This window comes from Copadichromis virginalis, unplaced genomic scaffold, assembly GCF_057382275.1.
Source record: "Copadichromis virginalis isolate Kocher_CV1m ecotype Utaka unplaced genomic scaffold, C_Virginalis_male_GT1.1 unmapped_scaffold_1, whole genome shotgun sequence".
NCBI classification, from domain to species: domain Eukaryota; kingdom Metazoa; phylum Chordata; class Actinopteri; order Cichliformes; family Cichlidae; genus Copadichromis; species Copadichromis virginalis.
In genome coordinates this window covers 3,109,248-3,170,195 of record NW_028188589.1, presented here as the reverse complement: position 1 = coordinate 3,170,195, position 60,948 = coordinate 3,109,248, and the positions used below count along the sequence as shown (strand labels likewise).

The window sequence follows — 60,948 nt, the reverse complement described above, 5'->3', positions numbered from 1 at the left end:
TCTGTATGTGTGTGTAAATACAGCATGAATATGTAGAGGACATGTTTGTGGATATAAGTAAATGAAAGCTCTGCGTCATTTGAATCTTCTTGTTTCTGTTGCAGGTCTGTGACTGAACTTCTGGGAGGAGAAACGTTGGTTTCATGCTCTGTGATTCTGTGTTTTGTCATCTCTCTCAGGTGATGGACAGCTCAGATGATGACCCCGCCTACGTGGTCAAATTCAAGTCTACATTCAGAACAGACCTGGAGACACGCAAGCAAAATGCCAACATTGTATATGTGAAAACTGCTGCTGGAGCCAGATTCAAGGAGCTCAAGTGTTTACCCAGATCTTACTGAACTCACTGCAGGAACAGAGGGTTGTTGGAGGGAAACCTGTGGAAGCAACAACATCCGAGCCACCAGAGAAGAAGTTGGCCCTGTTGGTGCTTCATCAGAGTGTGAACAGGAGGAAGACTCAGCTGAGAACAGTGTGGTGGATACAGAGCAGAGCCCACCATCAGTACAGAGGCCTGTCCATTACAGTGCTGCTCCAACATGCAGCACATGTACTTGGCCACAGCTGCAACATCTGTACCTGTGAAAGCTTCTTCTCTGTTGCTGCTCATATTGTGCAGAAGAAGAGAGTTTCTTTATCATCAGAAAATGTCAATGAGCTTGTGAGTCTTAGCAGCTGGCTCGGTGCAGAGGAGGAAGAACATGTCAAGTCAGAGGAAGATAAATGCAGTTCATGTTGTCAACTCAACCTGGACTGTTGAAAGAGTTTTTCTTTGTCTGGTTTCTGACTGAGATTCTCCAAAGGAAATCCAGCACAAACACACACTTCACACACTCAAAGTCCTGCACAGTAAATGAGCTGATGAGCGTTTGTGCTGCTGCCTGATAACAGAACAATAGTTCTGCTGCTTCCTGTTCTGGAAACACACATTTATAAATGTTCACTTGCTGTTGATCAAAGGTATGTTGGTGGCTCTGGACGCTGAGGGAACTTTGTAAAAAACTAGATCAAATGTTAACGTCCTGGCAGAGGCAAAGAACTTTGATTTGATATTTGATTAGATTCATGTTTCAGCTCAGACTGACAGAAATATTTGAACTGCTGCTGTGTTAAAGGGAACACTGCTGTTAGAAAGCACCTGATCTGTTTCTGCACACTGAATGTTGCACTTCTCATACTGCAGTACTATTACAATAAGTACACAATGCACTACTGATGAGCAAACCATGTGGCCAAACACTTTAAGAGACAGACTGGGATCATACCATTATGTGAAAGAGGACGGAAATGTCCCATAGACAGCAAGGGTAGTGGTAGAGACCAGTACACAGAGAAATGGGAGCTGTACTGAAATGCAAGCGTGTCAGGAAAGAGTGAAAAGGCAAAATGAGCAGCATCTGGCTGCATTTCAGTGATATTGGAGACCACAAAGCTGAGTGCAACATTTATACAGGAGATATACAGGAGATGCTGAGAGTAGAACTGATAAAATTAGGAGCTGGCTAAAGTGAGACCCATTTTTATTTCCACCCATTTTCCACTGTGGAGGACAAAAGGTTTCAAACTGGTCCAGGTCTTAAACCTCACGTGTTCTTCCTAATAGCAGTAAATGGATAAAAATAAGGCTTTTATGAAAACACTGAATAAAACTTGCTGCCTTTAAAAAGACTAAATGTACAGTTCAGTATTGAATACTACATAAAATAAACTATATATAAAGTGTGTCTGAATGGCAGAGATGCAGAAATATGTGCATGTAGCACAGAGCCACGGCTCAGTGTCTGAATGAGTCTCACAGACCTGAATGTGCTGTTGAAGCCATTTATAATTATAACGTAATTCTTTACTCGTTTGATCTGCTCCTTACCACAAGCCACCAGACGTAGAAGGTTTTGGACTTTTAACTATATTTTCTGAAGTTTTACAACTTTTCTTACTGTTAAAAACCTCGTTATGGCCATTCATGCTGTACAAAGTAATTAGACATGTGTGGTATCTACAGAAACGTCAGAATCTCAGCTAAAAGTTCACAAAACCATCTCAACAACCACCAAACAGCTGAAACAGCAGGTGAACAGATCACACAAAAAAGATGTAAACACAAATCCCCCTGATCATCTGTTTTTTAAACATGAAGCGTCGTTTTGGACGTTCATTTACTGCTGGTTCAGTGAATTTTGGTTGGACAGTGATGAAACCTGCAGCCTCAGAATCTGTGAGAAGTCTGCTTTCAGCACGCAACAGCATTGTTGTGTTGTGTGGATCCACCTCTGCAAACTCTTCACTGTTTCACCATCATGTTTCTACTTAGACAATAACAAAGGAAGCAGTTCCCAGGAACTACTTCCTGTCTTGTTAACATAAGAGTATGTTGCCCTTCAAAACACCTCCACTTCTCCTCTTATTAGAGGACTGCCTTATTATTAATCTGCTAATTCTGTCAGTTGATGAAAGAAAAATGCTTGATCTCACCTGAGAGTTTCCAGTGTACAGTGTGGACTCTTCAGTCCTTCAGACAGAAGCTTCACGCCTGAATCCTTCAGGTTATTGTTACTCAGGTCCAGCTGTCTCAGATTAGAGGTCTGAGAGCTGAGACCTGAGGCCAGAGCTTCACAGCTTCTCTCTGACAGGTCACAGTGACTCAGTCTGAAAAATAACAGATAAACAATTACAAAAATAAAACACTTATGTTGAAGCGTAATGAGATACTATTATATTTAGCAATATTTCATCTTGTTTTGTCAGGAAACTGAGCACTGATGCAGAGCAACATGTGGAGAGAATCAGAGGAGAAGAAGTGAAGAGAGAACAGCAGTAAAACAACACTGAATTGTTCAGTGTGCTTTTGATATCAACAGAATGTGTCAAATTTCTTTATTTTGTATTTGTTTTAGTAGAATTGATGATTATCACTTAGATAACAACCACAGGCCAGGTCTAAATTGCACTTTGGTGACACTTACACCCAGAAATATTTCAGAAACGTGGACAATTTGTGCTCCATTGTATTCAGTATTGAACAAACTGAGTACCGATGACCACTTAATATTTTTGATATTTTATTTGAGTTGTTCCACCTGATCTGTGTTAACTAGAATAAACATTTAAAAGCTAAAGCTATGATCACATATGTACTTACAGAGCTTTGTTGGAGGCTTTGACCACTGGCAGCAGCCTCAGTAGAGCCTTTTTAAAGGCTCATGTTCTCACTTAGATCATTTATTTCTACTTACATTTCATTCTGGGAAAAATGGGGATTACTTTGGAAACAGGAAGTATTTTCCCCAATAAGCAGCCCTGGATTAGTAAATCACTCCAACATGTTCTCAGTCAGAAGAAGCTGTCTTGTTATGAGGGAGAGAAGAAAAGCAGCTAAAATCAGGTGTAAAAGTAAAGCAGAGGATGAGCTGAATAAAGGACACTCAAGGCTGGCTTGGAAAGGAATGAAGTCCATGTTGGGGATGCAGAACAAGGAGCAAAGATGAATGTGATGCTGAATCAGCAGAAGACTTGGACTCATTTGATTCCAGCTTTGATATCATTGATTTCAATGAAGAGCTTTGTGATTGTAGCAAAGGGCTGGTAGCTCTGAGAGTCCCACTGATGAGGTGTTTGTGAAGATTCGCAGTCATCTAAAGAGCTTAGAAAAAAAGGCATCTGGACTTCTTTAAGTTCTTTGAAGACGTTTCACCTTTCACCTCTCATCCAAGAAGCTTCTTTATTTCTAGTGTCAAATGGTGGAGAGTCCCAGATTAGCCTGTGTACAAACAGACTTCAGCCATATGAGAGTGAGTGTGAGTGAATGAGAGCACACACAGGACACTCTGATCTCTGAATGTGTGTGACGCAGTGAAAAAGAGGATTGTACTGGATATACTGTGACTGACAAACAGAGTTTAAAGAGAAAGGTGTTTGGATTAAAATGGATTATGCTAAAGTGAACGTGCTAATGAAATCTGAACTGACTGAAATGTGAAGTGAAGATAATTCAGATGTAAAAGACAGAGAAACTGATAATAAGGTGGGGCTGGAGTTCAGTGAAGGGCATGTAAACACCTGATTGGTTGAGTAGATATCAGATCGACAGTTTCACAGTTTTCCCTGTGGATTATAACTTTAAGAAGATGTGACATTCATCAAGGAATCCTGCTCTCCGGATTATTTCCATGAACACTGAGCTGGATCACATCTACAGTGCTGGAAGTGCCCGTCTCACCACCAACCTCTCTGTGCACATTCACTTTTCAACCCTTTGTGAGACACTAAACGTGTAAATCTGAGTATTTATCTATGTTAGTGCAAACACCTCTAATAGGTTGGTTTAGTCTTTCCAAGTCATATCTTCCCTTAGATCTGCGGTCCAGGCTCCTAAAATCATCCTAGTTTAACAAGCACTACAATCTAGAGGAGAACTGCACTAACAGGTGTGACTGATGAGATCTGACCTGCAAGGATACTCATGTTTATGTATATCAGGACAAGCAGGGAAGACCTGGACATCAACCCTGTCAGGCTGCCTGAGTCCTCTCACCCACATCAGCTCAGAACTCTGCATTATCTACTGAGTCAGACTCAGAGGATCAGGGATCAGAAGTTCTACAAAGAGTAGAACCAGACTTCCTGTATAGAGGTGTGTGGGCCTACTGATCCACAGTGTCAGCACAACTTTCACATCATATTCATCTCAGCACAACTAAAACATGTGACTGACCTCAGAGTTTTAAATCGACATCGTGGATTCTCCAGAAGAACACACAGCTGCTTCACTCCTGAATCCTGCAGGTTGTTGTAGGTTCCACTCAGGTCCAGCACTCTGGGATACGAGGGGTTGGACTTCAGCGCTGCTGCCAGATAATCACAGCTGATCTCTGACAAACCACAGTCCATCAATCTGTATAAAGAATGAAAGATGTAAGTTTATTAGACAAAGTGTGAGCTTGAAATCATTCAGTGTTTCATCATCTGTTCAGAGCTGAAGAAGGTTCAGAATGTAGAAGTTTAGAAAATGGAAACTCCAAACAGCCGAAGCCAACAGGAAGCAGCTTCAAACAAACACAACAAGAGAAAAAAACTCTGATGTTTCACATTAAAGTCGTACATTTATCATAAAAACAGGACAAAGACTTGAAAAAGTCGTGTTTTTCCTTCCAGGAACCACATGGCTTCACTTTTAAAGGTGAAGTGTGAAAGAAATGGACATATTTGAAGTCCAACACCTTTTTCCAGTCACATTATTAAAGCAGACAAACTACAAGCTCATTTTCATTCCAACAAGTCATCTTCTGACCTGGACTAACAACACTGGTCTCTATGTGCAGCTGGCTGTGAGACCAGTGCTCAGGGAGCGTCTACAAAGTGCAACAGTGAAAGAACATCACACACTCATTTGAGGAAATATGATGAAATGTTGTGTATTAGCAGCAAGTTATTGAATCATTTTCCTCAGAAACCAAACAAAATGATTGACAAACATGTTTTTACAAACTCAGTGTTGGACTTGGATCAGCAGGATAAGCTGATGTTTAAAGGCATTTGAGTCTCGCTGTATGAGAGTCCAGTTATTACTCAATATTTATGGATGATGTTCTTTCAGTGTTGCACTTTGTAGACGCTCCCTGAGCCTCACAGCCAGCTGCACATGGACCAGCTGACATTACCCAGCATTAGAGGCGGCTGTAAAAAAATGGATTTTCCTATTTAAATGGTTTTAATTTGAATAAAGCGATGTTGATTCATTCAATCCTGAATCGATTTTTCATATAAATGTATTTTGCCAGAATCTCAGGTTAAAGCTCCCAAAAGTATTTCAACAACAAGCAAACAGATAAAACAGTAAATGAGAGCAGCTAAACACACAAAGATGGAAACACAGAGCGTGGATCGTTCACGCGACGGCACATACACGGACACGCCGCCGGGGCTGAAAGTGGACAGCTCACAGATCCTGAAGCTGCAGGTTTCATCTGTCTCCAACCAAAACTGAGTGAACCAGCAGCAAAAGAAGATCCAAACTCTGCTTTACGTTTGATGAACATCGTCATGAATTCTCTCTGACTTTGACGTTTACTTCCTGCACAGCTCTCTCTCTCTCAGTGTACTTCAAGAACAGTTTACCTTCAAAAATCTGTTTCCTGCATTATTCACTGCTTATTACGCACCAGTCTGCTGTTGTGTTCACTGCTGTCGGCCTCCGAAAACAAAGCCTCAATTCTGCTGTTCAATACTGAAGAAATTTAAACCTTTTAAAATGATGACAGATTACAAACTCTCAGCTGTGTCTGTAATCAAACCTCTGTAACTTTGCTTCACTTCAGCAGCATCAGGTCATGTTCACATGTTGATTCATGGTTTGCTTCAGTTTTTGATCGACTGCAGAATATTTTGAAGGTTATCTGCTATAAAAAGCCAGAACAGGAAAATCTGCTTCATGTGTTTCTGTTTGATCCTCAGTGACTTTGACACAAAGGCCTCTGCTGTGATGATCACACCTCTGATCAAGTCTCACAGTGTCAGCTTTGTTTTTATACATATGGATATGTGCTGATAAATGATCAGAATTATAATATTTCCCACTGTCTGCTGTGTGCCGTGACCTTTGACCTGCTAAAGACAGTCAGCTGTGGATTATTCATTGTTGTGTCTGATACTTAGGACTGTGAGGAAGAAGCTACACAGTTAATCAGGGTCCCCTCTCTCTGAATCAGGAAAGGTGTGGGCCGCGGGCCATACGTTGAGTCTCACTGTTTGAAATGTGAACATTGTTCTGCTGCAGTCAATGGACTAAACCAGAGAAGAAGAAAACAGACTTTACCATGAAGATCCTCAGTGTGGATCAGTATAATATCAGCCTGATGTCTGCAGTTTAGTGTTAGCACAACTTTCACATCATATTCATCTCAGCACAACTAAAACATGCTGACTGACCTCAGAGTTTCAAGTCCACATCCTGGACTCTCCAGGAAACCACACAGATGCTTCACTCCTGGATCCTGCAGGTTGTTATTGTTACTCAGGTCCAGCTCTCTCAGATGGGAGGGGTTGGACTTCAGCGCTGCTGCCAGATAATCACAGCTGATCTTTGACAAACCACAGCTCTCCAATCTGTATAAAGAATGAAAGATGTAAGTTTATTAGACAAAGTGTGAGCTTGAAATCATTCAGTGTTTCATCATCTGTTCAGAGCTGAAGAAGGTTCAGAATGTAGAAGTTTAGAAAATGGAAACTCCAAACAGCTGAAGCCAACAGGAAGCAGCTTCAAACAAACAAGAGAAAAAAAATGAATTTTTCACATTGAAGTCGTACATTTATCATAAAGTTGTCAAGTTTTGCCGTGTGAAATAAAAAAAACTGAACAGGAATCCTCAGAGTTGAACCCTCTGCACAGAGGTTCAGGTTCCTCTTCAGGTCCCAAAGTGCAGAACAACAAGGTTTCAAACAGCTTCGTTCCAGCAGCATCAGCCACAGAAATGCAGAGATAATTCTTTGGATCTCTTGGTTGTGTTGTATGATGCTGTGTTTGCATATCTGGTGTCTGTGTTGCTTTGTGAGGACGGATCATTTACTGCAGCTCCAGATAAACAGAGCTGGACCTGAACCTGGTAGCTTCACTTAGAAGACACTTGTGACGGGAACGTCAGGTCAAAAAAGTGCCCCTCCGACAGACAAACCCATCTGTTCTCTGATTGGATAGTTACATTTGTGATTGACATGACATTGACCAATCAGATGAAAGGAAGAAAAATAGGGTCAAAATTCGTACTTGTAACTTGCAGGGTTTTTTTTTTGGCTAAGTCCACACACAAATCTTTTTTCAGACACACACAAATCTTTTTTTTACACACACACAAATCTTTTTTACACATACAAATTTTTTTCACGCACACACAAATTCTTTTTACACATACAAATCCTGATTTACAAGTACAAAATATTTATGACCACATTTTGAGCCCATACAAATGTTCTGCAGACGAGTCCATGCGCTCACAACAAAGCTCAGTGTGGACGACGCTGTGCACGCTCCAATGCTGATTGGTTAGAAAGTGGGCGGGAACAGGGAAGAGAGCGACAGCAGTGTTCAGCACAAACACGAAGGATCAAAGAAGAAGAACATGACAAGCTCAGATGGAGGCTGCAGTGGACACTTTTCATTGTTTTAACATTCGCTTTCACTTCAGCTTCACCAACAACAGCACAAGCAGAGCAGCCCACTGACTGAGTGGCCGTGACGGCGCCCCCTGGTGACTGTAAACCACTACAACATGTAGACGGCCGTCTGCTGCTCATTTCTTTGCCACCATCACAGGAGCTCTTTATCATGTTCTACACTCTCATTGGTTCTTTGTGTGCTTGTTTTTTACAACAGTAGTCATTGTGATTGTTCAAAGAAGACAGTCAGCTGTGACTAAATGTAGCTCCTACAGCAGTGATTGGAATAACTACTGAAGCTAATCCAGTATCAAAGCTCAGGAATCAGCAGCTCCCACCTCGTTTTCTTTGAACAACTATTTTTAGCTGCTGTGTTTTTGTGTTTCTGCGGACCTCAGACATCCTGCTGCTCTGGAGAACTGAAGCTCTAAAGGCTTCAGCCTTTATCTCCAAGAAACAAAGCTGATCATGGAGAGCCAGCAGGTCAGCTGATCTGTGGACAGCACCAGCATCTTTAAGTAAGTCTGAGAGGTGAGCAGTCTTTGGAAGCCTTTACTGTCTGATAGTCTCAGAGCAGGATTTGGATCATTATTTGGCTTTTCTTCTATTATTATGTTTAGTTTCTGCTTCACAGATATTCTCTGAGATGTTCTCTGAAATGTTTCCCACTGTTGGACAAACTTTCACAGTTTCTTCATAAAGGAGATCTCCTGTGCAGTCCATCTGTGATAATATGTTAAACACTGAATTATGATTCATATCTGAATGTACTGACTGTTAATTATTGATGAGAACATAATCAGTAAAAATAAATATGTTTGAGTTTGGCTTTGATGAATCAGAATAAAAGTAATAAAATAATGATTTTAGAGACAGGCCTAACTCAGGCCAGCTGACAGCCTGTGTACAAACAGACTTCAGCCATATGAGAGTGAGTGTGAGTGAATGAGAGCACACACAGGACACTCTGATCTCTGAATGTGTGTGACGCAGTGAAAAAGAGGATTGTACTGGATATACTGTGACTGACAAACAGAGTTTAAAGAGAAAGGTGTTTGGATTAAAATGGATTATGCTAAAGTGAACGTGCTAATGAAATCTGAACTGACTGAAATGTGAAGTGAAGATAATTCAGATGTAAAAGAGACAGAAACTGATAATAAGGTGGGGCTGGAGATCAGTGAATCAGAATCAGAATACTTTATTGATCCCTGGGGGAAATTATTTTTTGTTACAGTGCTCCATTTTAAAACAACATTAAGACAAGACAGACAATACACTAACTAAGAATAGTACAATATATACATATATATACATACATACATACATAAGTCACTCATAAATAAATATTTGGAAAAGAAACATGTGTAGTTGTAGTAGCAAACAGTGTGTTAAGTGGATGCGTTGTACAGGGAGCCACAGGCAGGAATGATTTCCTGTGTCGTTCAGTGGTGCTTTTTGGTAATCTCAGTCTCTCACTGAACGAGCTCCTGTGACTGACCAGCATGTCATGGAGTGGGTGGGAGGGGTTATCCAACATTGTCTTTATCTTGGACAGCATCCGCCTCTCCGACACCACCTTGAGGGAGTCCAGCTCCGTCCCAACAACATTGCTGGCCTTACGGATTAGTTTATTAAGTCTGTTGGCATCTGCGACCCTCAGCCTGCTCCCCCAGCATGCAACAGCATAGAGGATCGCACTGGCCACAACAGACTCATAGAAAATCCTCAGCATTTTCTGGCAGATGTTGAAGGACCTCAGTCGCCTCAAGAAATAGAGACGACTCTGGCCCTTCCTGTAAAGTGCTGTGGTGTTTTTAGCCCAGTCCAGTTTATTGTCAATGTGTACTCCAAGGTATTTATAGTCCTCCACAATGTCAACACTGACCCCCTGGATTGAAACAGGGGTCAAGTGTTTCCTGGTCTTCCTGAAGTCCACGATCAGTTCCTTGGTCTTTGCCACGTTGAGCTGCAGATGATTCTGCTCACACCACGTGACAAAGGAGTCGACCACAGCCCGGTACTCTGTCTCATCATCCCTGCTGATGCATCCAACCACCGCAGAGTCATCAGAGAACTTCTGAAGATTGCAGGTCTCTGTGCAGTGGCTGAAGTCTGTGGTGTAGAGGGTGAAGAGGAAGGGGGAGAGGACAGTCCCCTGTGGTGCCCCTGTGTTGCTGATCACCTTGTCAGACACACACTGTGGGAGACGTACATATTGTGGTCTTCCTGTCAGGTAATCAACAATCCAGGACACCAGAGAAGCATCCACCTGCATCGCTGCTAACTTATCACCCAGGAGGGTCGGCCTGATGGTGTTGAAAGCACTGGAAAAGTCAAAAAACATGACCCTCACAGTGCTCGCCGGCTGGTCCAGATGGGTGTAGACACGATTGAGCAGGTAGATGATGGCGTCCTCAGTTCCGAGACGAGGCTGATAAGCGAACTGAAGGGGATCCAGATGTGGTCTTACTATGGGTCGCAGCTGGTCCAGGATGAGCCTTTCCAGGGTCTTCATGATGTGGGAGGTCAATGCCACGGGCCTGTAATCCTGGGGGCCACTGGGACGAGGCGTCTTTGGTACAGGGACGAGGCATGATGTCTTCCACATCACCGGGACCCTCTGCAGACTCAGACTCAGCATAAACAGTTTATGAAAGACTCCACACAGCTGGGGGGCACAGGTCTTGAGGACAAGGGGACTCACTCCGTCTGGTCCAGCAGACTTGCCTGAGTGAAGTCTCCTCATTTGCATCTCAACCTGGTATTGAGTGAAGGTGATGGGTGGGGGAGGGGTGTCAGGAATCTCACAGGAGGCAACATGTGAAGAGAGAGGCTGGCACAGTGGTGTGGCTCTGGATTCCAGGCTGACTACAGGTGAGGTTGTGGGGGTGGGAGCAGACACTGTGGTGTCGAATCTATTGAAAAACAGATTCAACTCATTGGCTCTATTCTCACCTCCCTCAGCTCCCCTGCTGTTGGTTGGCCTGAATCCAGTGATGGTCTTCATGCCCCTCCACACCTCTCTCATGCTGTTCTGCTGGAGTTTCCACTCCAGCTTCCTCCTGTAATTGTCCTTAGCCTCTCTGATCTTGTCCTTTAGTAACACCTGGGTCTTCCTCACCTCCTCTTTGTTGCCCCCTCTGAAAGCCCTGAAGGGCATGTAAACACCTGATTGGTTGAGTAGATATCAGATCGACGGTTTCACAGTTTTCCCTGTGGATTATAACTTTAAGAAGATGTGACATTCATCAAGGAATCCTGCTCTCCAGATTATTTCCACGAACACTGAGCTGGATCACATCTACAGTGCTGGAAGTGCCCGTCTCACCACCAACCTCTCTGTGCACATTCACTTTTCAACCCTTTGTGAGACACTAAAGGTGTAGATCTGAGGATTAATCTGTGTTAGTGCGAACACCTCTAATAGGTTGGTTTAGTCTTTCCAAGTCATATCTTCCCTTAGATCTGCGGTCCAGGCTCCTAAAATCATCCTAGTTTAACAAGCACTACAATCTAGAGGAGAACTGCACTAACAGGTGTGACTGATGAGATCTGACCTGCAAGGATACTCATGTTTATGTATATCAGGACAAGCAGGGAAGACCTGGGCCCTGTTTCAGGAAGCCGGTTTAGTGGAAAAACTGAGTAAGTATACCCTGAGTTAACGAAAACTCTGGGTTTTCGGTTTCACAAAGCGAATTCAGATGAAGCCTATGACGACACACTCCGTGAAGCTAACCTGCCCCCTAGCAGGTTTACTACAACTAACCCTGACTGTCTCCGCCCCTTTGTCGGAAACCTGACAGTAGGAAGTGTCGGACATGGCGTGCCCCTTCCTTGAAGAGCCAGTATATGTTGAAGCCCAAATTCTCCGCAGAGCTCACCGCCGGGAGAGAGTGATCAGAGCGCGTTTGGACATTTTATCATTTCCTGATGATTTTCTGTGTGAACGTTACCGTTTCTCAGCACAATCTATAATTTATTTGGATAACATCCTCAGGCCATATATTACGCATGTGACACATCGCGGACATGCTCTCAGTTCATTACATATTATTTGTATTGCACTTCGGTTTCTTGCAAACGGGAGCTTTCTGTATAATATTGGTGACGCTGAGCACGTTTCCAAGGCTACCGTCTGTCGGGCAGTCAGGAATGTTACAGTTGCACTGAAACGTCTCCTGTACTCGTTTGTGGTGTTCCCCGGTCATAGACCCACAAGATTCATCAAAGAGGGATGCCACAAAATTGCAGGTATCAGGATGACCAAAACTTAATGTATGATGTGGTGATACTTGAACTACTACTTAAATTGTACATTTATTTTCACGGTTCCCAGGCGTGATTGGCTGTATAGATGGCACTCACATTCCAATCATTGCTCCTTCAGTAAATGAAGGAGACTATGTGAACAGGAAGTCTTTCCACAGCATTAATGTACAGGTACATAGTTCCCTGTAGCATTTCAGACTAACAAATTATTTCATTATAGTAATGGATGCTAATTTGTGTTCTCTGCACTGTGAAGATCATATGTGATGCTGCCAACATTATCACAAATGTGGAAGCCAAGCGGCCAGGCTCTGTCCATGACTCACAAATATTCCGTGAATGTACACTGAGCACAAAATTTGGACATGGTGAGTTGAGAATACTTTAAAATATATAAAGACCAATTGCTTCAGGGACATTTGAACTGAAGTGTATCCTTCTGTCTTAGGAGAGTTCACTGGCTACTTGCTTGGTGATAGGGGGTATCCATGTTTACCCTATTTGCTTACCCCTTACCCTGACCCTGAACCGGGCCCACAGCAGCGATATAATCTGGCTAATTGCAGGACAAGAGCCAGAGTTGAAATGACTATCGGAATGCTTAAGGCCCGGTTCCAGTGCCTGCAAAGACTCAGGGTCACCCCAGAAAGGGCATGTGACATTATTGTGGCATGTGTGATTCTTCACAACATTGCCACAATTAGAGGAGAACACTGTCCTTCTGAACCAAACATCAGCAGTGATCCAAACCATGAACATCCTGACCCTCCCACGGACATACAAGATGGAAGCGCAGTCAGAGACACCATATGTCACAATCATTTCTTTTGACCCATCACCTCAACATGTTGAAAGAAGAATAAACAGATTTTTTGTTCAACTGGCTTTATTGGTCGCCAGTGTTTCCTGTACACAAAGTATTAAAAGATGTAAACCTCATAAAGTGTCTCTGTTGCTTCCTCCTCTGTAACAGCTGTCAATGTTTCTTCATTATTTTCCTGTAGTAAAGAAATAAACAACATTGCTGTTCTACTGTACACTCATATAATCTGTGGAGTATTACTCACAACTGCATGTTGGTCTGGCTCAACAGGAGGCTGCACCAGATGCAGTACACCATCATCATCAGTACACTTATAACTTACAAGGGACCAAATGGCAATTAACAAACATACCAATCACCTTACACTTCATTGTCATTATGCTCTCAAAGACAACCAAGGCTGAGGGAAGGCAAAATCAGTAGGAAAATAACTTCACTACAAAATAATCCATTATGGTAAAGAGTTTATCAAATGAATGAGCAGCACTGCAAAGGTGACTGTGAAGAAAGGATGTATGCACATCATGTATTATTTTGAATTTACCCCCTATGTAGGCACTTGTGTCTTGCGGGGTTATTGACTCAGAGGATGTCCCCGCAGAGATGCCTTCGGCCACAGGGCGCCCACTGTTTTGGCTGAGGGCCAACTGCTCAGCCTCTGTGAGTGGTGGTGGTGGAGGACCCCCACCTGTTTTTCGGGCCTCCGCTTTTTTTCTGTTGGCTATAACGGGTCACATTTGAGCATACAGAGTAAGCAAATATGTACTTGTAATGTGCTCAGATAATTTCAATAAGTGCTTACAGAAAGAAAATTAATGTAGCCTCTAACTGCAATTGATTTACATGGGACAAACAGACCAAGCACTATGGCTCATAATACAATTACACCTTACCTGTTTGGACTATATTTTTATATTTCATTTTTACTTGCTGCCAGGAACGTTTGGGGCCTGTTGGGTTGCACCTGCGCTCACATCACATCACAAAATAAAATGTATAAAATAACAAATAAAATAACATGTGATAAAATAACGTGTTAAATGGGTGGAAATCCCTCGATCAATGTTTATATTAACACTCACGCATTGACTCTGTCGGCTATGTTTTGCCATGCATGCTCCCTGTCTTTTGCAGCTGTGGCTGTGTTACTTTTTTCCGCGGAATTTGCATGTTATCGGCATATGCTGCCATCAGAATTTCGGCCTCAAGCGCTGTAAGATACATTGACCGCGCCTTCTTTCCCTCCGTCTCCATGGTGACTCGCTTAATCTGTGCTCCACTGATCAGGGCTTTATGTATCCTCGTCCGCGCGCTTCACTTGGGGTTAAAGCAACTCCGCGTTGACTGAACTACTTGTTATCAGCCTTTCTGAAACCGAATATTCCGAGTTGGACAGTTCGGGGTTACTCAACCCTGCGTATCGTTTTTCACTCTGAGTTTTCTAAACCGGCTTCCTGAAACAGGGCCCAGAACAAGACGTTACAAGGCCAGGGGCAACTTGTCAGTGCTGCCTATGACAACGTGAGAGCATTCTCCACAAAACTGGCGCTCTGGAAAGCTCAGCTCTCTCAGACAAACCTTTGCCATTTCCCAGCATGCAAGGCACTCGTGGATGCAGGCACACCATTCAGTGCTGACGAGTATGTTGATGTCATTTTGAGGCTACAGGAGGAATTTGATCACAGGTTTGCTGACTTCAAGACACACAGAGCCACCTTTCACATTTTTGCGGACCCCGTCTCCTTTGATGTGCAAGATGCCCCTTCTGTGCTTCAAATGGAGCTCATTGAGCTGCAGTGCAACTCTGAACTCAAAGCAAAGTTCAGGGAGGTGAGTGGAAAAGCAGACAAGCTTGGACAATTTTTGAGAGACTTGAGCCCTAGTTTCCCTCGGCTTTCCCGAATGTTCAAGTGGACCATGTGCCTTTTTGGTAGCACATACTTGTGCCAAAAGCTCTTCTCCACTTTGAACTTCAATAAGTCCAAGTACAGGTCCAGACTTACGGATGATCATCTTCAAGACATACTGAGGGTCGCAACTGCTTCCTCCCTCAGGCCAAATCTGGCTCGGCTATGCGAGAGGAAACGCTGCCAGGTCTCTAGCAGCAAGGAGTAGGCAAGAGAAGCCATGTTCAGAAGAACAGTTCATTTTCTACAGTGTTCCATTCATGTTCAGAAGAAGGTTATAGAACTGTTAATACAGACATTTCAATCTAAATACAGCAGATATAGAAGACTGAAAGAAACACACAAGTTCACTGACTAAAAATATCTTATTATTATTTTATTTATGTTTTACAGATTGATTTATTTTCTTATTAATTGTTAATTTGTTTATTTATTTTTCATATTTTGTGTTAAAAAATAAAAATAAAGAGATTTGAGAGGATTGGAATTTTTTAACCATGCCTTTCTTGTGGAAAACCTAATGCGGCCCAGCCTCACCCAGACTCTGCCTGCAGCGGCCCCCAGCTAAATTGAGTTTGAGACCCCTGTCCTACACCATAAATCAGTAAGAGAGGGTACGACCTCTCTCATGGCCCCAAGTGGTGTGTGCATGCCAGAGCACTCTGGAAGGCACACAGAGTCTTTACAGACTACTCAGGATCAAACCTCTATCATCATCCAATCGATTATACAACTCTAAGCATATATGAGTAAATTAGCGTGAATTAGCATTATATTAGTGAGGAGTTAATGCTAAGTAGGCTGCCATTAGTGGCTAATGCTAATTTTAGATGAAAAAGCATTAGCAGCTAATGCTCATATTGTTTTCCTTTGCTTTGTAAGAATGACAGCAGCTAATGATACGAAGTCTACCATTATTAACTATTGTTAATTTGATGTAAATTAGCATTATCCGATAATGGTAACCCTTTTCCCCTGCATTATATTGATGTCAGGAGTTAATGCTAACTAGGCTGCCATTAGGGGCTAACTCTAATTAGGTGAATAATTATTAGCAGCTAATGCTAATATTGTTTTCCCTTCCCTTTTAACAATGTGAGCAGCTAATTCTAATTTGAGGTGAATTAGCATTATATTAGTGAGCAGTTAATGCTAAGTAGGCTGCCATTATTAACTAATGCTACTTTGACGTGAATTAGCATTATGTGCTAATGCTAATACTGTTTTCTCTTGCTTTATACAACTTGAGCAGCTATTGCTAAGTAGGCCACTTTGCTCTGCTAAAGATTTCTGTGACCATGATAGAAACTCTGATAAGCTAATGCTGCTAAGCTAATGCTGTTTATGGGCCCTGTTAGAATCAATATTTCATTCTCATTCTGTTGTTTGAGAACAATAACAGAAAAATGTGCACTTGAGAACAAATTTATTGTGAATTCAGCTGTGAATGTACAGTTTGTCATTATTTAAGCTTCCATTTCCAAATGTTAGCTGACACTTTATTAGGTACACTGGTATCTATATCAGGTACACCTGTGACCTAAATGTTCCTGCAAACAGACTCCTTGGAGACCCCTACACAAATATCCATGAACTATCCAGCTAGACTAGTGTGTCTGTCCCTGAAAATATTCCTGCATGTGTGATTGTTCATGTGTCATCTGCAGGAAACAAACAGGAAGTGAGTTATAGACACGGGAAATGTTTCCAGCTCTTCCTCCTCTATCAGATTTTCTCTCCATACCTGAGAGTGTCCAGTCTCCAGCCTGGATCCTTCAGTCCAGCCGACAGCAGCTTCATTCCTGAGGGACCTGGATGATTGTAGCTCAGGTCCAGCTCTCTCAGATGGGAGGGGTTGGAGCTCAGAGGTGAGGCCAGAGAAGTACAGCCTTCCTCTGTGATCAGACAGCCTGACAGACTGCAGACACACAAAACAACAATCCGTTTGTCAACAGTTGTTTTCTCTTTGTCACAATAACATCTATCCATCCATTGTAACTTTATTTATAAGTGACAATACCCAACAGACAACAACAGTCATCTGAAGCTGTTTAACAGTGTAAGGTAACCGCCTCCACTGTGAGCAGCACTTGGTGATGGTGGGAAGAAGAGCTCCCTTTGACACAAAGATCCTCCCAGTGAAAACAGGCTCCAGGAGGAGCATCTACCATGACTGGTTGCACCGTGAGGGGAAAGAGAAGAGGTGAGCTCAGAGAGACAAGAACAAAACAGAGAGACAAAAGTTAAGGACATGCAGTAGTGACATATAAAAGCATCAGGAGTGAAAAGAGGGGAGAAGAAAGCAGAGCATCATGGGAAGTCCACCAACAGCCTAAGCCTATAGCAGCATAACTAAGGGATGGTTCAGGGTCACCTGATCCAGCTCGAACTATAAGCTTTATCAAAAAGGAAAGTTTGAAGCTGATCTTCAAAGTAGAGAGGGCGTCTGTCTCCTGGACTCAAACTGGGAGCTGCTGCCACACCCAGTCCAACATAGCCAGGCTTTCTTTGCTGCTTTGACAAAACCTCAAATCCCAGTCAGAGATGGTGAGCATCATCACAGTGATGATCATTTCTCTGTAACCCAGGCTTTCTGCTTCAGGATCTGTGCACGCTCACAGAACAAGGAGACCTTTAAACATCATTTCACTAAATGGATGGACTGAGCTCAGCCTACAGATGAACTGGTGCCAGAGATCATAAAGAACATCAAACAGTCAAATTCAACACTTTAATGGAAATATGAGATTAATGCTGCAGACAATCATGAAGCTGCTGAATTCATGAACATCAAGAATGCAGCGAGTGGTAAAATAAAGATTTGACCTCAGTGTGCTCAGTGTTCCTGTCTATTCCTAACATATTCCTAACATGATAGCTGCACTTTAGAGCTCTAAAACTGGAACTGACACATATTTAAACTCCACATGTTACTCAGTACATTCAGTTCTGACACTCGCCCACAGTCCAACAAAGGAAACATGGAGATCACATCAGTTTGTCACCAAAGTCTAATTATTAGGGCAACTTAACCTGTTATTATCTCGTTAACTCATTAACTGATTAACGTCAGCAATTATTTTAATCACAGTTTTTAAAATCATGATTATTGTGAAAGTGCTCACTGGCTCTGAATATAACAGCCATGGGTCACAGGAGGGATGTTGATCAGTGCTGGCTTGAAATGGGCGTCATTATGGGTCTCAGCCAATGGGAGCATTGAGGGTGGGCCTAATACTACTGCAGCGCTCACATGACCCAGGACAGAGAGAAAGGGGCGGGGACAGAAACATGGAGACAGGTACAGATCTTTGACATGTTCATTTTAAACTGTTCCAGGAGGCAGTGTTGATACAACTAAAGTTATCTGTTGTTGAAGAAGTCGGTCTGAGGAACGTTCTTAGGATCAACAAATGACGGCATGTATGAGCCTCAAGACGCAGCATCACAAGAAGAACACATGAGCTGTAGAAAAAGGAGAGACTACGAAAGCCACGGCGTTACAACGTGAACATGCTTGATCAGAGTGTGATTGTGAACAGGAGGAAGACTCAGCTGAGAACAGTGTGGTGGATACAGAGCAGAGCCCACCATCAGTACAGAGGCCTGTCCATTAGAGTGCTGCTCCAACATGCAGCACATGTACTTGGCCACAGCTGCAACATCTGTACCTGTGAAAGCTTCTTCTCTGTTGCTGCTCATATTGTGCAGAAGAAGAGAGTTTCTTTATCATCAGAAAATGTCAATGAGCTTGTGAGTCTTAGCAGCTGGCTCGGTGCAGAGGAGGAAGAACATGTCAGTCAGAGGAAGATAAATGCAGTTCATGTTGTCAACTCAACCTGGACTGTTGAAAGAGTTTTTCTTTGTCTGGTTTCTGACTGAGATTCTCCAAAGGAAATCCAGCACAAACACACACTTCACACACTCAAAGTCCTGCACAGTAAATGAGCTGATGAGCGTTTGTGCTGCTGCCTGATAACAGAACAATAGTTCTGCTGCTTCCTGTTCTGCAAACACACATTTATAAATGTTCACTTGCTGTTGATCAAAGGTATGTTGGTGGCTCTGGACGCTGAGGGAACTTTGTAAAAAACTAGATCAAATGTTAACGTCCTGGCAGAGGCAAAGAACTTTGATTTGATATTTGATTAGATTCATGTTTCAGCTCAGACTGACAGAAATATTTGAACTGCTGCTGTGTTAAAGGGAACACTGCTGTTAGAAAGCACCTGATCTGTTTCTGCACACTGAATGTTGCACTTCTCATACTGCAGTACTATTAAAATAAGTACACAATGCACTACTTTTGAACTCATGATTGAATGTTGCTGTAACAAAGCCATTAATGTGATTCAAAGTGTTCATGGTTTCCCAGCACAACAAATGATTGCACAAGTGTGACTGATCCACTTTCTAATGTGTGTGTAGCCCACACTGTGTGTCACTGTGTCACAGGTGAGTCTGTGTGTCCAGGTTCTATGAGGACAACAGGATATAGTGACTGAGTCCAGCAGCTTAAAGTCTGACTCCATCCTCCATTTAAATAACTCACAGCAACAACTGAATAGCTTTGCCTTTGTGTAGCTGACACTTCATTTTAATGTCCTTCTATTCTGGTTCATCTGGTTTCAGTTTCTATAAGCACACAGGTTTCATCAGGACTCTATGACCTCAGTAATCTTTGCTGGGCCTTAATGCTCTGAACAAAGCTGCACATCACAAGACTAAATAGAAATGAATCAGTCTTTCATTCTCACTGCTGTTTGACTTCAGCTCTCAATGTCCCACCATAACCCATGGAAAGAATTACTGTCCATCCAGGCTGCTGAACATGAAGCTGAAGAAGGTGGAGTATTGTGAGGGCTGATGGAGATGATGAATCCAGGAGCAGTGGGTGGATGGCAGCATCAGCATGAAGGATCAGTGTGAGAACACATCATCATCCACAAAGGAAACCAGTCTGAGTGTCTGACGCTCTTGTTAGAAAGACGCAGTCCCAGCAGTTAGCTTGTCTGCTAGTTAGCTGAGAGCTAACTCACTTGTACATTGAATACCAAACTGTGTAAACCAGGGGTGTCAAACATATGGCCCGTGGGCCAAATCCAGCCCTTGAGATAATTTCATATGTCAAATATTGATGAATTTTCAGGCTTGCTGATAATCAATGTGAGCACGGCTGAGGTTTTATTCTGATGAGCAAACCATGTGGCCAAACACTTTCAGAGACAGACTGGGATCATACCATTATGTGAAAGAGGACATGTCCCATAGACAGCAAGGGTAGTGGTAGAGACCAGTACACAGAGAAATGGGAGCTGTATTGAAATGCAAGCGTGTCAGGAAAGAGTGAAAAGGCAAAATGAGCAGCATCTGGCTGCATTTCAGTGATATTGGAGACCACAAAGCTGAGTGCAACATTTATACAGGAGATATACAGGAGACGCTGAGAGTAGAACTGATAAAATTAGGAGCTGGCTAAAGTGAGACCCATTTTTATTTCCACCCATTTTCCACTGTGGAGGACAAAAGGTTTCAAACTGGTCCAGGTCTTAAACCTCACGTGTTCTTCCTAATAGCAGTAAATGGATAGAAATAAGGCTTTCATGAAAACACTGAATAAAACTTGCTGCCTTTAAAAAGACTAAATGTACAGTTCAGTATTGAATACTACATAAAATAAACTATATATAAAGTGTGTCTGAATGGCAGAGATGCAGAAATATGTGCATGTAGCACAGAGCCACGGCTCAGTGTCTGAATGAGTCTCACAGACCTGAATGTGCTGTTGAAGCCATTTATAATTATAACGTAATTCTTTACTCGTTTGATCTGCTCCTTACCACAAGCCACCAGACGTAGAAGGTTTTGGACTTTTAACTATATTTTCTGAAGTTTTACAACTTTTCTTACTGTTAAAAACCTCGTTATGGCCATTCATGCTGTACAAAGTAATTAGACATGTGTGGTATCTACAGAAACGTCAGGATCTCAGCTAAAAGTTCACAAAACCATCTCAACAACCACCAAACAGCTGAAACAGCAGGTGAACAGATCACACAAAAAAGATATAAACACAAATCCCCCTGATCATCTGTTTTTTAAACATGAAGTGTAGTTTTGGACGTTCATTTACTGCTGGTTCAGTGAATTTTGGTTGGACAGTGATGAAACCTGCAGTCTCAGAATCTGTGAGAAGTCTGCTTTCAGCTCGCAACAGCATTGTTGTGTTGTGTGCTGTGGATTCACCTCTGCAAACTCATCACTGTTTCACCATCATGTTTCTACACTGAACAAAAATATAAACGCAACACCTTTGTTACTGCACCCATTCCCCATGGGATGGACGTAGAGACCTAAAATTCATTCCAGATACACAATATAACCATCCCTCCCAAACAGTGGTCACAAATCAGTCCAAATGTGTGGTAGTGGGCACATCTGCTATATTGAGATAATCCATCCCACCTCACAGGTGTGCCACATCAGGATGCTGATCTGACATCATGAGTAGTGCACAGGTGTACCTCAGACTGCCCACAACAAAAGGCCACCCTGGAATGTGCAGTTTTTTGCGTTATTGGGGGTCTGGGACCCAGAACCGGTCAGTATCTTGTGTGACCACCATTTGCCTCATGCAGTGCAACACATCGTCGCATGGAGTCTATCAGATTGTCAATTGTGGCCTGTGGAATGTTGGTCCACTCCACTTCAATGGCTGTGCGAGGTTGTTGGATATTCGTGGGAACTGGTACACGCTGTCGTATACGCCGGTCAAGCACATCCCGAACATGCTCAATGGGTGACATGTCCGGTGAGTATGCTCTCAATTTTAGGTCTCTACGTCCATCCCATGGGGAATGGGAGCAGTAACAAAGGTGTTGCATTTATATTTTTGTTGAGTGTACTTAGACAATAACAAAGGAAGCAGTTCCCAGGAACTACTTCCTGTCTTGTTAACATAAGAGTATGTTGCCCTTCAAAACACCTCCACTTCTCCTCTTATTAGAGGACTGCCTTATTATTAATCTGCTAATTCTGTCAGTTGATGAAAGAAAAATGCTTGATCTCACCTGAGAGTTTCCAGTGTACAGTGTGGACTCTTCAGTCCTTCAGACAGAAGCTTCACGCCTGAATCCTTCAGGTTGATGTTACTCAGGTCCAGCTGTCTCAGATTAGAGGTCTGAGAGCTGAGACCTGAGGCCAGAGCTTCACAGCTTCTCTCTGACAGGTCACAGTGACTCAGTCTGAAAAATAACAGATAAACAATTACAAAAATAAAACACTTATGTTGAAGCGTAATGAGATACTATTATATTTAGCAATATTTCATCTTGTTTTTGTCAGGAAACTGAGCACTGATGCAGAGCAACATGTGGAGAGAATCAGAGGAGAAGAAGTGAAGAGAGAACAGCAGTAAAACAACACTGAATTGTTCAGTGTGCTTTTGATATCAACAGAATGTGTCAAACTTCTTTATTTTGTATTTGTTTTAGTAGAATTGATGATTATCACTTAGATAACAACCACAGGCCAGGTCTAAATTGCACTTTGGTGACACTTACACCCAGAAATATTTCAGAAACGTGGACAATTTGTGCTCCATTGTATTCAGTATTGAACAAACTGAGTACCGATGACCACTTAATATTTTTGATAGTTTATTTGAGTTGTTCCACCTGATCTGTGTTAACTAGAATAAACATTTAAAAGCTAAAGCTATGATCACAGATTTACTCACAGAGCTTTGTTGGAGGCTTTGACCACTGGCAGCAGCCTCAGTAGAGCCTTTTTAAAGGCTCGTGTTCACACTTAGATCATCGATTTCTACTTACATTTCTTTCTGGGAAAAATGGAGATTACTTTGAAAACAGGAACTATTTTCCCCAAAAATCAGCCCTTGATTAGTAAATCACTCCAACATGTTCTCAGTCAGAAGAAGCTGTCTTGTTATGAGGGAGAGAAGAAAAAGATCGAGGCACAGAAACTTGTTGAAAGAGAGATAAAGCAGCTAAAATCAGGTCTAAAAGTAAAGCAGAGGATGAGCTGAATAAAGGACACTCAAGGCTGGCTTGGAAAGGAATGAAGTCCATGGTGGGGATGCAGAACAAGGACCAAAGATGAATGTGATGCTGAATCAGCAGAAGACTTGGACTCATATAATTCCAGCTTTGATATCATTGATTTCAATGAAGATCTTTGTGATTGTAGCAAAGGGCCGGTAGCTCTGAGAGTCCCACTGATGAGGTTTCTGTGAAGGTTCGCAGTTATCTAAAGAGCTTAGAAAAAAAGGCATCTGGACTTCTTTAAGTTTTTTGAAGACGTTTCGCCTTTCACCTCTCATCCAAGAAGCTTCTTTATTTCAAGGGTCAAATAGTGGAGAGTCCCAGATTAGCCTGTGTACAAACAGACTTCAGCCATATAAGAGTGTGTGTGAGTGAATGAGAGCACACACAGGACACTCTGATCTCTGAATGTGTGTGACGCAGTGAAAAAGAGGATTGTACTGGATATACTGTGACTGACAAACAGAGTTTAAAGAGAAAGGTGTTTGGATTAAAATGGATTATGCTAAAGTGAACGTGCTAATGAAATCTGAACTGACTGAAATGTGAAGTGAAGATAATTCAGATGTAAAAGAGAGAGAGAGGGGGTGATGATAAGGTGAGGCTGAAGATCAGTGAAGGGGATGTAAACACCTGATTGGTTGAGTAGATATCAGATCGACAGTTTCACAGTTTTCCCTGTGGATTATAACTTTAAGAAGATGTGACATTCATCAAGGAATCCTGCTCTCTGGATTATTTCCACGAACACTGAGCTGGAACACATCTACAGTGCTGGAAGTGCCCGTCTCACCACCAACCTCTCTGTGCACATTCACTTTTCAACCCTTTGTGAGACACTAAACGTGTAAATCTGAGCATTTATCTACAGTGGGGCAAAAAAGTATTTAGTCAGCCACCGATTGTGCAAGTTCCCCCACTTAAAATGATGACAGAGGTCAGTAATTTGCACCAGAGGTACACTTCAACTGTGAGAGACAGAATGTGAAAAAAAAAATCCATGAATCCACATGGTAGGATTTGTAAAGAATTTATTCGTAAATCAGGGTGGAAAATAAGTATTTGGTCACCTCAAACAAGGAAAATCTCTGGCTCTCACAGACCTGTAACGTCTTCTCTAAGAAGCTTTTCTGTCCCCCACTCGTTACCTGTATGAATGGCACCTGTTTGAACTCATCATCTGTATAAAAGACACCTGTCCACAGCCTCAAACAGTCAGACTCCAAACTCCGCCATGGCCAAGACCAAAGAGCTTTCGAAGGACACCAGGAAAAGTATTGTAGACCTGCACCAGACTGGGAAGAGTGAATCTACAATAGGCAAGCAGCTTGGTGTGAAGAAATCAACTGTGGGAGCAATCATCAGAAAATGGAAGACATACAAGACCACTGATAATCTCCCTCGATCTGGGGCTCCACGCAAGATCTCATCCCGTGGGGTCAAAATGATCATGAGAACGGTGAGCAAAGATCCCAGAACCACACGGGGGGACCTGGTGAATGACCTGCAGAGAGCTGGGACCAAAGTAACAAAGGTCACCATCAGTAACACACTACAACGGCAGGGAATCAAATCCCGCAGTGCCAGACGTGTTCCGCTGCTGAAGCCAGTGCATGTCCAGGCCCGTCTGAAGTTTGCCAGAGAGCACATGGATGATACAGCAGAGGATTGGGAGAATGTCATGTGGTCAGATGAAACCAAAGTAGAACTTTTTGGTATAAACTCAACTCGTCGTGTTTGGAGGAAGAAGAATACTGAGTTGCATCCCAAGAACACCATACCTACTGTGAAGCATGGGGGTGGAAACATCATGCTATGGGGCTGTTTTTCCTGCCAAGGGGACAGGACGACTGATCCGTGTTAAGGACAGAATGAATGGGGCCATGTATCGTGAGATTTTGAGCCAAAACCTCCTTCCATCAGTGAGAACTTTGAAGATGAAACGAGGCTGGGTCTTCCAACATGACAATGATCCAAAACACACCGCCCGGGCAACAAAGGAGTGGCTCCGTAAGAAGCATTTGAAAGTCCTGGAGTGGCCTAGCCAGTCTCCAGACCTCAACCCCACAGAAAATCTGTGGCGGGAGTTGAAAGTCCGTGTTGCTCGGCGACAGCCCCAAAACATCACTGCTCTCGAGAAGATCTGCATGGAGGAATGGGCCAAAATACCAGCTACTGTGTGTGCAAACCTGGTAAAGACCGATAGTAAACGTTTGACCTCTGTTATTGCCAACAAAGGTTATGTTACAAAGTATTGAGTTGTATTTTTGTTATTGACCAAATACTTATTTGCCACCCTGATTTACGGATAAATTCTTTACAAATCCTACCATGTGAATTCATGGATTTTTTTTTTTCACATTCTGTCTCTCACAGTTGACGTGTACCTCTGGTGCAAATTACTGACCTCTGTCATCATTTTAAGTGGGGGAACTTGCACAATCGGTGGCTGACTAAATACTTTTTTGCCCCACTGTATGTTAGTGCAAACACCTCTAATAGGTTGGTTTAGTCTTTCCAAGTCATATCTTCCCTTGGAGTCTGCGGTCCAGGCTTCTAAAATCATCCTAGTTTAACAAGCAGTACAATCTAGAGTAGAGCTGCACTAACAGGTGTGACTGATGAGATCTGATACTCATGTTTATTTGTATCAGGACAAGCAGGGAAGACCTGGACATCAACTCTGTCAGGCTGCCTGAGTCCTCTCACCCACATCAGCTCAGAACTCTGCATTATCTACTGAGTCAGACTCAGTGGATCAGGGATCAGAAGTTCTACAAAGAGTAGAACCAGACTTCCTGTATAGAGGTGTGTGGGCCTACTGATCCACAGTGTCAGCACAACTTTCACATCATATTCATCTCAGCACAACTAAAACATGCTGACTGACCCCAGAGTTTCAAGTCCACATCCTGGACTCTCCAGGAAACCACACAGATGCTTCACTCCTGGATCCTGCAGGTTGTTATTGTTACTCAGGTCCAGCTCTCTCAGATGGGAGGGGTTGGACTTCAGTGCTGCTGCCAGATAATCACAGCTGATCTCTGACAAACCACAGTCCTTCAATCTGAATAAAAAATGAAAGATGTAAGTTTATTAGACAAAGTGCTTGAAATCATTCAGTGTTTCATCATCTGTTCAGAGCTGAAGAAGGTTCAGAATGTAGAAGTTTAGAAAATGGAAACTCCAAACAGCTGAAGCCAACAGGAAGCAGCTTCAAACAAACAAGAGAAAAAAATGAATTTTTCACATTGAAGTCGTACATTTATCATAAAGTTGTCAAGTTTTGCCGTGTGAAAGAGAAAAAACTGAACAGGAATCCTCAGAGTTGAACCCTCTGCATAGAGGTTCAAGTTCCTCTTCAGGTCCCAAAGTGCAGAACAACAAGGTTTCAAACAGCTTCGTTCCAGCAGCATCAGCCACAGAAATGCAGAGATAATTCTTTGGATCTCTTGGTTGTGTTGTATGATGCTGTGTTTGCATATCTGGTGTCTGTGTTGCTTTGTGAGGATGGATCATTTACTGCAGCTCCAGATAAACAGAGCTGGACCTGAACCTGGTAACTTCACTTAGAAGACACTTGTGACGGGAACGTGTGAGAAGTTTTGAGCAGACAAGTGTTGATTTTGAGTCTGGGACGAGGTCTCCACAGTCTTTGTGGAGATCCACATTCTGCGTACTGCCTGTGAGAAGCTGCAGACATTTCTCCTCCAAATCCACTGAGCAGCTGCTCGTGGTGGTATTAGCTTCATGTGTGCATGTTAGCATTAAGCCGCGGTGACACTCTGCTGTGGACACGGTCACAGCTGGACGCATGATGGATGAGTCGTCCTTCCTGTTAAACTTCTTTGAGGTGAGCTTGAAGCTGCTGCTTGGGGCGCATGCACAGCTGGTTATTGTACTGGAAATGTTCTGCAGACGAGTCCATGCGCTCACAACAAAGCTCAGTGTGGACGACGCTGTGCACGCTCCAATGCTGATTAGTATGAGTGCGCACTTGGTCTGAAAACTGGAAAGCTTTGAGTATCCCTGCTCTCTTCCCTCTTCCAGAACAGGGAAGAGAGCAGCAGCAGCGTTCAGCACAAACACGAAGGATCAAAGAAGAAGAACATGACAAGCTCAGATGGAGGTTGCAGTGGACACTTTTCATTGTTTTAACTTCGCTTTCACTTCAGCTTCACCAACAACAGCACAAGCAGAGCAGCCCACTGACTGCGTGGCCGTGACGGCGCCCCCTGGTGACTGTAAACCACTACAACATGTAGACGGCCGTCTGCTGCTCATTTCTTTACCACCATCACAAGAGCTCTTTATCCTGTTCTTCACTCTCATTGGGTCTTTGTGTGCTTGTTTTTACAACAGTAGTCATTCTGATTGGTCAAAGAAGACAGTCAGCTGTGACTAAATGTAGCTCCTACAGCAGTGATGGGAATAACTACTGAAGCTAATCCAGTATCAAAGCTCAGGAATCAGCAGCTCCCACCTCGTTTTCTTTGAACAACTATTTTTAGCTGCTGTGTTTTTGTGTTTCTGCGGACCTCAGACATCCTGCTGCTCTGGAGAACTGAAGCTCTAAAAGCTTCAGCCTTTATCTCCAAGAAACAAAGCTGATCATGGAGACCCAGCAGGTCAGCTGATCTGTGGACAGCACCAGCATCTTTAAGTAAGTCTGAGAGGTGAGCAGTCTTTGGAAGCCTTTACTGTCTGATAGTCTCAGAGCAGGATTTGGATCATTATTTGGCTTTTCTTCTATTATTATGTTTAGTTTCTGCTTCACAGATATTCTCTGAGATGTTCTCTGAAATGTTTCCCACTGTTGGACAAACTTTCACAGTTTCTTCATAAAGGAGATCTCCTGTGCAGTCCATCTGTGATAATATGTTAAACACTGAATTATGATTCATATCTGAATGTACTGACTGTTAATTATTGATGAGAACATAATCAGTAAATATAAATATGTTTGAGTTTGGCTTTGATGAATCAGAATAAAAGTAATAAAATAATGATTTTAGAGACAGGCCTAACTCAGGCCAGCTGACAGCCTGTGTACAAACAGACTTCAGCCATATGAGAGTGAGTGTGAGTGAATGAGAGCACACACAGGACACTCTGATCTCTGAATGTGTGTGACGCAGTGAAAAAGAGGATTGTACTGGATATACTGTGACTGACAAACAGAGTTTAAAGAGAAAGGTGTTTGGATTAAAATGGATTATGCTAAAGTGAACGTGCTAATGAAATCTGAACTGACTGAAATGTGAAGTGAAGATAATTCATTATTTACTGAGTCAGACTCAGAGGATCAGGGATCAGAAGTTCTACAAAGAGTAGAACCAGACTTCCTGTATAGAGGTTTGTGGGCCTACTGATCCACAGTGTCAGCACAACTTTCACATCATATTCATCTCAGCACAACTAGAACATGTGACTGACCTCAGAGTTTCAAGTCCACATCCTGGACTCTCCAGGAAACCACACAGATGCTTCACTCCTGAATCCTGCAGGGTTTTGTTGTGACCCAGGTCCAGCTCTCTCAGATGGGAGGGGTTGGACTTCAGTGCTGCTGCCAGATAATTACAGCTGATCTCTGACAAACCACAGCCAAACAATCTGTATAAAAAATGAAAGATGTAAGTTTACTAGACAAAGTGTGAGCTTGAAATCATTCAGTGTTTCATCATCTGTTCAGAGCTGAAGAAGGTTCAGAATGTAGAAGTTTAGAAAATGGAAACTCCAAACAGCTGAAGCCAACAGGAAGCAGCTTCAAGCTTTTTGCTCACGGTGCACCATGTAAAACCAGTTAAAAACAATAAATAAATGTTTTAAAAAAGAAGGAAGCAGCTTCAAACAAACACAACAAGAGAAAAAACTGAATGTTTCACATTAAAGTTGTACATTTATCATAAAAACAGGAAAAAGACTTGAAAAAGTCGTGTTTTTCCTTCCAGGAACAACAAGGTTTCACTTTTAAAGGTGAAGTGTGAAAGAAATGGACATATTTGAAGTCCAACACCTTTTTCCAGTCACATTATTAAAGCAGACAAACTACAAGCTCATTTTCATTCCAACAAGTCATCTTCTGACCTGGACTAACAACACTGGTCTCTATGTGCAGCTGGCTGTGAGACCAGTGCTCAGGGAGCGTCTACAAAGTGCAACAGTGAAAGAACATCACACACTCATTTGAGGAAATATGATGAAATGTTGTGTATTAGCAGCAAGTTATTGAATCATTTTCCTCAGAAACCAAACAAAATGATTGACAAACATGTTTTTACAAACTCAGTGTTGGACTTGGATCAGCAGGATAAGCTGATGTTTAAAGGCATTTGAGTCTCACTGTATGAGAGTCCAGTTATTACTCAATATTTATGGATGATGTTCTTTCAGTGTTGCACTTTGTAGACGCTCCCTGAGCCTCACAGCCAGCTGCACATGGACCAGCTGACATTACCCAGCATTAGAGGCGGCTGTAAAAAAAAAAAGGATTTTCCTATTTAAATGGTTTTAATTTGAATAAAGCGATGTTGATTCATTCAATCCTGAATCGATTTTTAATATAAATGTATTTTGCCAGAATCTCAGGTTAAAGCTCCCAAAAGTATTTCAACAAGCAGCAAACAGATAAAACAGTAAATGAGAGCAGCTAAACACACAAAGATGGAAACACAGAGCGTGGATCGTTTACTCGACGGCACGTACACGGACACGCCGTCGGGGCTGAAAGTGGACAGCTCACAGATCCTGAAGCTGCAGGTTTCATCTGTCTCCAACCAAAACTGACTGAACCAGCAGCAAAAGAAGATCCAAACTACGCTTTACGTTTGATGAACATCGTCATGAATTCTCTCTGACTTTGACGTTTACTTCCTGCACAGCGCTCCCTCTCTCAGTGTACTTCAAGAACAGTTTACCTTCAAAAATCTGTTTCCTGCATTATTCACTGCTTATTACGCACCAGTCTGCTGTTGTGTTCACTGCTGTCGGCCTCCGAAAACAAAGCCTCATTTCTGCTGTTCAATACTGAAGAAATTTAAACCTTTTAAAATGATGACAGATTACAAACTCTCAGCTGTGTCTGTAATCAAACCTCTGTAACTTTGCTTCACTTCAGCAGCATCAGGTCATGTTCACATGTTGATTCATGGTTTGCTTCAGGTTTTGATCGACTGCAGAATATTTTGAAGGTTATCTGCTATAAAAAGCCAGAAGAGGAAAATCTGCTTCATGTGTTTCTGTTTGATCCTCAGTGACTTTGACACAAAGGCCTCTGCTGTGATGATCACACCTCTGATCAAGTCTCACAGTGTCAGCTTTGTTTTTATACATATGGATATGTGCTGATAAATGATCAGAATTATAATATTTCCCACTGTCTGCTGTGTGCCGTGACCTTTGACCTGCTAAAGACAGTCAGCTGTGGATTATTCATTGTTGTGTCTGATACTTAGAACTGTGAGGAAGAACACTACACAGTTAATCAGGGTCCCCTCTCTCTGAATCAGGAAAGGTGGGCAGGCCGCGTGTGGGCCGCGGGCCATACGTTGAGTCTCACTGTTTGAAATGCAAACATTGTTCTGCTGCAGTCAATGGACTAAACCAGAGAAGAAGAAAACAGACTTTACCATGAAGATCCTCAGTGTGGATCAGTATAATATCAGCCTGATGTCTGCAGTTTAGTGTCAGCACAACTTTCACATCATATTCATCTCAGCACAACTAAAACATGCTGACTGACCTCAGAGTTTCAAGTCCACATCCTGTACTCTCCAGGAAACCACACAGATGCTTCACTCCTGGATCCTGCAGGTTGTTGTTGTCACTCAGGTCCAGCTCTCTCAGATGGGAGGGGTTGGACTTCAGTGCTGCTGCCAGATAATTACAGCTGATCTCTGACAAACCACAGCCCCACAATCTGTATAAAGAATGAAAGATGTAAGTTTATTAGACAAAGTGCTTGAAATCATTCAGTGTTTCATCATCTGTTCAGAGCTGAAGAAGGTTCAGAATGTAGAAGTTTAGAAAATGGAAACTCCAAACAGCTGAAGCCAACAGGAAGCAGCTTCAAACAAACACAACAAGAGAAAAAACTCTGAATGTTTCACATTAAAGTCGTACATTTATCATAAAAACAGGACAAAGACTTGAAAAAGTCGTGTTTTTCCTTCCAGGAACAACAAGGCTTCACTTTTAAAGGTGAAGTGTGAAAGAAATGGACATATTTGAAGTCCAACACCTTTTTCCAGTCACATTATTAAAGCAGAAAAACTACAAGCTCATTTTCATTCCAACAAGTCATCTTCTGACCCTTTATTATTATTGTTATTATTCAATATTTATGGAGGATGTTTTTAAATTGGGCTCAAATATGTGACAGACATTTCATCCCATGTCAGTTTGGCCTCATCCTGGGACGGATTATCCAGCACACACTCTGACCACAGGCCCAGGGGCCACGCAAAGCTGGGCTCCATCCAAGAGACAGGAAACAAACCAACACAATAATAAAAAGCACCATGTGATCTTCTTACATCTTCAAGACAAACATAGTAAAAACATGAGCATATTTGTTTCCTGATAAAATGATGTGACAGGTAGACGTAAAGTAAAGTGGTGGTGTTACAGCCTTTCTCCCCTCTGCTGCCGAGGCTGTTAGTCTCTCCCAAACTCAGCTACAGGACTTCCAAATGAATGAAAGCAGCAGAAGTGGCTTTACAAATGAAACCACAGTGACAGACAGTAATTAAGAATCTCCTAAGCAATCCAAAGATAAGAAAAGTTCACCTGCCAATTCTATAAAGCTTGGTTGTTCATACAATAATATCATTTAATGATCAGCAGTGGGGATGTTTGGATCCTGACCTGAGAGTTTCCAGTGTACAATGTGGACTCTGCAGTGCAGCAGACAGAAGCTTCACTCCTGAATCCTGCAGGTCATTGTTACTCAGGTCCAGCTCTTTCAGACTAGAGGATTGGGAGTTGAGAACTGAGGACAGAGCACCACAGCTTCTCTCTGAGAGGTTACAGCCACTCAGTCTGGAAGAAAACAAACAAACAATTAAATCAGTCAAATGAAACATTTTTAATGCCAGCATGCAATACAATTATTGGTTAACTAAATAGCTTCATTAAAACACAACTCTTCTTCTATAGCAGCACTTACTCCTTGTAAGCTCCACCTGCTCCACCATCTGAGTCAGACGACATGAAAACAAACTGTAAATCTAGTAGAAACATGATTGGAAATCTTCTCAGATCCATTTGTACATTTAGAGCCTGATCCTGAAATATAGCAGCACGGACATTCACAGCAGCAAAGGGTTCTTGCTGATCTGAGCTGGCTTGGCCCTGGCTTATTGAAGATTAAAGAAAGCGGAATCAGCTGTTCAAACCCCCACAAGGCTGCCCGCTGTGACTGAAACAATGGGACGCGTCGTGACTTCTCAAAATGGGCTCATTGAACGCAGCACGGATAAGATCTTGAAGAAGCTCATGGCGGTCGTGAGTTCTCAGACTTTGCTCTTTGAGCGCAAAACCGATAACCTCTCGGAGAAGCTCGTGGCTCTCCAACGGGAGATTGAGAGACGAGTGACGGACTGTTAGATCAGCTGTGAAATTGACATGCAGTTGTTCGCACCAAAGAAAGCCACCATCATCTCATGCGGCTAACATACCGGCGCCAGCTGTGGTCTCAAGGCTGGAGCTGAACATAAATCTCACCCTGATAACAGACGGTGTTTAGACTGTTCCTTCCCATCCTAAGCATGCTTATCCCCTCCCGGTGCAGACGGTGGGTCGAGGGGACCAGCGCAAATGCTGCAGGCCCGGATGCGCTGTCTACACCGGCTGTCTCTCACCTTTTACCCATCCCTGTTGCTCGTCATGTGTTTCTATGGCGCATTAAGAGTTTTCATGTGCTCTGCGCTGGGGTCATTTTTTTTGTCTGTTCTCAAACTGATCTCCCTGTTGGAGCTCAGTCTGGGGGTGTTCATGTTTCTCCTCATCTTTCCTGATGTTGTGCATTTTCTGCTGTTCGGTTCCGGGTCGCTGCTCTAGCGGCTGACCGGCCAGCTACCTAGCCTGACCCGTCTCCCCAATGTGATGTTTGTGTATTGTATGTACGGTTGGAAAGCTCAGTATCCTAATTGCCCCTTGAAAATAAATACAGTGTTCTGAATCTGAATCTGAAAAGATTACAGAAGACGACTCTGTTCAGTAAATATTACGCTCATGCTGTCACCAAATACCAAAGGTAGGTAAAACTCTGGTTGTTGCAGCCATCCAGTATGACATGCTTTGTACTGTTCTGCTGCAGTTTGTGACACCTGGTTGATGAGTTGTGAAGGACGATGAAACAAACACTTCACTCAATGTTTGTCTTCTAAACTGGATGTAATTTGGGCAGCCGATAGTTTTTCTTAATCTATCCCAGCTGCAAATAGGAACACAACAAATAAATAACTTTACCCACTTGGATCCTTATCATTCAAGATTGTGAAAAGATTCTCTACTCAGAGAATACTGGTGATTTTAGATGAGAGAGATGATTTGGAAGATGATGAAGGGGAAGAGTTTTCACAACTCGAGGCCTTTTGTCTTCACTGTACAGGACAGAGAAGACAGGAAGGGAGGGAGAAGTGAGGAGAATAACACACAGGAAATGGTCTTGGGCAGACTCAAACCAGGCCCTGGAGTCACGACTCTAACCTTCAGTGCATGGGTCACCTGCTCAGCCAGGTAAGCTACAGCAGTCAGCAGTGTGTGAGTTAATTTGAAGACAATGATGACTATAAGTCAGGTAAAAAAAATACTATCATCAACCAACAAGGGGAAAACAGTGAGCTTGAATGGCCAAGCTTTGACCAAGGGTGGCTCACTCCTCGGTCTTCTTGCCCAAGGAGTGAACCACCCTGCATGGCTATCAATGTGGTGCAACCAAGGCCATCATACAGTACAGGCCATCCAAGCTGATTTTAACTTTTCCTCCCAGATACCACCTTAGAAATCATCTAGATTAGGATATGTTGGCTGTTCTAGATCCAATCACAACAAACAGAGAGCTGCTGTGTGTCCAAGGTGAACAGGAAGAATATATACATGCATAAAGTCAATAAAGTCAGAAGGTTTGCTTTAGACTGTGCTGCAGTTTATCATCAAAGACTGACAAACAGGCACCATGCTGCCAACAAATGGCATCAAGTCTGACTTTTTTTGTTCTTTTTTTTTAATCAAGATTAAATTTTATAGCAACCACAGCAGAGATGACCAGGGAAGGTGTGCTTGAGGGGATATAGCTACAACAGCTGGTTTCAGACTGAAGATGAACTGAGGTGCTGCACCCAAGTCTGCAGGTTCAGGGAGGGACAAACATCTGCTGCAACCAGATTGGAGTGAGAGGAGAGAGCAGGCCAACAACAACAAAGAAACAACAAACACACTGTGGAAGACCGAAGCAGAGTTTAGTTTAAAGTGGAACTAAGGATGTTTCTCTGGCTGCCAGGATTCACTGAGTAATTCAAATGCTTTCTTTAATGCAGGACCCACCATGCATGTAAAAGCAAGTGTTTCACCAACATTTGTGACTAAAATAGACCTGCAGTAGAAATGTATCTAGGAGCATGCATGTGAATATAAAGTATCACAACATCAGGCACATGCAGCCTAAGTGTTTAAACAAAGACTGATAACATAACAGCAGCAGTGATGATCAGTTTATGGTGAATCCAGCGTCTCGAGTTCTGGAGGCATCAAAGAGGTCACAGTTGTATTGGAGAAATCCCAAAACTTTACAAATTCATACAAAGAGAGAAAGCCTGGTGAAATAAATTACTGACACAGTTGGATGTTAAAAGTAAAGACATGAGTACAAATGTACTCACAGAGCTTTGTTGGAGGCTTTGACCACTGGCAGCAGCCTCAGAAGAGCCTCCTCTGAAGCAGAGTATTTCTTCAGGTCAAACACATCCAGATCTTCTTCTGATGACAGTAAGATGAAGACCAGAGCTGACCACTGAGCAGGAGACAGTTTATCTGTGGAGAGACTTCCTGATCTCAGGGACTGTTGGATCTCCTCCACTAGAGAACGATCATTAAGTTCATTCAGACAGTGGAACAGATTGATGCTTTTCTCTGCAGACAGATTCTCACTGAGCTTCTTCTTGATGTACTGAACTGTTTTCTTATTGGTCAGTGAGCTACTTCCTGTCTGTGTCAGCAGACCTCGTAGGAGAGTCTGATTGGTCTGCAGTGAAAGACCCAGGAGGAAGCGGAGGAACAAGTCCAGGTGTCCATTTGGACTCTGTAAGGCCTTGTTCACAGCAATCAGGTGGAGAGATGGTTTAAACCACCAGGAGGTTGTTTGTTGTTGTTCCAGCAGATTGAGTCCAGAGTTGATGAAGGTCAGATGGACATGAAGAGCAGCCAGAAACTCCTGAACACTCAGATGGATGAAGCAGAACACCTTGTCCTGGTACAGTCCTCTCTCCTCTTTAAAGATCTGTGTGAACACTCCTGAGTACACTGAGGCTGCTCTGATATCGATGCCACACTCTGTCAGGTCTGATTCATAGAAGATCAGGTTTCCTTTCTGCAGCTGATCAAAAGCCAGTTTTCCCAGAGACTCCATCATCTTCCTGCTCTCTGGACTCCAGTGTGGATCTGTCTCAGCTCCTCCATCATACTTGACCTTCTTCACTTTGGCCTGAACCACCAGGAAGTGGATGTACATCTCAGTCAGGGTGTTGGGCAGCTGTCCTCCCTCTCTGGTTTCCAGCACATCCTCCAGAACTGTAGCAGTGATCCAGCAGAAGACTGGGATGTGACACATGATGTGGAGGCTTCGTGATGTCTTGATGTGGGAGATGATCCTGCTGGCCTGCTCCTCATCTCTGAATCTCTTCCTGAAGTACTCCTCCTTCTGTGGGTCAGTGAACCCTCTGACCTCTGTCACCATGCCAACACAGTCAGGAGGGATCTGATTGGCTGCTGCAGGTCGTGTGGTTATCCAGAGGCGAGCAGAGGGAAGCAGTTTCCCCCTGATGAGGTTTATCAGCAGCACATCCACTGAGGTGGACTTTCTAGGGTCAGTTAGGATTGTAGTTTTGTGGAAGTCCAGAGGAAGTCGACACTCATCCAGACCATCAAAGATGAACACAACCTGGAAGTCTTCAAAGCTGCAGATTCCTGCTTCTTTGGTTTCAGTAAAGAAGTGATGAACAAGTCCCACCAAGCTGAACTTTTCCTCTTTCAGCACATTCAGCTCTCTGAAAGTGAATGGAAATATGAACTGGATGTCCTGGTTGGCTTTGTCTTCAGCCCAGTCCAGGCTGTATTTCTGTGTTAAGACTGTTTTCCCAATGCCAGCCACTCCCTTTGTCAGCACTGTTCTGATTGGTTCATCTCTTCCAGGTGAGGCTTTAAAGATGTCTTCTTGTCTGATGGTTGTTTCTGGTCTGTCTGGTTTCCTGGATGCTGTTTCAATCTGTCTGACCTCATGTTCATCATTGACCTCTGCAGTCCCTCCCTCTGTGATGTAGAGCTCTGTGTAGATCTGATTCAGAAGGGTTGGGTTTCCTGCTTTAGCGATGCCCTCAAACACACACTGGAACTTCGTCTTCAGGGTGGATTTAAGGTTACGATGACAAACTGCAGCTTGAAGCTCTGAATGAGAAGAAAAATAAACACTCAATTCCAAAAAGAACTAATCTTTAAAACATGTTGCTCCATCTTCCATCTCTGGAAAATGTTCATTTATCCAGCAGCTTAAATCTTTAGATAAATCCTCTTACTGCTCTGCAGACGGTCAGCCAGCTCCTCCTGCTTCATTCTCCTCAGGAAGTCCACTGTGATCTTCACAAACGCATCTCTGCTGCTGCTCCTCTGACTCTCTAAGCATTCTGGGTAATCTGGACTCAGAACCTTCTGGATCTTCTTCAGCTCGTTCTTCACAAAAGTGATGATGTTGTCCTCCAGCAGCTGGAACAGAATATTTATGAATGAGCCAATCAGACTGAAATCATGGAGCCAAACATCAGATCCATGTTGGACACACTGACGATCCACTGGTCTACAAAGAGCAGCATGGAGATGACTGTGAACAGAACAGATGTAACAGTAGTTGTTGTACATGTACAGACCATAAATATGGAGTCCAGCTGTGTTTGATGCTGCTGGGCAGACTGACCACTGGGAACCTCTGAGCTCTGCTGCTCCACTCTGTGGAGGAACCATGAAGGATTAGATCAACACAGGATAAAGATCCAGGAGTGTCTGCTCAAATAACTTCATCTGAATCAAGTCTGTCAAGTTTTAAACTCTCAGATTGTGAACATATCAGTAATTTTCAGTCTGTTTTCATGGACGTCCTTTCAGTGGTGATGTCAGGGATGATTTTGAAGAAGCTCATCAAACTGAACCATCAGCAGATCACTGCTCCAAAACCAGAACATGATCCGAGTCTCCCTCCACCACCAGAACACCAGCTTTACTAACGTGGTAGATCAGTGTAGTACAGATCAATAACTGATGAGTCATTTGATCAAAATCACTGAGTGCTTCACGTCTGACCCTCTGATGCTTCTGTAGACATTTTGCATATTTAATGAATGTCTGACAGTTTTACATTCATTCTATGAACACAGTGGAAATGTTGTGTTATAGTCTCCATGTTGTTTCCAGCATCATAAATTCTTAAGTTCAGAAAATTAGATTCTTTCTTCACAGCTGAAAAACAACAACATTTATTCTCTATTGAAATCTGCATCGTCCACTCCAAAGGTCACAATCTGAAGGTAACATCTGGTTTTGTTCCCTGTGGTTAACTCTGAGCATCAGTATGGTGGGATTTATCCACTACATCCACACCACTGTGGTTCAGTGTTGTCCTGATGGAGTAACAGCAGCCAGTATGATCCAGGCTTTAGCTGCTGGGTCTCTGTGTGACCTCTCAGACTGTTTAACAGATCAGACACAAAGAGAATCAGAGCAGCTCTGTTCTTTAAAGACAAACATGAACCCACTCAGGTCACACTTTCCCCACAGATATGAGCATCACTGTCCTCAAACAGCAAATGACCAAGTCGAACATTTGGATCTTTTCTCTTTCATTGTTTTCTTTTTAATGAATCTTTGTAACAATCTGAGGATGTTTCAGGTCATATTTATCCAGGAAACACAAACATGTAAAGGAGTCATCACAGCTCTCTGACCTCGTTGCTCCAGGTTCACCACTGAAGAGTGGAGGTCGATCTTTGGACCGGTCACTCCTCACAGACGGACAGCTGGACCCTGCAGACTGTGACCTCTGACCTCTGCAGACACAAACATGATTGAAGCAGCTGTGATCACACAGACTGCAGATAATGCAGCTGTTTCCTGTCAGTAACATCCTCTTAGATTAGAGTTCAGCTTTTTACAGGAAAACTGGACAAAACAGATTTTTGTTACAAACTCATTTTCATTTCCTCTCAGCTCACAAACACAGTCAGACAATCAACCAGAGTCAACACTGATTATAATGTCAGTGCAGAATTATTTCTGTTACTCAGTGAGTTCAGCTCTCTGACCTCGTTGCTCCAGGTTCACCACTGAAGCCTGGATTTAGATCTTTGGACCGGTCACTCCTCACAGACGGACAGCTGGACCCTGCAGACTCTGCTCTGTCCTCCTCTTCCTCCATCATCATCTTCAGTCAGTCTGAGAGGTAAACCACAAACACTCAGTGAGTTCACATTAACAGGAGGAACTGAGTTACAGTCGCTGACCTCTGACCTGTCATGTGACCATGAAACCAGGTCAATATGTCTGTAGGTTCAGTCATCCAGGTCATGTGATCTAAGGAGCTTGGAGAGAAAAGAGACGTCTTTAAGTTTCTGGAAGACGTTTCATCTGAGAAGCTTCTTCAGCTCTAAAACCAAACGGTGGAGAGTCCCAGATATTTAAACCTGAGAGGGAAAGAAAGCATGTCGCTGACCCACCACTGATGTTATTTCAAGGAGGAAACTGAGAGCCTTTGCACCAGGAGCACAAACATCAGCTCCAGCAATGATCCACTGATGTGTTTTTATTCCATGTATGAATGTTGTTATTGACAGAGATGACGTTTGTGTGTCAGTGATGCAGTGACTGTTGTTGTTACCTGTACAGGCTGGTTAGACTCTATGAAACAGATCATACAGATCTCTGCATGTTAGAAGAGACTATTAAAGGTCATGAATGAGACAAAGGCAGGGAGGCGTCCTTTACAGCTAAACAGCAGAGTGAGAGAACAGCCAGCACCTCTACATTTATCACATTATACAGCACATGTATGATACTGACAGGGATGAGAAGAATTTAGTGATTCTGATCCCATCATTGATATTACTTATTGATTCTCAGTAGCTCTGCTCTGACAGTCACCACCATCACTGAGCAGCATATCAAAGACATTTGTGCACATTAACTGCATGTTGTGGCTCAAATGTTTGTGCATGTTGGAGGCATTTCCTCTTTGTTGTGATCAGTGTTGGTCATTACTCAAAACAGTCATTATTACACATATTACACAGAACACTTTGATTAAAAGTAATGGAGTACGTTACTTCATTACTCCTCATAACATTACTTTGATGTTAAAATGAACAAATGAGCATGTAACAACATAAAGCTGAGGTACAGCCCCACACACCAACACAGATCCTGATGAGGTCACGTGATGTTTCTCTGAGTGTTTATGAACACAAATCAAAGATGAAACAGCACAAAGACACTTCAAAGTGATTCTACTGTAGAAACATGAACAGGTAGAAACCTGCAGCCTGACTGCTCATCACTTTGTTACCTGTTCAAGTTCAGCAGCAGCAGCTCACTTTATCACGGTGCTGGTCTGGGGTCAGTGTTTACTCAGCTTTAACTCACTCTGGGTTCTTGGCTAGCTTAGCGTTAGCTTAGTGTTAGCTTAGCGTTAGCTTAGTGTTAGCTTAGCGTTAGCTTAGTGTTAGCTTAGCGTTAGCTTAGTGTTAGCTTAGCGTTAGCTTAGTGTTAGCTTAGTGTTAGCATGCTGTGTGCTAGCTTAGCGTCAGAGCTCTGCAGGTGTCTCGTGTGTAAACATTAATCACAGTGACAGTAAAGGAGGTAAAGGGCTGTGACGTCATCACGTACGCTGCGTCCTCTGTGGGCTCTGACTGAACTCAAAGTACAAACTACAAGTACACAAACACGAACGTAGCTCAGAGTGGCGGACACACTCGGCCTCGTTGGTCCAGCTGTGAGTCCGTTACCGTGAACTATGGAGCGGCAGATTTGTGCTGAACTAAGCTGCACACAGCTGATGTTAGCCAGGAAACATTACACACTGACTTTAATGGAGAGACCGGAAATACAAACACACACAGTTTGTTGTGTGAAGAAATCAAACACGAGCTGAACAAACAGTAAAGTTCCTAAAGACAAACTGTTAAAGGAGGAAACAAAGCAAACTTACAGTTTCTTCACACACCAACAACAAGCTCCACTCCACGAAGTTCAGGAAGTGAAATTAAACTTTGAGCAGGAAGGAAACACCCAAAGAGACGTTTGAGGACAATCAGGAGCATTGGAACACTGTGCTGCGTTCAGGTGCACCTGGGAAACTCCAAACCTCTGGCAGGCTGTTATTTATTTCTGCTGGTTTTCCTGTTTGAAGCACAAACATCCGTCATCAATTTGTTGTTTTTCTTCCTGCAGCGTTTAAATGTTTCAGCACTGAACTGATGTTTCTTCAAAGCTGATTTCAACCTGTTGAAGTCATGAATGAAAGTGCAGACTGAGAGTGGATCACATGATGTTTGAGGTGTGTCATGTGACATGTTCAGTGTTGTCACACATGTCTAGATTGTCCCTGATATCATAACTGCTCAAACCCTGATGATTATATTTGAAGAATTATTCCTGATGGCAGCAAAGTTTGAATGGAGCTCTCTGTCTGTGCTGATTTGTCGCCCTCTGGAGGTCAAAGCACAAACTGCATGATGTCACTGTAACCACCACAGTGACAGGAAGTGTTTTTATGACTGAAACACCGAAATGATGCTAACGGCTGTCGTTAGGCTCACTGACAGCAGTGCTGATGTGTTCATGTCAAACACTGGCTCAGGTCAGACTCCTTCATCCTTCTCCAGCGTGAGGCCGCCCTCAGACCCACAGGAGCTCTGACCTTTGACCTCCTGACCCTAACCATTTTTTCTTGTTGCATCTTTAAATGCAAATCCATCCAAACTGTAGCCGAGCAAAAGAAGCTGGAAGCTGTTCTATGAATGATGTTGTTGAAGGAGCTTGGAAAGAAAAGCGTCTGGACTTCTTTAAGTTGCTTGAAGATGGACATGGACGTCTTAACGCCCACTCACATCCTGGGACATTTGATCACAGGAAATCACATGATAGCGTGGGGCTAGATCTCACAATGGGTTCACCCAAGACCTTGGCTGATTGAGACCCACACCCGTTTTCACGGAGGAGGAGGAGTTTCACATGCTGAACATGTGACAGCCTGGTTTAAAGGGACCAAAAGTAACTGGACACCTGATTCAGTTCAGGTTTATTCATCCGCTCCAAACCACAGCAGCAGTCACCTCCAGGGAACCAGCTGATCCATGTAACTGGGGACAGACCACAGCCCAGAGCACTGGTTCATGATGTGTTTGTGGACTGTAGGTTGTTTGGATAGAGATGAGATGTACTCAGCAGTCTGTCTCTAATGTTTAATGAAATGTTCTGAAGATGATAATAACTTGTGATTTTCTTTTGAATGAATCTTTAATCGTGTTGTAGGGCCTCTGACTCTCATGAAGATTTTCACATCAATGTGCTTTTCACAAAGATATTAACAATGAAAATGACGTGCAGCCCTGAAATACTCATGCGTTAACTCAGCGGTTCCCAACCCCCGGGTCACGGACCGGTCCGTGAGTCGTTTGGTACCGGGCCGTGAGAGTCGAGGCTCGGTGTGAAATTGATGGTTGATAGGTTTGTAGCATAAACCTGTTCGCTGGATCGTTCAATCCAGCTACACAGCAAAGCAAGACACGAGTAGTTCTTTATGTTTCTCGTGCACGGGAGAGAACTGGACCAATGCCGTTCCTTCGCTTGACCACAGTCGCTCTCGTCCGTTCCCTCGTAACACTGCTCTTTTATTGAGGTTACATGAATATACATAGGTTCATTAACATACACGTGAACAAAGGTACCAGTCTGTATGTTATGTAGGTGTGTGTGTGTGTGTGTGTGTGTGTGTGTGTGTGTGTGTGTGTGTGTGTGTGTGTGTGTGTGTGTGTGTGTGTGACCCCATAAACGACTTCCCTAAACCTGCTGGTCTGGAAGTCCAGCAGTTCATCTAAACAAAAGGCACTTAGACTAAAACAGACATCCCACCACAAAACAATAAGAAGGTAGCACCTCTCCCATGATCCCAGGACGTGGGTGTGAATGCCAGAACACTCTGGAGTCACACAAAGTCTTTAAAGACTACTATCATTACACAATTGGTTCTACACCTCTGAGCATATATGGTTAGATATTCCCCAATAACAATGACAATGATAAAATATAAATCCAACAATGGTTTTCAGGGTTTTTATCCTTAACTTCGTTTCCCTGGGTCTTTCCCGTGTTGTAGTCGTGTGTCTTATTTTGAAAGAAATGTTTACGCGTTACCATAGCGACCAGAGAGCATTAAGGGTGCAGACAGGTGCATCCAACAACATTTTATTTTCCCTTATTTGATTTATGGACCTAACTGTATGAACTGGACTTTGGCTTTAATGCTGCTCCTCTTCATCATTGCTGTGTTGCATTTCCATCATTCTGCTGCTGGATTCACTGCAGGCTTTAACAAACACTCCTTTGGGTCCAGGCCCAGCCACGTGTTTGTAAGCTGCTGTGCTCCTCACAAATAAAGCCTGAAGCAGCTCAGACTGTTAGAAGCAGCACTGAGCCCTGTTACAGTTATAGTGTTAGAGCAGCGGCTGCAGCCTACAGCATTTAAACTAGCTGACAGTAAACACATCAGTCCAGATGTTACCACATTACTTTGTGATGCTGAGAGTTAAAGGAGACTGGCTGATTAAAATCCCATTCCTTACATCACCGTCCTCTGCTCTGACTGGTTTCGTTTAATCACAATCAGAATACTTTTTTGATCCCCAGGGGAAATTATTTAGGTTACAGTGCTGCAGCACAAACAGGAACAAAGACACAACACACTAAGTAAGAAATAGCACAACATACACAATATATACATGCATACATATGAGTCACTTATAAGTAACATGTGAGTGCTGGGGTCTATGACAGCAGGCAGGTCTGTATTTATGTCCAGGCTGACATGAACAGCTAGTAGTTCAGGGTTCAACACTCAGGAAAGTGTGTGACCTTCCACACTGACAGAAGATGCTAAACATGACTTTAAACTGTTGTTTGTTAAAGCCTCACAGATCTGAGAGCAGGGCTCAGTGGGTACATGAGCCTTTATACATGAAGGCTTTCTGTTTCCAGGAGAGGAAACATGTGATCCAGCTGTGTTTGGTCACATGGATCTGCTCTGCATGGATCACCTGACTAAAACATGTTGTTATTATTGTTCTTACAGTCTTAAATCGGTACATCAGGCGGGTCACATGACACCCGGGGGTGACAGCAGCATCTTTCCTCTTTAGAAAGCTGCTCTCTGTCCCAGGAGCTGTTGTCACAGTAACAGCAGGAACAGGAAGTCACACGCTCTCTGCTCTGTGATTGGCTGCTTCTTATCTCAGCTTCCTGCAGAGGGTGGAGGTCTGCTGATGACGCACAACAACAGAAGTGTGACTTTCACTTCCTGTTTATTGCTGTTGTTCTTAAAGCTCTCAGGCGATGCTGCAGCGCCCCCTGCTGACACAAACTCCTCCCTCTGTCTCAGAGGTCACAGGTCAGCCTGCTGCAGAGGGTCTGCCTGTTCATGGACTTCCTGTTACAGAGACGGGTCTCAGCGTCAACACTGGTTTCTGATTGGGTCAGCATGTGCAGGTGACATGGTGTTGGTGTCACCACTACAGACAGCTCAGGTTCAACTGGTTCTTCTTTGATTTGCTTCTATAGCACAAAGGTTGACACCAGTCTGGTCCAGTTAGCATCTGAATCCATAAACGTGTGAGCTCGTCCCACCAGAGGACGTCAGCATCATGGGGATAATGTCTACAGCAGGAAAACACAGGGACAGTTGGGTTTGCTGCACATCTGGAACACACAGTTAGCTCAGATATGTTCATGTCGCTAACACCAATACAGTGACTGAGTGCTCTATAGCAGCTAATGCTAACAACTGTAACACTGCTGTTTGTCATGGTTTTCAGACCAAATGATAACAAAACGTTGGGAAAAGTGAAATATTGGAACATGAAATCATAAATTATTACATTTAAACAACAATAATACAGCTAAATTTCCCCTGTTGGCTCATAAGCTGCTCACCTGGATGCTACATCAGTGCAGTCCTCTCTGAACATTAGATAATCAACACACACACACACTTATTGTTGAGAGGCTGACTTCACTAAACTCACAGAAACTCTTAAGAAGCTCCTCAAATGATGACTTTGGAGTTTTGTGTTACTGTCAGTGTATAAAAGCTAGAAAAGGAAGAAAAGCAGGAGAAATGATCAAAGTGCTGCTGTGTGCAGGAAGAACTACAACATGTTAGTGAGAAACACAAACAGGGTGTGAAACACACTCCAGAGGAAACGCTGTGTGCAGGCTGTCTGTGACTTCCTGTATCTCTGCCACAGACTGGGACAGACACCAGTGAAACCAGTCACTGTGGTCATGTGCTTGTAGCCAGCAGCCTGTGATGTGAGGCTGCTTGAGTCAGTCGTCTGCTTCCACCATGTAAACCTTGGTGTCTCCTACATGCACAGATGTTTCCTGCAGACTGTGCTGCTCCAGCTGTCACACAGATGTTGAATCAGCAACATCTGCTGTCACGTCCTCCCTGGTCCCACAGATAACAGGCTGCATACAAGAGGCTCACCTCTGCTACCTGCTGCTCCACTCCCCATCGCTGTTTTGGCCACGCCTCCCGTTGGTCAGCAGGTAAAGGTGAAGCCTGGGACATGGAAGCCTTCACAGCAGAGCTTCATGGGCCTGTCCAGCAGCAGGCTGAGGAGAGAAAGGTGACAGAGTTCGCTGTTACAAACAGTTTCTCAGCTTTGATCTAAAAGAGCTTCTTTCCTGTTAAAGCAGCTGAGAGTGAGCACATGTTCTCCCCCTGAGGTTCTCATGACAGAGGAAGAACTCACAGCTGAGGAGGACCAGGATCTCCATCCACTCACAGTCCCTGCAAACAAAACCACCATTTGAACTTTAACATTTGTTGTCAGTTCTTGTGTCACTCAGCACATCTCAGCTGTTCCTCTGAGTTTCTTCTGAAAGTCTTCCTGTGATTGGCTGTTCACAGACACATGACTACATGAATCAGCTCCACATGTTCTCAGCAGCAACATCTGGGCAGCTGTGACAGGTTAAAGACAACATGTTTCTAAGTGCAATTAGAAGAAGAAGCCAGTAAAGACGCGTCTGTGATGCAAAGCAACAGAAGAGCAACGTGAGCCACAGTAAGTGATGGAGGATGAACTGGTCCTGTCTCTGTTGGTGGGCTCGTATACTGGCAGGAAGGAAGCTTCTCTGGGATTTCTCCCTCAGCACCAGTGAAGCCTCTGTTTCTGTCACTATTGTCTCTTTGAACTGTGATTATTTTGTGCTTTCACAGCATTTTCCTGTTTCATGGTGTTTTAGAAGCAGCAGTGTGTGTGAGCTCTCAGGGCCACCGTCCATCCTGTATACTTGTTGTTTGTAGTGTCACCAGTGCAGTGATGACCACAGGGTGGCGCTGTGCTGCATCACAGGCAGCCTGCGCTGGGCCTGTTCCATATAACATATATATCAGATGATGATATGAAACATCGTTTGTTTCATGGTGTAAAATATGTTACATGGTTGTGATGCTCACTGTAGTGTCTGTATTAAAGTTCTCTCTTTCTCTTATATTTAATATAACCACACTACGGACGCTCGTTAGCAACAACGCCGGTAAAACCATCGCGTGGCTCCGCCGTCCGCTTCTTTATTGTCCACATAAACCTTTCACAATAAAGCTCAAGATCCTATTGAGACTTTTCAAAATAAAACGAATCACACGAAAGAGCATGCAGAGAGTTTAGGGATGAAAAGCCAAAAAGAGCCGTCAGGGGGTAAAACATGAATGTTACAACAGGCTTTTCCCCGCAGCACGCCGTGTGATAAATACTCACAAAGACTCACAAACGTGTCGTTTCATGCGTCGGTCAAACACTCGACGCCCAGCTGGAAACACTTCAGGGAAGTTCATCTGCCCGAGATTCAGAAAATCGCCATAAACGCTCCATATTCACCTTTACATGGAATATAAAGGGAAAAGAAGAAACACAGTGCTGTGTCAGCGTTAGACATATAGATATATCCTTGCTTTTAATACATTTGAAGGTGGGTGGGAGAGGTGCTTCTCCGCGTAGTCTACGGTCTCTTTGGGATCGGTAAAGCTTTTCCTCACATCACCATGGGTCACTAACAGCTTTGCAGGGTATAGCAGTCTGTACCTGACGCCGGTCATCCCACGTAGTCTTCCTCTCATATTTGCAAATGCGGCTCTGCGTTTCCAACAGAGGGAGGGAAATCTGGGAGGATGTTTATTTTAAAAACCCTTATACATCAGGTTCTTGTTCTCTGCAGCTTTCAGCAGAATTTCCTCACCAATGTGGTAGTAGTGCAATCTCAAGATGATGGGCCGAGGAAGATGACTTTGTTTGGGACGCTGGCGATTCGCTCTATGTGCTCGATCGATGAGTGGCTTCTCCTCGAGAGATAGCGCCTCCGCCAACAGGTGTGAACCAACTCAGTCATCTTGGGTCCCTCTGTGCCTTCTGGTATTCCTGCAGTTCTTAAATTATTCCTCCTGGAGTGCCTCAAGAGCTCCACATCTCTCATCTAACTTCTTTACCTCCGCAGACAAACGCTCCACAGTGGCCTGGAGAGTGGCGATGGTGTCAGAGTGGTTCGAGGCACAGTCCTGCAGTTCAGTCAAAGTGTTATCATGCCTGGCCACGTCGCTTTTTATGTCCGAAATTGAGGGCTGGATGCTCTGGTTCAAGGATGATATCTCGCCTCCTATGGTGGTAGAAATCTCTAATATGCAAGTGTCCAGTGCTAGTTAGTTAGTTCTAGTTCTAGTGGTTAGTGGGGCTTTATTTGATGATTCTAGTGTGTGTTACATTGTTGTCATATTGTTGAGTCGCAGAGCTGTACAGTGTTACAGTTTCTGTAGAGTCTGGTATAAGGAACTCAGATCCCTCTGTGAATAATGTTCACTGAAACTGATCTGTAGTTAATGAACTAGTCAGGATTTACACTAGAGAATGTTTCTGCCATTACATGGCCTGTATTTGTAGAGCGCTTTACTCGTCCCTAAGGACCCCAAAGTGCTTTACACATCCAGTCATCCACCCATCACACACTCACACAAGTTCAGTTTTTCATTGATTATGGTCCCAAGATATTTATATGATTGTACTTGCTCTATTTTCTGACCTTTAATTAAAGTGACTCCGTGCCCATTTTGTTGTTTCCTAAAATCAACAACCATGTCTTTTGTTTTAGATATGTTCAGCTGGAGATAAGACTCCTCCCACCACTGAACAAAGTCATCAATGACTGGGCCGTGGTTAGTTTCACCCTCTTTCAGTAAGCTGACAATAACAGAGTCATCTGCATATTTAATAATGACCCTGTTTTCATGTCTGCCCTGACACATGTTTGTATAGAGAGTGAATAATAAGGGCGATAGGACGCAGCCTTGAGGAGAACCTGTGGAGGAGAACACTGGGTCAGACAGAACCCCATTTATTCTCACTCTTTGTGACCTGTCAGTTAGAAAATCTAAAATCCAGCCCAGCAGGTTTTTCCTGATTTCAAACTCTTCTAAAAGTCTCTTAATTAAAATATGGGGCTGTGTTGTATTAAAAGCCGAAGAAAAATCAATGAAAAGAAGTCTTGCAAAAGTCCCTTTACTCTCTACATGTTTAAGAATCAGATTTAGTAAAGTCAAAAGTGCGTCCTCCACTCCTCTGTTGGGCCTGTATGCAAACTGCATTGGATCCAGCTGACCTTCAGTCTCTTCATAATCACATTTCTGATGATTTTTTCAAAGACTTTCATGACAACTGAAGTGAGGCAACAGGCCTGAAGTCGTTTAGATTTAGGGACAGGAACCACGACTGCTTCTTTGCAAAGAGAGGGCACATGTTGTGTTTGCAAGGATTTGTTAAAAATAACCTGAAATATAGGACTGAGTTCATCAGCACAAGATTTAATTAGGCGGCCACTAATATTATCAGGACCTGGCTCTTGTTCACACTGACTGTATGAAAGGCCTTTTTAACATCGCTGAGTTCAATGATAAAGTGCTGAGTATCTCTCAGTTTCTGTTTCACTTCCCAAATATCCTCGCTGAAATCAGAAGAACTAAAACGAGCATAAAACATGTTTAAAGCATTTGAAAATCTCTGTCTGGATTAAAACATCTAAAATGACCTGACTGCTGCTCTGGGGGTTTTGAAACCCTGCTATGGTTTTCATACAAGTCCAGGCAGACCCAAAAGTTTTTGCAGCAAATTTGCTTTCAAGAAGGTTTTTGTCTGTTTTGCTTTCAAGATCTCGATTTTCATTTCCTTGGTAGCTGTCTGAAAATCGGTAACAGACCCTCTTTAAAGGCCTGTCTCTTTTTCCTTAAACAGGATTTGACACTTTTAGTGACCCATGGCTTATTGTTAGCGTAAATTTTAACGCGCTTACAGGGTATAATCATGTCTTTACAAAATACTGCACAGGAGCTAGTAACATCCACCAAAGCGTCGAGATCATCTCCACAAGACTGAAGACGGGGCTGTACGAAGTCACTTTATCTCTACAGGACTGTAAGCTGTCGTCTGTGAGGCGTGAGCGTGTTTGTTTGAACACAGTTCACGGTGGAGAACAGCTGCTGACATAATGTGGATCCCAAGATCCATAACTGGCCTACCTGGGGCTGAAAGTCTCCATAAATGCAGGCGTTTCGGCGGCTACACCGGCTTCCACGAGTGTGACGCTTATTTTGAGAAAATAATAGAATATAAATGTATTTTTATATTTCAATATCACAATAATCTTCCAATGTAGAACTACAAGTTAAAAAAGAACTAACATAAATCAAATCCACTTCAGCTAAATACTTCTCATTTATTTCCATCTTACATGCTGTGACTGCAGCCATTCCCACATCTCTGTGAATGGGACTCATGGACATGGATCAGTGGTTGTTGATCAATGGTCCTGAGAATCTGCATAATTAAGATGAAGGAACGGAGCTCCCAGCCCATCGTTCCTGCAGCTGCTTTCAGTCTTTATGCAAATGTCCTGTTTGTAAGACTGAAACCTGCAGCTGAGACTGAAGACGTCACCTGATGATGACGACACGTTTCTCCCACAAAACGCTGCGTCCAGATGAACAGAAGCAACAGACTCACTTTCCTGGATGATTGAGATGCATCAAGACTTCATTGTGTGTTACTTCTCATTCAGCACAGACACATTATTCCTGTTAGGTCATGTCAGCTGTCACTCAGTACAAGCACAACTGTGAACAACACAAACTTCTCTTCAATGTGTCACAGAAACACTAAGTGTGAGAGCCTGTATGACACACAGGACAGACTGTAAGCTCTGCTGGCTGCACAGCACTTTGTAGCAGTTTTCCAACATGTCCTCCACCCGTGATGTCAGTGGTGGGACCCCAGTCACAGCACTCAGCACCACCTCCTTTAAATGGATTTTATAGCAGTTACTCCCGTTACTCGGTGCAACGCTTCTTAAATGTGTTTTTGCAGGATAAAACACAGCAGGTGGTGTAGAGAGGACGTCAGCTGACGGAGCAGAGGGAGGCAGACTGTGGATAAATGACAGAGTGAGAGGAGAGCAACCATGACAGAAGCACAGGTGTGGCAGATAGAAGTGGCTTTATAGACACTTATTGTCAGTCCTCGTGCATGCTGTGGAAATAAGTGTCTGTGTCATGAGGTGACATGTGAGCTTATCTTTGGTCAATAAAGCTGAACGACCAGTTTTCACTTTGCTTGTTACGCTTGTTTAGTGACGTCTGGGTTTCTGTGGAGCCCGAATTTTGATGAGTTCTGGTGAAATCATCTGAGATCATCTGAGCATCGGTGAAGAGTCAGCAGAGAAAGTGTGGGACAGAAGTTTGCTTTGGACACATGGACTGAAATCAAAAAGTAACAAACAGGATTTCCAATGGACAGTATGGAGAAGTGAAAGTACACAAAGGCTGTGCTGGAACACGTGTGTTACACTTTTTGACAGCTGAGAACAAAACACAATATTTTGCATCATCTCTGCAGTGTCTCTTCTTTCCTCTGCTGTTGTGCTTTTAGCTCCAAACTGTTTCAAATGGTTTGTCAGCAAGCTGACCTCTGACCTCTGCAGTACTAACTCCTGACCCGTACAAAGAGCGGGCGTTTCTGACCTTTGACCTGCAGCTGTATGTCTCTCAGTCTCAGTTCTTCTCTCCGTCACTGATGGAGCAGGTGTAGTTGCTGCTGACAGTCAGTCGTTTGTTTTCTCAGAGTGAGGCTGAAGTCTGAACTGTTCAGAGCATCAGGTCTCATCAACGTGCGCTGCTGTAACGCCGCTTTGTCCTCTGAGATCACCAGGTATGAAACCTGAGTGCTGACAGAGCAGCATGTTCCCCCTCATTCACCTCCACCACCACAGCCAAGGCATGCTGGGAAACTGAGGACACACAGACGGAGAACTGAAGTGTCTGCTGTGTGTTCATCTCAGAGTCCTCACAGGTGACACATTAGCTCCAGAACACCAAGCCAGGTGTTTGAAGCCTGACAGGGATTCTTCCCATCCAGAGGGAGGATTTAGCTGCACAACAATGAACATTAGTGTGTAGTTTAGAAACACAGACTGTGCCTGCACTGCATCTAGTGAAGAAAAGTGTTACTGCCAGAGAACGAGGCTCCTTTAAAGCAGCTGATATTAAGGTTGAAAAATCAACAATAAGCTGATGTAATCAACGTTTCACAAAATGGTCAGCAGCTAAAATCTGGAGCCGTTCTTTGGTGGTAATTAACAGTTTGTTCTTGTTAGCTAATTATGTCATTAAAGGTAGCAGCAGAAGCCTTGTGTTGAAAGCCCATTCACTCACACATTCACACAGTATGTGTGTGTCTGTGTTACACTGTGGACATCCCTTCTGTTGGAGCGCCATCTTGTGGCAGGTTTAAGAAATGTTCTTCTTGTAAATCCAAACTGATGCACCTCCATAGCAGACTGTGGAGGCTTTCAGTGACATGAAGACTTGATTTATACTGTCATATTCTCCTGTTACACAAAGCACAGCACGCTGAACATGGATGAACTGAAACTCCCAGCATCTGACTGAGGAAAAGCACAAATCATTCTCACACTGACTCCTGCTTGATTTTAGATTTGCTTTCAAATCCTCACACTTTCATATGAAGCACTAAATGGGCTCCAGACTCTTTATCTCAGCTTCCTGTCAAACACACTGCTGCTCACACCGAGGCTCAGTTTACTCCTCCAGCCTGGCTTAACCTGCTGTCTGTTAAAAACAGTCCCACACTCCTCTGTTTAATCCTTCTGATCAGACTCTTTGATTTTGTATTGTTTTTACCTGAAGTTGTGTTTTTGACATGGTTCTGTCTGTGAAATAAAGCTCACACACACACTGCTACAGTCCTTCATACACTTAGAAACGAAGCTGCTCCTTTCCTCAGTGCTGACACATAAAGAAGAGTTGGTTTTATATCCAACACGTCTCTGTTCCAGAAAACAGCTTCAGCAGCCTCTGAGTCTGAACTTGGAGTTGGTTATAAGCCACAGGCCTGTGTGCACAGCAATGAGGAAATATAATGCAGTAAGTGAAACATGGATGTGTGGAACAGATTATCCCAAAGGTTGATTCTGTTCATCTGGACGTTCTCAGTGAAACATTTGGTCTCTCGGTCAGGTGACTTCTTCAGTCTCAGCTGACTGCAGCTTTCCAAACCTTTGTCACTGGATCACTCACTTCATCTCCAACGTGTCCCTGACACAGACAGCTGGAGCCGTTACAGCAAAATCATTGATCATCGTTTTTAGAACATTAGCTGGTGTTGGTGGGCAGGCTAGCAGTGCTAATTGTTAGCACTAGTTCTGCTGCTCTCCCTTTGTCTCTGTTATTGTTGGTCTTTAGTGAACAATAGAAAGTGTCTTCATGAGACTGTTGCCTAATGTTCAAATGTAGATAACACCACCTGCACCAACCTGTTACACAGCACAACCCTCTGGTGTAGCTTTGCCCATACGGTAAAAAAATATATTTTAAAATAAATTTTAAAATATATTTTAAAATACATTTTGAAATATATTTATATATTTTGAAATGTATTTTAGCACATATATTTTTTGGCCATTTTTTGTATATTTTGAAATATATTAATAAAATATATTTCAAAATACAATTTAAATGTATTTAAAATCATTCAAAAAAATATAAATTTAACCCTTCATATATTTCTAAGAAAACACATTCACATGTAACATCTGAAAGAAATCTTTATTTGATGTTCAAAACATACATATAGCATATCAATCAAGCAAGGAATATTCATTTTATAAGTTTATTCTCATTACATACTTAAACATTCTAAAAGAAACACACACACATATACATATATGTGTGTATATATATATATATATATATATACACACACAGTCTCAGTTCCCCCAGCTTTCACTGCAATCCTCAAAGCCCTTCTGGACACGCTGGGAAACCCCTTCCTTACCCCCACTGTAACAAACAAAAGTCACAGTTCTATTACTTTTATCAGAGTTAAAATAAAAATGTGATTTATGTTAGCTGGCTTCATTTAGCAAACATATATTTCTGTTTATATAGATACAGATATTAATACAGATATATTTTACGCATAATTTACCTCTTTTTTTTTCCTAGATGGGAAGTCTATCCAGTTCACATTACAGTAATGCTAACACCCCTTTTGGTCGTCTCTCCTTACCTTCCAGCATTCATAAATCTGTTGACCTTCTTTGTCTGAGACCAACCACTACAATGCATCATCACCTATTTGTATTGGTAACTTACTTTACAACCTATTTTAATGGTTGCAAAGTAAGTTACTTGTGCTGTATGCAATTTTAGATACACAGAAAGTCTTCACTTACTATATATGGCTGTCATAGTGTCCTTATCAAGGGCAGTTCTTCACTCTGCGCCGATGTCCGTTTTGCTCTGTCCTCCTATAAAAAGCATGAACATTTGAGTGTTTGACTAGTTTTAGATTTCCAAAAATTTGATATTTGTACAACTAAACATTTGAACTACAATTATATGCTATTGAGCGATACTTTTATGGGTAATTTTTGGTAAAGAAACTGGTGACAGAGTTGTAGGCTTTTTAAAGTACTATTAGCTAACCATTTGAACTGACTTTCAAAGCTGATTACCTTTTAAATTGCTGTGGATCAAAACCTCCAGTGGGAAGGCGGCCATTAGAAGAACACGCACCATTGAACCTGAAAATAACAAAAACAAACAAAAAACAGAACAATATATAAGAGTCCGGTAGGGTAATAAATCTCTTCTGAAGCAATATAGTTATTTTGGGTGAAAAACAAAACATTCCTCTAAAATATATATACTGACATCAGCAATCAACATCATGATTGTAATTATTTCCTTTTTAGTACATCTACTGCTGTTTGCATGTGTCAAGCACTACGACTGTATCTATGCATATAAATTCACCATATATATCCAGCAAAAATGTTTTGTTATAGGAAAACAAACAAAGGCATTCAATCAGAGGTGAGAAATTAATTGGGAATATGAATTATAGGTGAACTATTCTTTACCTACTAGCAATCAAGCTTCTTTAACCAAGAAGCTTGAAATATTTGAATGTAAAATAAAATAAATAAATAAATACATAATAATAAAAATAACATGATGTAATTAAAATGCACAACTTACATTAAGGAAATCTGCATTTGTATCCACAGGCTAAAAGTAAAACAGTAAATGTGTTAGTAATAGTACAGGTATTTGTAAAAAAAAAAAAAAAGAGGCAGTAACTGTGACGCTTCTAGTGGGATGCTAAATGCAGGGATTTATATTTACAGTATAATACTGCATGTACGGGTAACTGTGTTGTGAACTGTAACTGAATATTAGAGAATCTCAGAGAAATTAAATGTATTTATTTTTTGAATTTATCAATCATAAAACTGTGTGTTTTGAAGGCCTGTTACGATAACGACTTTTTGTTGGTCGGTATATTGCCCCATAAACAATTGCGACAAGTTATGTCATTGTCATTTTAAGACCATTTTATGTCTTTGAATGTATAATCATAATATAACACCATAATAATGCAAGATCTACACACTTTCAATTGACAAACCAACATCTAATTCTTAAAGTATTTAGATCATTGAAATTAGGAATCAAAATATTAGATACCTTAAAAACTTGAATAAATAGTAAGTTTTATAACAAATAGAAAACAATGATATTTAATGTTATTGTTTTGTTATCATTATATTTTATTTTTGTAAATATAATGGCACATAAATTACATCATCAACAATTATTGAGGTCATGTACATGTACTGTGTGTTAAGTCGATATATCGATTATTGTGATAGGCCTACAGTTTTGGTATCATAACGAGCTTGTCAAACATGCATGACCACTAAACAATGTCTAAGCAGTAGTATTGGTCTGAATGACAACAAACATAACTAGTGTTTTGGAAAATCTGTTAGAAAACAGTTATTTCAATAATTATGATTAGCATGTGACACAGACACCGCATAAAAAACTACAACAACAAATACTTACTTTAGGAGGATGGGGGAGGGCAGCATGAGGTTGAGACTTTGACATCTGTAAGAAACAAATTCATGTATTACAAACAAGTCACTTAAAAATACATTAATGTGGCAGACTGTTCCCTGTTCAGATGCAGTGTATAAGTACAATCAGGGCTGTCACAACAATGGGGTGGGGCCAAGTGGCTGCAACCCTAGGTACAATGTGCAGGTATATATAATTACATATAATATATGTGAATAAAGCAAGAATCTGTTTAGGTTAGTCACTGTGCTGACTGATGCTTGCTAGGTTTATATGATTGCAAACTGCACAAAAACAACAACAGCAACAACATTAATGACAATGACAAACAAAATTACTTACATTTATGTAAATCTCACATTAGGAAGATCTGCATTCGATTTCATGGGCTGAAATAAATAGGCAGAAACATTACTGCTAAAAAAATAAAAAACAAAAACTCTAAAAAGCCTAAAAATGACTTAAAAAGCAAGGAAATGTGGAACATTGTAATTAGCGAACATTAATAAAGCATAACTGTTCTTTCTTTCTAACCTTGGTAAGTACTCTGTAGCCAGAAGGAGAGGTAGGATTTCTGTGAAAGCCAAATTAAATGTGAATAGGCTTTGATAGTTATTGAGAAGGCAGAATAATAAGAAAAGGCAAAAGTACGTCACAATATAATTAATTAAGTTACATATTTTGATTACCAAATTATGGAAGCGTGGAGCTGCCACCCAGGCAAAAGAAAAATAGAGCTGTATCACGTTATGACGTGAAATGTTTATTGTTCTAACATTATGCTTTTCATGTTTGTATAATACAGTGGTTCTTAACCTTGTTGGAGGTACCGAACCCCACCAGTTTCATATGCGCATTCATTGAACCCCTCTTTAGTGAAAAATAAAGTGTGTTTTTTTTTTTCAAATTAGACGTAGATATGTTTTTTACTGGTGCACAAAATGAGCCGTGCACGTCACAGCGGAGGCTCTGCCGAACCCCTGAGACCAACTCACCGAACCCCTAGGGTTCGATCGAACCCAGGTTAAGAACCACTGGTATAATATAATATCACGTTATTATAATATACATAATTGTCACGTTCGCACAATATTGTACGGACGTGATAATTATGTACATTTTTCGTACAATGTTGTTCAAACATGTTGTTCAAACATGATAGTATATTGTTAGAACGATAAACTTTTCACGTTATAACGTGATATACTTATATTTCTCTTTTGCCTGGGTGGCAGCTCTACGCTTCCGTTCCAAATACAGTGGGGCAAAAAAGTATTTAGTCAGCCACCGATTGTGCAAGTTCCCCCACTTAAAATGATGACAGAGGTCAGTAATTTGCACCAGAGGTACACTTCAACTGTGAGAGACAGAATGTGAAAAAAAAATCCATGAATTCACATGGTAGGATTTGTAAAGAATTTATTCATAAATCAGGGTGGAAAATAAGTATTTGGTCAATAACAAAAATACAACTCAATACTTTGTAACATAACCTTTGTTGGCAATAACAGAGGTCAAACGTTTACTATAGGTCTTTACCAGGTTTGCACACACAGTAGCTGGTATTTTGGCCCATTCCTCCATGCAGATCTTCTCGAGAGCAGTGATGTTTTGGGGCTGTCGCCGAGCAACACGGACTTTCAACTCCCGCCACAGATTTTCTATGGGGTTGAGGTCTGGAGACTGGCTAGGCCACTCCAGGACTTTCAAATGCTTCTTACGGAGCCACTCCTTTGTTGCCCGGGCGGTGTGTTTTGGATCATTGTCATGTTGGAAGACCCAGCCTCGTTTCATCTTCAAAGTTCTCACTGATGGAAGGAGGTTTTGGCTCAAAATCTCACGATACATGGCCCCATTCATTCTGTCCTTAACACGGATCAGTCGTCCTGTCCCCTTGGCAGAAAAACAGCCCCATAGCATGATGTTTCCACCCCCATGCTTCACAGTAGGTATGGTGTTCTTGGGATGCAACTCAGTATTCTTCTTCCTCCAAACACGACGAGTTGAGTTTATACCAAAAGGTTCTACTTTGGTTTCATCTGACCACATGACATTCTCCCAATCCTCTGCTGTATCATCCATGTGCTCTCTGGCAAACTTCAGACGGGCCTGGACATGCACTGGCTTCAGCAGCGGAACACGTCTGGCACTGCGGGATTTGATTCCCTGCCGTTGTAGTGTGTTACTGATGGTGACCTTTGTTACTTTGGTCCCAGCTCTCTGCAGGTCATTCACCATGTCCCCCCGTGTGGTTCTGGGATCTTTGCTCACCGTTCTCATGATCATTTTGACCCCACGGGATGAGATCTTGCGTGGAGCCCCAGATCAAGGGTCTTGTATGTCTTCCATTTTCTGATGATTGCTCCCACAGTTGATTTTTTCACACCAAGCTGCTTGCCTATTGTAGATTCACTCTTCCCAGTCTGGTGCAGGTCTACAATACTTTTCCTGGTGTCCTTCGAAAGATCTTTGGTCTTGGCCATGGCGGAGTTTGGAGTCTGACTGTTTGAGGCTGTGGACAGGTGTCTTTTATACAGATGATGAGTTCAAACAGGTGCCATTCATACAGGTAACGAGTGGGGGACAGAAAAGCTTCTTACAGAAGACGTTACAGGTCTGTGAGAGCCAGAGATTTTCCATGTTTGAGGTGACCAAATACTTATTTTCCACCCTAATTTACGAATAAATTCTTTACAAATCCTACCATGTGAATTCATGGATTTTTTTTTCAAATTCTGTCTCTCACAGTTGAAGTGTACCTCTGGTGCAAATTACTGACCTCTGTCATCATTTTAAGTGGGGGAACTTGCACAATCGGTGGCTGACTAAATACTTTTTTGCCCCACTGTACACGAGAATAAAGTAATATTATATGGGAAAAGGCACCTGCTAGCTTGATGATGGAGGCTTCTTAGACTGGCCACCCGCCTTGGCTTCTTGTCGCCACTCCACGAAATAAAGGTCCGTTTCCTCCATGCCGGCTAATTATTCATCCTCATTAAAATCTCGTATATGTTCAGTTGGCAGAATTGAGAATTTTACATCTTCCAACCACTTAATTAACGCGAACATAATCGGCTTGTTTCTTCCCGTCTCCTGTATCCGGCCGTTCCTCTCGCTGTCAGATTTCGCGCCTCAGAGACGTCGTTATTTTTCAAAAAAAAAAAAAAAGAAGAAAGAAAGAAACAGCAACAACTACTAAAGAGAGTTTTTGCACGTTCATTGCACATTTGTGGGAATGTTTAAATATTTAATTTTTATTAATTACTTTTCATTATATCTTTATTTTTTAAACCACCGTGGCAATGCGCATGCGCATACACTCCTGCACGCAAAGGGCTTTGGAGTTGACGTAATGTCGCAATGCATTGTGGGAGCGCAGCACCATCTTGGCAGGTCACGAATCAAAACAAGATTGCTACGAACCATTCTGAAACGTAGCTCAAAAGAAAATGACGGTATAGAGACAGATTCTGTCCAGATGCAAAGAGACGGTACTTGATTGTTGAAATGTGGACCCGTATGAAATATAGCCGTGGAGTAGAAACCCTGAAGACCAAACCGCTATTGACTTAGCATGATCTACTCTCATACCTTGTCTGTGGAGTCAGAGCATACATGGTGCACCAATTTCGCAATTATAAATCTCTGGAGGCGCACATCCAATTCACCAAGGACTGGGTACAAGATTTGGCTATTTTTAAGCCTCCACGTTGTGAGTACGCCGTCATTCAAGCAAAGGTAAGTCAGCTTGAGTACTGCGAGTAAAATGCGTTTGATTCCCCCCAACATTCAAATTAGTGCTAGCAAAAATTCATTCGTGAGGGGGAAATTACAGTGAGAACATGTAGAGGCTCTGTTAGAGGGATAACATAGTGAGTTCAGTGCATTGATGTGACATTGTCCTGAAGGATTTAGTTATTCTTTATGGTTAAAGAAATTGCCCTAATTAATTCATATTTATTATAAATAATCCTAATTACACATCTTGCTTCCTTGTTTGTGTCCTGTGTCACTAAAAATACATTCTGTTTTAGTTTTATACATTGATTAATGACCTGCAGAATCTGCTTGTCATATTAGGTGTCCATAGTTGTCACTTAAAGTCGAACTTTATGTTTTCTCCCTCTTGAAAGTGATTACATCCTTGCATTACATACTTTAGGTTCATTTTTTGCTGATAGGTTTCTAAAAAGAAACATGCAGATTTAGAATATAACATGCAGCGTTCTATAGATGGATACATAAAAACACTTTATTTGTTACATTTATGATAAATGGATTTGAAAGTAAATAAAACACATTTGTGTCGGCCTTGGCTCATAGTTCTTGTCTTTAAATGAACTTTGTCTGTGTGTGCTTCAGGTCCTGCACTCTTAAAGACTGAATTGCAGCATTGCAGCCACAGGTCATTGTGAGCATCACAGGGAAGGTTGAAGCCGCCCACTGCAGCTGTATGGCTAGAGTCGTGGAGACTTGCAGCCATGTCACTGCTCTTCTGTTTAATGTAGAAGCAACAGTGAGGATCTGTGGCACAAGGACTGTTACAGATGAACCTGCATACTGGGTTTTGCTGGGTAATATGACCAAGATACAGCCAGAGGTTGGCCATAAGATAGACTTCTCCTCTTCAGCTGCCCAAAAAAAAGGTTCTTGATCAAAACATAGACAGACCATCTGTAGTGACAGGTAAAAGAAGCCATCCTCAAAAAAGAAAAGTTCCACCTGCTACTGTGGAGGAGTTGGATCAACTGATGGGACAATATTTTTCCAAGCATAGTTCTGTTCTGAATAACCCATAATGTTTTAATTTAGGGGGCCATGTAAATACTTTGCATTTACTGAATATGTACTTACTAAATACCACTGTTCAAAAGTTGAATAAAGAAACAAAGAAATGTTTGCCTATTTTTAATTAAAAGCACTTTGTCGAACATCACATCAGTTACAATGTAGAAAAAATGTTATGTATAGTTTACAAATGACAAAATGTTCACATAAAATCATGACAGCATTTGTATAATATCACCCACTACTAGCATTCTGTAATTTACTGTCTCTTTTGAAAACTTATCACTTATCACATGGAGAAACCTTTGGAATGCAAGCATGCTGATCCACACAGGTATGCACACAGGTGTACACATGGGTATTCACAGACGCGGACTACAGCTTTCTTGGCTGCTGCCTCAAAGCACACTGTGCGCTGTCTATCCTGCGTGCTGCACAATATCGTTTATTATTTAGTAACTATTGATATCTATGGCTAGCTAGTTTATTGTGATGGTGCTTTTTTTTCTATTATTATGTTGCTCTTTGTTGTTTGCTGTCTCCTCTGTTTTTTTTTTCTCCATACAGGTGACCCAGGAGTTTTTTTTTTGTTGTTTGTTTTTTTTTCTCTCTTCCCCCCCTTCTCACCGTCTCTTCCCCCCTTTGGTTTTCTTTCTTTCTCTCCCCCTCTTTCTTTCATTCTTTCCCCCTGTCCTATCCCCCAGTCATGTCTGTCCCGTTTGCAACTGAAAATAAAATAAATTCATAATTATAATAAAGGTCAATCAAATGGACCAATATGGCAAGGCCATGATGACCCACTTGGTAAAATAAATCCGCTTGCCATCTTTCTTGGCCTCAAGACAACAATTCTGATGGCTATAGATCCAAACGGGACAAAAAAAAATAAAAAAAAAAGTAGTCTCAGAATAGTGAATTAAA

The 60,948-nt window shown here is 42.4% G+C and overlaps 1 protein-coding gene and 2 long non-coding RNA genes across 3 annotated transcripts; 1 reads left to right on the top strand and 2 right to left on the bottom strand.

Annotated features, from left to right (window-relative positions):
* Positions 1-343: 343 nt before the first annotated feature.
* Positions 344-45,262, bottom strand: LOC146679556 (NACHT, LRR and PYD domains-containing protein 3-like). The gene is made up of 9 exons (XM_085450359.1): positions 45,235-45,262; positions 35,099-36,878; positions 32,082-32,255; positions 30,958-31,134; positions 28,653-28,829; positions 26,107-26,283; positions 6,925-7,101; positions 4,712-4,891; positions 344-377 (listed from the first exon to the last, which is right to left on the bottom strand). The coding sequence occupies exons 1-9, from the start codon at positions 45,260-45,262 to the stop codon at positions 344-346; spliced, it is 2,904 nt and encodes a 967-aa protein (XP_085306485.1).
* On the top strand, positions 12,041-13,308 carry LOC146679557 (uncharacterized). Its single transcript, XR_014918644.1, has 2 exons — positions 12,041-12,594; positions 12,680-13,308. It is a non-coding gene; the product is annotated as an uncharacterized LOC146679557 (long non-coding RNA).
* An 8,045-nt stretch (positions 45,263-53,307) lies between the features above and the next one.
* Positions 53,308-55,970, bottom strand: LOC146679555 (uncharacterized). The gene is made up of 6 exons (XR_014918572.1): positions 55,771-55,970; positions 55,579-55,625; positions 55,222-55,266; positions 54,352-54,381; positions 53,826-53,894; positions 53,308-53,618 (listed from the first exon to the last, which is right to left on the bottom strand). It is a non-coding gene; the product is annotated as an uncharacterized LOC146679555 (long non-coding RNA).
* Positions 55,971-60,948: the final 4,978 nt, after the last annotated feature.

Bases quoted from the DNA above. Each gene is read 5' to 3' on its own strand.
- LOC146679556 (XM_085450359.1), bottom strand. From the start codon at position 45,262: ATGGGGAGTGGAGCAGCAGGTAGCAGAG. The intron at 36,879-45,234 runs GTGAGCCTCTTG...CTTCTCATTCAG, and splicing joins TGGAGCAGCAGGTAGCAGAG to AGCTTCAAGCTGCAGTTTGT. The intron at 28,830-30,957 runs GTCAGTCAGCAT...TTTTTTATACAG, and splicing joins TGTGGACTTGAAACTCTGAG to ATTGTTTGGCTGTGGTTTGT.